The sequence below is a fragment of the Vombatus ursinus genome, unplaced genomic scaffold (assembly GCF_900497805.2).
Source record: "Vombatus ursinus unplaced genomic scaffold, bare-nosed wombat genome assembly UNPS02014809.1, whole genome shotgun sequence".
NCBI classification, from domain to species: domain Eukaryota; kingdom Metazoa; phylum Chordata; class Mammalia; order Diprotodontia; family Vombatidae; genus Vombatus; species Vombatus ursinus.
In genome coordinates this window covers 14204021-14276109 of record NW_020954587.1, presented here as the reverse complement: position 1 = coordinate 14276109, position 72089 = coordinate 14204021, and the positions used below count along the sequence as shown (strand labels likewise).

General features: G+C 37.6%; 1 protein-coding gene across 1 annotated transcript; it reads right to left on the bottom strand.

The window, feature by feature from the left end:
- Positions 1-16314: 16314 nt before the first annotated feature.
- Positions 16315-57381, bottom strand: IFNAR1 (interferon alpha and beta receptor subunit 1). Its single transcript, XM_027875479.1, has 11 exons — positions 57060-57381; positions 42006-42129; positions 35789-35976; positions 34592-34749; positions 34308-34449; positions 33596-33707; positions 32094-32293; positions 31840-31994; positions 30623-30773; positions 21431-21576; positions 16315-18028 (listed from the first exon to the last, which is right to left on the bottom strand). Exons 1-11 carry the CDS (start codon positions 57136-57138, stop codon positions 17816-17818), a joined length of 1668 nt encoding a protein of 555 aa, XP_027731280.1. The 5' UTR covers positions 57139-57381; the 3' UTR covers positions 16315-17815.
- Positions 57382-72089: the final 14708 nt, after the last annotated feature.

The following is a 72089-nucleotide window of genomic DNA, read 5'->3' as shown; positions in this document are numbered from 1 at the left end:
GCCAAAGATTTTTATAAGTAGTGGTATAATATTAGGTATTAATTTATTCCATTGATCACACTTAAAAGTATGTGAGGGACTGTCTGATGTTGGCAGCTACCAGGTTGAGTACTGTGGCAAGGGTAGGGTAAGATCTGGGTATTTTGGAAGTCGAGGCAGGGACTGTGGTAGGCAGAGTCGTGTGCACTGGGATGGGCTGGATACGGAGAAGCCCTGAGGCAATTGGGCAGTGCTCTGTGACATAAGCTGGGTACAAGGAAGTAGCTGAGCCTGAGCTCCTGAGGCAAGGGGCGGTGCCACGTGGGAGTGGGATGGCAGAGGACTGAGTTCCCTCTGCTTAGTCCCCTCCCTATATGCAACGTCATCCCCAGATGCCTCTTGTGACCTTCCTGACCTCCGGGTCCCTTTGTGCAGCACTGACCCAGTCCCCTCCTGAGTCTGACTTCCTAGGTCACGTACTCTTGTCCATGCGTCAATCCCAGATGCCTCCTTCCTGTATCCAATCCTGGCCTCCTACGTCACTCCCTCCCCCTTGGTGTGCTAAACTCAGACAGCCCCTTCCGGTATCTGACCCTACAATCATTGGCTAGTAGCGGGCTGGGGAGGAGGGGCTAAGTAGGTACTTAGGAACAAGCGTGGTCAGAACACACGTGCGCTCTCCCCTGGCTCCTGCCCTGTTGCTCTGGCCTTGCTGCTTGGGCTTGCTATGATGGTTTGCTGTGTTGGCCTCTGAATAAAGCTCTGATGTTGGTGCCTCCCGATGGCTTGTCTCTGTGTGGTGATCCGGCTGAGGACCGAAGACCCGGGAGTGGGTAAGACTCTGGCAGTGTACTTCTTTTAGGAGAAGTGGGTACTGGCGCACGACTGGCAGAAGGTCGGCGTGCGGCCCATATAAAAGTACATTGTAATTTAGTTCAAATCTGCATTCTACAATCTCAGAAAGAACCCATTGATTATCAATTCACTCATAACTTTCTTGGATTTTTCTCTATCTATTTTCAAATCAAGTTGTGATTGTTGTTACTGCAGTTTCCATAAGTAAATACATAAAATTTCTCACATGTTTCTTACTTTAACAAAGCCAAAACTTTCCTAAAACAATTTTTACAATATATTCAAGACTCCTGTTTTTTTAAAAATATATCTCTCCCAGGGTCTGAAAACTTACACCTTTCTTATTACCTTCATATTCTTCTTTTAAACTTCCTTTTATTTTGTTCATTCCCTAAATTCTCTTTTTTTCAATAGTATTTCAGGCTATTATTCTCTAATCTTCACTTCACTGAGTTTCTCCTTTCTAATTTTAGCATACATAATTGTTAAACAAAACCAATGACTTACTAAAAACTTTTACTCCCTGTAGTTGGGACTTTGCCAGGACTTTCCCTATAATAGTTAAACTTTGTTAAATTATTGCCATTTCTGTTATTCCCTAAGAGATGGAAGCACCAAAAAAATCTTATAAGATGCTTTGTAGCAATTATAAAAATCTTGAACAGCTTTATAAAAACTTGGTCTATTAAAATAACAATTAAGTTCTGGTATATTATTCATAAAAGGAACACAAAGCATTCTTCTAATTAAATATGTACATTTCAAGTTGCTATCTTAAATAAGCTTCTCTTTTTGTGGGCAAGAGGCAAAAACAGTTCTTAAAAATTCAAAAATATCTGTTATAAAGATGGATAGGAATCTCATATAATTTACAGCAAAATTTCTAATTTCAAAACACATACCAATTAAGAAGTTATTTCTAAATTGGTTTTTACTTCATTTAACTTGTAAAACTCCCAAGTATCCAATTACATTTTTTTTAAGGCAATTGGGGTTAAGTGACTTGCCCAGGGTCACACAGCTAGTAAGTGTCAAGTGTTTGGTTTGAGACCGGATTTGAACTCAGGTCCTCCTGACTTTAGGGCCAATGCTCTGTCCATTGTACCACCTAGCTGCACCACCCAATTGGATTTTCTAATAAAACTTATTTATCTAATTCACACGAACCTTTCTCTTTCCATGACCCTTTCCTGGCAAGGCTGAAGTTACTAGCCATTTGAATAGTTTCTTCACCTGCTAATTTATCTCTTCTGTTCAAAGAAATCTTTAACTGGTATAACTGGGCAGCTCTTAACTAAATGCCGCTGAATGTCTTTACCTATTGCCTTACTCAGTTTGGTTGCCGCAGACTTGTGCTATCTCTCACACACACACACACACACGGAAGTCAAAATTTGGCAATTACTTTGATTTAGGTTGGTCCTTCGTTTAATGCATCACCAGTTAGGACAAGACATCCTCAACCCTACACATTGGAGAAACACTGAGAGCCAATAGAGAAGTAGGAATTCCCTCAGCTCCCTGCAGTGTACAAAGAGCTGAACATTTGTGGATACCCTCGTTTGCCTCTTTATCCCTTGCCAGGAGATCTTTATAGAGACCCATCTCTGTAAAGGCACATGTAAATTTATCTCTTCCTCATTTTATATGTCGATCCAATTAAATACAAATTTAAAAGCCATAGCTATTAACACAGATAGAAACACTCAAACAGACATAAATCATACAACATTCACCCTTTTTGTCAAGACAAGATCTGAAACTGTTGTGAATAGAGGGCTCTCACAGAAACACTCCCTTTGTGGAAAATTTGTCCCACTTAAGTCCAGTAGAATAGGGGGATGTTCTGATAAGGACTTGGGTGGGGGCAGCTCTTATCTCTCTATCCTACTGCTGGCACCAACTATCACAAATGAATTTAACAAAAGGGTAAACTGAGTCAGGTCTTTGAACAATATAACATTTATTAGCAAGGGCATGCTACCTGTCAATAAATGGATCAATGGATGAATAACTTGCCTCCATTAATGCCAAAGACCCTAAGCAAAAGGACAATTTTCCTTACATAGGTTTTGGGGAGTACAGAACAAAGAACAGTAGATGGCATCATGGAATTAAGGGAAATATCGTTGGTTACAGAGCTGAAGTTCAAGGAACAACATGATTAGTTGGAAGTTTGTTAATGGGCATATGGCCATAACAATGACCCACCCCTTCTTCTCTCATGAGACTGAGAAGTACTCTTTGTTTGAATCCAGGTGCAAGATAGTGGCCCAGACTTTTGGACAGCAAATCAGACATCCGTGAAGGATAGCTTGGTCCAGTAAAGATACCAGGTCCATCTTCTTTTCTTTTCACATGCATTCTCCAAAGTCAGTCAAATTCCTTGAGCAGAAGAGCTGGAATTTTAAACTTAACACATTACTGACCAACTGAAATTTGAACTAAGTTCAGAGACAAAGAACCATAATTCAAATAGTTACGGGACAAAATCAATTAATTATAAATAGGATCAATAAGAAATTGATACAGGATCAATCTTAATATTCTCAGATGGAGGACTTCAAACCAACATTCAGGCATTATCCCTGATATGTATTTTGTCTTGGCCTTTTGAATGGTCAGTTGAATCTGGTGACTTTGTCCCAGTATGGATTATTTTACAGTCTCTCAACTTTTATTATGACTGTCTACTCTAAGCATCAGTAATCACCAATGGATTTTAATGTCTATAAAATGACATGATTTATCCAGTGTCTCATAAATTTTTTACATTATTGACCCATAATGCTTACATTTGAACAATGTATTAAATTTAATATTAAATTTGAAAATGTATTAAATGATCAGTCTTGTATTATGGTGTCTTCAAATCAGTATACAAAAATAACTGAAACAAAGCAAGAAACAGTACAGTAAATATGCGCATTAGCAATAACAACAACATCCATTTGCATAACAGGCAGTTAAATAACGGTATTCAGGTTAGCACCAACAAATAATAGATATTCTTAGGCATGTATAATATTGGGATGCAGTAGGTTAGACACAAAGAAGACAAGTACACAAGAGGGAAAGAAAAACAAAGCAGAGGCAAAATAAATGAAATCCAAAGGTAAAAACAGCATTCACAATAAAATCCAATGGAAAACTTCAGAGATAAAGAAAAGAAAAATAAAATAGCAGAAAGTGAAATAAAGTATACTTCAAAGGAAAACAAAATTGCTACATAAAATATGATACATTCAACAGACACAAAATAAAATTAATTTAAAAAATTCAACAAAGTTTTTCCCAAAGTACTAAATTGTTGAACTAAATTAAACTCTAAAGTCAAGCATAAAAGGAAAATAAATAAATACTATAATGGCATGAAAATAAAAATAAAGAATTTTTGTAGTTTAGGTATTTCCAATGGATGCAGCTATAATGCAGGAAATTATGCTTAAAAGGAAGCAGCAAAAAACGAACTGAGTATTTAAACTTCAAAAGCAGAATAAAAGGACAAAAAGCTTACATACTATATATAATATATAAGAAAGATTTTAGGGGGTTAGGCTTCCACGGCAGGATAAGAAATTCCAAGAGCTTGTGGATAGTCCCTCAACCAATCAGAAAGTACTCCAAACTTTTCTATAAACAACTAGTTCTTAAGAAAGAGCCCTGGAGCTATATTCCAAAGAGATCACACCAATGGAAAAGGACCTACATGCACAAAGATATTCATAGCAGCTCTTTTTGTGGTGGCAAAGAATTGGAAATTGAGAGGATGCCCATCAATTGGGGAATGGCTGAGCAAGTTGTGGTATATGAATGTGATGGAATACTATTGTGCTATAAGAAATGATGAACAGGCTGACTTCAGAAAAACCTGGGAAGACTTGTATGGTCTGATGCTGAGTGAAGTGAGCAGAACCAAGAGAACATTGTACACAATAGCAGCCACGTTGTGTGATGACTAATATTGATAAACTTAACTCTTCCTGGCAATACAAGGATCTAAGACATCACCAGAGGCCTTGTGATGGAAAATGCTGTCCACATCCAAAGAAAGAACTATGGAAGCTGAATTGCTATTTTTTTCTCTTCTGTTGAGTTTTGTTTCCTCTTTCTGATGGTTCTTCCTATTGGTTTTAATTTTTACTTACAACATCACTAATGTGAAAATAAGTTTAATATGAATGTAAATGTATAGCCTATATCACATTGTGCGCCACCTTGGGGAGGGTGGTGGGAGGAAGGGGGAGAAAAATTTTAAACTCAAAAGCATGTGGAAGTGATTGTTGATAAATCAAAATAAATTAAAAAAAGAAAAAGAAAAAAATCAAAGAGCCAAAGAGGCTAAACCGGTTGCAACCAGCCAGGTTCAAGTTCAGGGCTTGGACTAGGCAAAGGCTTTTCTTTTGAATATTGACTGACACACCCCAAGGGCAGAGATAGCTGCCATTTTGGAGCATGGAACCCATAAAGTGGGCGGAGTTAACGGAACATGGACAAACATGGGATGGGCTGTCCAGAAAGGGTGTAATTCAGATGGACTAGACCAATAGGAGCTCTGATGGGTGGAGTATGGATCTTACTAAAGATTTAAAAGTTGATTCTACCACTGAACCAGTGCCCACATGATACTAAAGTCGGTTGTTGTGCCCGTTTCTCTCACGAGAAGCATAATAAATTCCTTCACTCACTGTAGTAGATTTTTGTTTCAGATTTTTCTAACATAATATACAAACATATATGGATGTATTATGTATGTATTTATATATGTATGTGTGTATATCTCCTATGGACAAGCCTCTCCATATGAGAGTTGTTCACCAGCTGGGTTACTATGGGAAAGGAAGAATTCTCATTGGTCTGATCCAGAGGTGGGGAACCTGCCTCTGGTCCTTTCCCTTGGAATTCTGGCACCACCCTTCTTGTCCATCCTTTACTATCTACTCCCTTTGTTGTTGCCTGTGGCTCTTTGCCCACAGATGGATTTCATTTTGCATATGTGAAGGAAAACAAAGGCACAAGGGACCATATGACCATCACAACAAAAGCTCTGCCCCTCCTGGGGAGCCAAACTTCTTTTTTAATCTCTTTTCTTTTATCCTAGGTGAAAAGAGATGAGATCCATGAGTTCTTTACATATTACTAAGTCTTTTCATAACTCCAAGCCAGAGAGCTACTCCTTTTCAACAATTCAGTGTCCCATTTTCCTCACATCTGTATACTTTGCTCAGTTGCTGTCCCTGTCCCTTTTCCTATACTCAGTGAATCACACAGATCAGAAGCAGCTGTGGTTGTTGTTCAGTCATTTCGGTCTTGTCCTGACCCTTCATGACCCCCATTTGGGGTTTTCTTGGCAAAGATATTGGAGTGGTTTGCCTTTTCCTTCTCCAGTTCATTTGACAGATGAGGAAACTGAGGTAAACGGGGTTAAGTGACTTGTCCAGGGTCACACAAGAAGTAAAGTGTCTGAGGCTGGATTTGAACTCAGGTCTTCCTGACTCCACCCAACCACTTAGCTGTTACTATGGTTAGTCAAGTCTTATCTAGCCAGCATTCAAAACTAATTATACAGAAATATAACAAGAAACTTGGAATGGGAACTCACTCTCCCACATGGAACGGAGAAGGGAGTGTAAATCTTTACTTCATTTCTCACCTGGTTGCACTACTTTGGGACTTCTAATTTGGGACTTCTCTGACTTTTCAGGCCACGTCCCAGGAAGTTTATTATTGGGACAACCTTATCATCTTGTAAGATCTAATCAGTCTTGGTAGTCCCCTCATCACTACCCTCTGCCTCTCTAATTGGAAGGTGGGGCCATGAACTCCAAACCACCTTTTAACGAGAGTACCTGGCTCATATATCTCCTCATTTCTCATTTGGCTGCACTACTTTGATTTTTCTGACTGATTTCAAAACCACACCCCACCTTTGGGTACTTCCTTCTCTATGCCCTGTCACCACTCCCTTTTCAATTGCCTTTGTGTGTTGTCTTCTCCATTAGATTGGTACATAGTAGGTGCTTAATAAAAGTTTATTGATTGATAGGTAGGTGGGAAGAATTACCATCATCTTTAGCAAAGTCTGATGGCTATAGTCTCTTTTTATCATCCAAGCCCTAAGTAGTGTTAACATAGTTTAACAACTACCTCCTCCCCATCCTAGAATTTAGGTAGCAGCAGTGGTGGCAGAGAAAGCTACTCCTCAGGTACTATCTCTAACTTGAATCCCAGACTGAAAGCCAGAACCAAATGCTCATGCTACCAGATGAACTCAGTCTAAGATTCCACATGCTTGCTTATGATGGGGTTGGGATCTAGACTCCAAAAAGGAAAAACCCTGGACTTTCCCATGTGGCCAAATCTCTGGTTTTTGCCTGAGGCTATAACCCCATCAACTGGCCTTTCATTGTGGCTACACCCAATCTTCCAATTCTGTTACCTTTAACCTAACCTGGCCTTTCTTTGTTTTACCTCCCTATGTATGGCCCCTGGCCATTTCCCATCCTTAATCCTAGGCTCCTTTCTCCCTTCGCGGCTTCAGTTTACTGGCCACTCCTAGGTCCCTTCCACAGTCTTTCTGTATATAAAGTCTACCTTGTCTCCATGAAGATGCTTAGATTCTTATAATCTAGCCACTGCTCAGATTCCTAAAATCTAGCCACTGCCTAGATTCTTATAATCTAGCCACTGCTTACTCACGTTCAGACTCCGTAAGAGTCAGCCCAATATGACAATGTTCTAATAAACCTTGTTTTTGGCTGAAAGAAGGCTTGGGGCGAATTCTTTTGGGTAGGACCTGGGTTTTGTGATTTTGGGGTCCCAGCACCCCTGGCCCTCTAAACCGCATTACTTACTTCTCACAGTCTGCAAGATTTTCACCTTTGAGGATGAAGGGGAAACAATGTATTTTTCAAGATTCACAGTCCTTCTGTGAAAAGTCAAAGAATTTCATTCTAGATAGCAGAACTTCATTTCTGGTATAATTTCTTTTTAGTAGAGAAAAGCACCAAAGGTTACACCTGTATTATTATTTTTGCTAGGCTGTAATGCATAAAGGATATTTCCTATCTGCTCTTTTTTACATTTATAGCTTATCTTTGCTCTTTTTGGTAAAGGTATGACATTGTACCAAGAAATAAGTATATTCTTTTATTTTCTCGTTCAGAAGATATCAGAAGACTTTCAGCCCTGTCTTTGCCAGAACACAATATGGAATATTGTCTTTGATTCTGGGCAACATAGTTTAAGAAGAATATTGGTAAGTTGTAAAGTGTCCGAAAGAAGATTATCAGGATGGTGAATGGCTTTGAGCCTGTTATATGAGGATCAATTGGGGAAATTGGGTATGTTCATCCTGCAGAAGACTTAGCAGGGAACAAGATAGCTGTCTTCAACTAATTGAAGGACTATAATGTGGTTAGGGATGATTATTTGGTTCCATAGAACAGATCTAGAAATAATGGGTGAAAGTGGCCAAAAGGAAAATTTAGAGTACTTGACAGGGAAAAACTAAACTTTCTAATAATTAGTGCTGTTCAAAATTGAAATGAGTCGCCTTGAGAAATGGTGGGTTCCTTTTATTTGGAAGTCTTCAGAAAGTGTCCAGATTACTACTTGTTGGGTAGATTACAGCAGGGTTTTTTTTTTCCAAGTATGGTTCAGGCAAGATGTCTGATAAGGTCCTTTTAAACTTAATTTCTGTGATTCTCCAAGTTTGTTCAGTTCTATGATTTTCTCCTTATCTTCGTTAGATTTTTCCAGCTCTGAGAGGAACATTGCCTCCTACAATTCTTATGTCCTTTTGCATATTGATTTGATATTGGTTCATTGTCTAAGGTTCTTTTCAGCATAATGTAATTTTTTCTCAATTTTTATTTGTAATAATAATTTGATAACAAATCCTGCTTTCTTGGATTTGCTTGATATATAGTAAATTTTCTTCCAGCTTCTAATTTTTGTGCTTTATATATATTTTTTTTCCTTATCCATTGTCATTCTTATTTCACTGGATTGTTTGTAATCTATTCAGATTTAAAGTTATGATTTTTAGGTGTTTTCCTTATTTCACATTATCTCCTTCCTCTTAACTCAGTACTTTGTCATTGTGATTCATTTTGATTCCCATCCCCCCACTTCCCATTGCCAGACTTATTTCAAATCCAATGAATTTACTGTATTTCTTTACTTTTAAATTTATGTTTTTCTCTCTCTTCACCTGTCCCTTCTCTTTTCTAGTCTAGGTAAGCCATTAGTTCAAAATTTTTCCTCCCTTCCAACCTTTCATTTTAAGTAAGTTTCTTTCCAAAGTTTTTGCTTTTTCTTCATTTTTTTTTTTTTACCTTCCAGACTATTCTAAATTTCATTTTATGATTCCCTTACTTCTTCCTGCTTTATTCTTTGTATCCCTCATAGGAGCAAAAGTTTCAGAAATATCAGGTTTGAGCTCTTTCTACTAGTTTTAGGTAGTCTCTGTAAATCTTACTCTGTTCTTCTGTGACTGTGTGCAAATTCATGAGGGATTTCTACCTCCTGCTTTTATCAGTCCCTAATGGGAATTTTCTTTAGTGGTGCCCTTTTAAATTTTCCTTAAATCTTGAACCCTTTCGGTCCTTTCTGTCCCTTGATTTGTCTTCATTCTTTTTTTTTTTTTTTTGGTGAGGCAATTGGGGCTAAGCGACTTGCCCAGGGTCACACAGCTAGTAAATGTGTCTGAGGCCAGATTTGAACTCAGGTCCTCCTCACTCCCCGTCCAGTGCTCTATCCACTGCCTTACCTAGCTGCTGCAATCTGTCTTCATTCTAATACATCATAGAACAGATTGTTTTAAAAATATGATAACTTATGGGGCAGCTAGGTGGCATAGTAGATAGAGCACTGGCCCTAGAGTCAGGAGGAACTGAGTTCAAATCTGGCCTCAGACACTTGACATTTACTAGTTTAGCTGTGTGACCCTGGGCAAGTCACTTAATCCCATTGCTTGCCAAAAACAAACAAAACAAAATAACTTACAAATGAGTGAATTGATTTCATTACATTAGCCCTTTCTTAATTTTACTTTTTAAATTTTTCTTGTGTTTCTGTTGTGTTTGCAAGTCAAATAATACACTTATATATTTGTTTTTTCAGGAATGCTTCCAATGCCTATCTTTTGTTGAATGGCCATCTTTTTCCATTGATGGTTAAACTTAGGTTTGCAGAATAACTATTTTTGGGTTGCAGCTTGGAATCCATTGATTTTTTGAGTATGCTATTACATTCTGCCTTTTGAAATTGTGAGAAGTCAAGTCAAATGAACAAGCATTTATTAATGTGTCAAGTATTGTACTAAACCCTGGGGATTCAAAAGAAATGCAAAAACAATCCCTGCCCTCAAATAGCTCACAATTTAACCGGGGAGATAACATGCAAACAACTATGTACAAACAAGGTATGTACAAGAACTGACTAGTTCTGTTATTTGAATTAACCCTTCTTTTAGAAAGTCTTTCTGCTGGTTGCTTAAAAAACTTGCTATTGATTTTATGAAATTTAGCAACTATATGCCTTGAAATGTGAAGCTTTTTTTTTTTCCTCCCTGATGGTATCTGTGGATTTTAAAAGCTGATTTGTGTGTTGAGTTTCAGTTTCAGACCTAAGTTAATTACTAGTTTCTTACGTTATCTCATTTCTCTTTTTAACCATTCTGTTTTTTTGCTATTGTTCCATGGTGTCTAGGGAGTTCACAGGTTTTTCCCTTTCACTAGGTAAAATTGCTTCATTGTCCTTCATATTATATTTGTTGAAAGTGCTTTGGTTTCACTTTGAGGTTTTACTCATTCTTTCTTCTATTTTATTTTATTTTTTTCTTGTTAATTTGTCTGCTTGTGAACTAGGTTTTAAAATTCAGGTTCTCTTGACCTTTTGGTCTTTGGGCCTTTTTCTTGTACTGTATTCCTGACCTCACTAGCCTCACACTTTCTGGCTTCTACCTTTTCCACTGATGGACAGACTCTTAAAGCCCTTTTCATGATGGGGCTATGAGGGTCGATAGGTTCTGATTCCTATTGTAAGAAATCTTGAGTGTAGGAAGAGGATTGACCCGTTGCCTTCTAGTGCTCCTTTCTTCAGATCTACCACTTATTTTCTTCCCCCTTCCAACGTAAGTTTCTAAGCACTGCTGTATATTCCATACTGCTCAAGCGCCCTGTCCTGCCTCCTCCAGTCACTTTCAATTTCCCTCTAGTGACTGGGCAGAATCAGAATCTATTACCTCTTGTAGGGTCAGGGGTGGAGTGGGGAATGAGTAGCCACTGCTGTTGAGGATCCCTACAATTGAACCCTGTGTCAAAAGGCCATCAGTTTGCTTGTGCTTATGCAGGAACAAGGAATTGTTTGCTGAATTACAGCTCTTCTTATGGATTCAGCTATGGCTACTCTATAAATGGTACAGAATTCCATTCTTTCTTTCTTTTTCTTTTTAATTAATTAATTAATTAATTTTTGGTTTTCAACATTCACTTCCACAAGATTTTGAGTTCCAAATTTTCTCCCCATCTCTCCTCTCCCCCACCCCAAGATGGCATACATTCTGATTACCCTTTCCCCCAATGTGCTCTCCCTTCCACCGCGGCCCCTTCTCTTATCCCCTTCCCCTTCTATTTTCCTGTAGGGCAAGATAGATTTCTATACCCCATTGCCTGTGTATCTTATTTCTCGGTTGCATATAAAAAACAATTTTTAACAGTTGTTTTTAAAACTTTGAGCTCCAAATTCTCTCTCTTCCTCCCTCCCCACCCACCATCATTGAGAAGGCAAGCATTTGCGTATGGGTTATACATGTGTAGTCATGCAAAACAGTTACATAATAGTCATGTTGTGAAAATTATTTCCCTCTATCCTATCTTGAGCCCCCCCGTTTATTTTCTTCTCTCCTTTGACCCTGTCCCTCCTCAAAAGTGTTTGCTTCTGATTACCCCCTCCCCCAATTTGTCCTCCCTTTTATCACATCCCCCTTCTCTTATCCCCTTCCCCCCTACTTTCCTGTATGGTAAGATAGATTTCCATACCCAACTGAGTGTGTTATTCCCTCCTTAAGCCAAATCCAATGAGTGTAAGATTCATTCATTTTCTCACCTTCCCCCTCTTCCCCTCCACTGTAAAAGCTTTTTCTTGCCTCTTTTATGTGAGATAATTTACCCCATTCTACTTCTCCCTTTCTCCTTCTCCCAGTACATTCCTCACACCCCTTAATTTTATTTTTTAGATATCATCCCTTCATATTCAACTCACCCTGTGCTCTCTGACTTCATATATATTCCCTCCAACTATCTTAATACTTACAAATATCTTCTTCCCATGTAGGAATGTAAATAGTTTAACTTTAATAAGTCCCTTATGATTTCTCTTTCCTGTTTACCTTTTTATACTTCTCTAGAGTCTTGTATTTGAAAGTAAAATTTTCCATTCTGCTATGGTCTTTCCATCAATAATGATTGAAAGTATTCTATTTCATTTTTTCCCCTGAAGGATTATATACTCAACTTTGTTGGGTAGGTGATTCTTTGTTGTAATCCTAGCTCCTTTGCTCTCTGGAATATCATATTACAAGCCCTCTGATCCCTTAATGTAGAAGCTGCTAAATCTTGTGTTATCCTGATTGTGTTTCCACAATACTTGAATTGCTTCTTTCTGGCTGCTTGCAATATTTTCTCCTTGACCTAGGAACTCTGGAATTGGACTATAATATTCCCAGGAGTTTTCCTTTTGGAATCTCTTTCAAGAGGTGGTTGGTGGATTGTTTCAATTTTTATTTTACCCTCTGGTTCTACAGTTTCAGGGCAGTGTTCCTTGATAATTTCTTGAAAGATGTCGAGGCTCTTTTTTTGATCATGGTTTTCAGGTAGTCCAATAACATTTAAATTATCTTTCCTGGATCTATTTTCCAGGTCAGTTTTTTTTTCTATTTTTTTCAGTTGTTTTTCCAATGAGATATTTCACATTGTTTTATATTTTTTCATTCTTTTGGTTTTGTTTTATTGTTTCTTCATTTCTCATAAAATCATTAGCTTCCATTTGCTCCATTCTAATTTTTAAGGAATTATTATCTTCAGTGAGCTTTTGGACCTTCTTTTCCATAACCAATTCTGCTTTTTAAGGCATTCTTCTCCTCATTGGCTTTTTGGACCTCTTTTGCCATTTGGGTTAGTCTATTTTTTTCTCTTTTTTTTTTTTAGTCTATTTTTTAAGGTGTTATTTTCTTCAGTATTTTTTTTGGGTCTCCTTTAGCAAGCTGTTCACTCGTTTTTCATTATTTTCTTGCATCACTCTCATTTATCTTCCCAATTTTTCCTGTACTTCTCTTACTTGATTTTCAAAATCCTTTTTGAGCTCTTCCACGGCCTGAGACCAATTCATATTTTTCTTGGAGGCTTTGGATGTAGGAGCTTTGACTTTATTATCTTCTTTTGGTTGTATGTTTTGATCTTTTTTGTCACCAAAGTAAGATTCTATAGTCTGAGTTTTTTTTTCCTCCTGTTTGCTCAATTTCCCAGCCAATTATTTCACTTTTCAAACTCTGTTAAGGTAGGGTTCTGCATCTAGTGTGGAGGGTGTACTGTCTCAAGCTTTAGGGGGTTGTGTAGCTGTTTTCACAGATACTTCTAGGGACATGTAAATTTTCAGTTCTCTCAAGGTGGTATGATCAAGGGCGAGGTGTTTACTCCTTTTCTGGCTTGTGCTCTGGTCTATGAGTGACCATAAGCACTCTTTCCTGCCTTGGAACTGTGAGGATTCCCTCTACACTGCCACCACAAGCTCTGCTATGCCAGCATTCCTTCTCACCCCAGAACCACCACCGAAGACCATGACCCAGATCCAAACACAGGCAAAGAAAGAGATTCCTGGCTCAGTGCCAGCGAAGAGATCCCTACAATCCCCCTCTGATCAGCTGCTTGATCTCCCCACCATCTGTGAGTTAAAAGCTCTAGAAGCAGTCGCTACTCCTGCCTCCACCACCACTCCAGGGCTGGGGCTGGACCACGTTCCCTTCTCACCCAGGTCTGACAGACCTTTCTTACTGACCTTCTAAGTTCTCTGGTGTTTGTTGGTTGAGAAGTCTGGAAACTGTCACAGCTGCCAGTGATTCAGTCCCCTGACGCCTGCTCCAGGTTTGCTGGGGCCCAGTCTATGCTCTCGTGTTTTGCATTGGATTGTACCCCTCTCTCACCCTGGTGCAACTTTCCAAGTTGTCTTGGGCTAGAAATTTGTTTCACTGTCATTTTGCGGGTTTTGCTGCTCTAGAATTTGTTTAGAGTCATTTTTACAGGTATTTGGAGGGGTTTGGGGAAGAGCTCAAGCAAGTCCCTGCTTTTATTCTGCCATCTTGGCTTAGCCCTCAGAATTCCTTTCTTTAAAAGAAACCTGAAAGGTTTTAGGGTTGAAGTTTGTAGAACCCTGACATTTTTCTGCTCACATACTTTCCAATTTTTTTCCTTTAAAAACAAAATTAAGTGCCTAGATCATGTTGAAAAAACCAAAAGGTTTTAGTCTTCCATACTCCAACAAAGCACGTAAACATTTGTCATGTTTCTTAACAGAATTTTTTTATTAACTTTGTTTCCTCATGCATAAAACAGACAGTAACACTACTTGGTCCAAAAGGTGAATCTCTTTAGGCATCAAATTCAAGAATTCCATAACTACATAAATTTATTCTTTCTAGTCAAATTTAAACATTATAGTGATAGATTCTGACAACCTCTCATATTCTGGTTTTGGAAATATTTGGAATGTATCACTTCTTTGGCTCAGCACTATTTTACTGGCTGTAAGGATTAAAAAAGACAATCATGTCTTTTACATTCAGACTCTAAAGGGGCATTATGTATGTTATGTGGCACACATCTATGACTTCAGATGAGTACTTTGATTTCTACATGTCATAAAAACACATTTGTTTCAGATGAAGCCTTATGTTGAAATGGAAAGAACAGTACTCTAAGAATTAGGATATTGGATGATAGTACCAACTCTTCCATTAACTCAATTTGTAACCTTAAATAACCTCTCTGGACCTCTGTTTCCTTATGTGTAAAATTGTGCATGGGAGAATTAACTAAAAAACTTTTAGGACCCTTTCTAGTCCCAATAGTCTATAGTATTGACTGAATATGCATTAAGGGACTTAATGGATGATAGTTAAAAAATACAGGTCCCCTTCTCACACCTGGTTCTGGCACGCATGCCCGCCCCCCCCCCCCCCCCCGGCCATGCACATTACCTTGCTCTTTTTTTGCTACCTAGGTGAAGGCTTGTCATTTCACTGACATAGCATACTGTTAAAATTTGAAATCCCTGGTCCTCAAACTTTCTCCCAAGGATCCTTTTAAGATCAATGATTTCCTAGAGTGCCTTTCAATTTCAATATCCATATTTTCTCCTCTTCTCTCCCACAAAGGTTAACACTTCTTTACGTCCCTAAGGGATGAAAACTTTCATCCAGAAGAAACAATGTATTGTGCTTTTAAAAAAAATAGGCCAAATACAGCCAAAATTGCTAAGTGTGACTACTCTTCCATGGAGCTGTGAATACCATTGGTGCTATTGGCTAGTAGAATGCCCCAGTCTGCCCCAGTCCATTCTCCTGGGCCAAGTCAGGCATTTACAAGCTTCCAGCAATGTAGGACAGAACCAGGAAACTCACCGAATCTGAAATCAGTTTGGTTTCTATCACAGAAAAGCAGTTTGCCTTCAATTGACAAGGATGTACAAAATGTGTGTCACAGAAACACCAAGTGAGCAAAGCTGGTTTCTGATGAGGAGCTTATCAACATGGATGTGTATTTCTTTGCAATTCAGCATGGAGTATAATCCTAAAGTAACCTGTAACATCTAAGTAGTCTTTGCCATATTTTAGCAAACTAGGTTATAAACTCAAGTAGTTCCTGACCTTTGGTCAGGAAGGCAGGCAGATGATTTTTTTTTCCTTTAATTATTTCCAGGTCCCTCTGGGGGGTCTGCAGCATGTGAACATCCATCAATAAAAAAGCATTTATTAAAAGTTGGTCATGTGCCAGGCAGTCTGCTAGGCACTGTGGATACAAAGACAAAACAACAACAACACAGTCTTCAGCCTGTAAGGAACTTTCATTTTATAGAAAATAATATGTACAACATATACACACATATAAGTATATATAAAAAAATTATATATAAAAGTATATATACAATAAATTCATACCAGGGCAGTTTGAAGTTGAAATGTACCCTATGTACTCAAAATGGCCATGGAGTCTTAGGAATTGGCTTGTGCCCTAATACAGGTTTAAGAAATCTTGTAATTTGAGGATATTGAATGACATGGAAAACAATAACTCAGGCCCACAATCAATGCTGTGTAGATTGGGTACTTAAGGCTGTCCTAGGGGGCAATCAGAATGTTCCCTAACAGTTAAATTTTGGTTATGCATGTTAGCAGAGGAGTGGCACAGATAATGTAAAGAGTAGAAAGTACAGAAATTGTTTATTAGGGATGTATATGATTTTTAAATAATAGGCCTGCATATTCCTTAGGCTAATACAAAGTTTGCATTTCTTGAGCATATACTGGCTGAAGAGTAGAGGGAGACGGCCTGAAAAACTGTGGTGTAGCAGGGAGAAGACACCTCATACGTAAAAGAGGAAACGGCTAATTCACAAAATGGTCAAACATGCTAATAATAGTTTTTTTCTTTAACTGAAGTAATTTCTTGACACCTGATAACTTTACTCTGAAATACACTATTACTTAATCACAAATTTTGAGGGCATTTGTTTCCTCAACTATAAAATGAGGTGGCTAAACTAGTTTCTGCCAGTCCTAAATCTGACATAGTCCCATTCTATTACTTCCTTTTTGCCTAGTTTATATCTTCAATATCATAGGATAATAAAGATTCCTCCAGAGGTAGCATGGCATTGAGATAAAATGCTGGACTTAAGAGTCAGAAGACCTAGGTTTGAATACTGCTTTATACTTGCTATTATGCTATAAGGACTCCGGTGAGGTCACTTAATTTCTCATACCCTAAATCTTATGGACTTCATATGTAAATTTCTTTATTTGTTAAATTGAGATAATAACACTTGTACTGCCTAGTTCACAGGGTTTTGATTCTACAAACCTCAAAGCACTACATAAATGTGAGTTATTATCATTGGTGTCTCCATAGACTCACTAATAAACCTTTTAAAAAATATTTTTTTCCTGAGTAAACAATTCATATCCCTGTCATATTAGGTACATAAAATCTAATAAAAAGTTATAGCTCTAGTAAATTATTAACCAAAATACTGGGCCACTTACTAGTTGTGTGACCTTAACCAAGGGAGAGTCAGATAACATTTCTAGACCTCAGCCATCTTATTGGTAAAATGGAAAAAAATGCTGCCTTACTTGCCAAGGGGCTGGGCTAGATGATTTCTTGACGTTTCTTCTAGCTCAGAGATCTTATGATAAAGAGGATGAAAAGATATTAAAGGATGTTTAAAGGAAGTTAAATTCTAACTACTAAGTCTGAGGCAATTCAACCTGAACTTTCCAGCAAGAGGTGGATGTGGTTCACAAGACTTTCTTTTCTGGTACTTAAGGCTGTTTTAAAACAAAAGAAAACACTGCTTTTAACTGGCTCCCAATGAAACAGTATAGAAGACTGATGGCATGCTGTTTAAAGCGAGTTTGTCAAGTTGTTTAGAGAGGCAGGTTCTTCTTCTGGAATTCAAAGACAGAACTTTGAAGACATTTATAAATGTAGGAGCAATATGCTTTGTAGTTATACTTCTTTAAACGCTAGGAATTTCACTTTAAATAGATGAGTATTAATTAAGAATTTTGGGGTTGAAAGTCTAAAGTTAGGCTTCATTTCTCTGTCAAAAATTCTCTTAGAGTACTAAGAAGGGCATGGGACTCAGGCCCCCAGTCTGGCAAGGTACTACATCAGACGATTTCTAGTTGCATAGTTTCCTGTTATAGTTTTTCTTCAGTCATTTTATTGCTACTGGTTTCATCCTCATTGGAATAGTTTCCTGAATCATGATTGTCTTGCTTATTGCAAACATCATTTTTTTCATTTTGATTTGTTTCTTCTAACACAATGATATTTGCTTTTTCAATAATACAACTTTCTGTTTGCTCTTCTGAAGTGACAAGGAGATTTTTCAATGGCTGATCAGAAAACCACTAATGAAGAAGAAAAACAGAAAAAAATTAATTTAACATTATTAAGTTAATATGGTTGTCAAACTATTCCTACTACTCTTTTTTTAGGCATATAAATTAAAAAATCCTAGAAGCTTTAACTAAATTAAAGAAATGGAGACTAGAAAGCTTTAAATAATCTGTATTATACCACCTACATTTAGGATCTCAGTTAAGCATAATGAAAAGGGCTGTTGTCTGTTTCCTGAAATCAGCATTCCATTTTTTATCTCTGTGCCTTCTTATAGGACTTCTGCCATTTCTAGAAAAGATGATGCTAATGCTAACAGCTTTTTTTTGATTCTTCTGGTATTCAGGGTTCTCTGTTCTTCAAGTTTCATTTCTTAAACTGTGTACACCTGTGTATATATTACACTGAGGGTGGTGGGGTGGGGTGTAAATTCCTGGAGGGCTGGGTTTGTTTTGTCAAAATTTCGGGGCACGAGTGGTCACTTGTTTCCTTCTACAGGTTTCTAACTACAGGTTGTCATGAGCAACACAAGGGCAAGGAAACTACCCCCAAATGAATAATAAATGTTTTATACTTGTTTGATGTCCTTTTTGGCTGTGAATATCTTTCCCTTGCTATGGCTAAAAAAACCCCTTTCATTAACTTCTATGAGTAATTCATTCTGGTCCAATCTCAAACCTGAATAATCAGGATGGCCAGATTCAGGACTGGCCTATTACAGAAGTGAGGATACTAAGGGTACAAATGGAGGCATTAGCCTCGGCAATGACGAGGGCCTCTTCATACTCTGAGACGGAAACAAAGGTGAAGAGGATGAGAGAAGATTTAGAGTGTGGAAGAAGGACAGCTTCTGAAGATCTACTTCTCAAGTAAGGTAAGAGGAAAGACCATCTACTAAGAGAGGGGGGATGGCATAAAATTGTCTTCTCTGAGAGGAGGGATTATTTAATTTTTTTCTTTGTATTTTCAATGTCTAATACAACACCTTACATATGCAGCTAGAGCTTATTAAAGTTTGCAAAATTCTTTGTGAACTGAGTTGGAATGTTTGGAACTGTTGCTTTGGAAAATGTGAGAGGGTCAGCCAGAGAAGAATAAAAGTGTTGCTGTGTTTCAGTGAAGGCCCAGTTGAGATGAGATAACATGAGCTTGTAGCAGACCAACTCTACATGGTTGCATCCCTTAGATGATGGGGATTACCTAGGAGTGAGGATTAGTGGGGTGTGAATAGCAGGATAAGAGGGCAAAGGATTCAAGAATGGAGTATAGAACCTTGCTGAACTAACTTTAGGGTCAAGATTGAAGGGAGCAAAGCAAGGGAGATAGATCAGGCGTAATGGACTAGGACAACAGGGAATGACTACAGAAGTAGAGGTAAAATGTAGATGGAAGAGATTTAGGAGCCGAAAGGAAGTATAAAAGATGGTGATCAACAAAATGAATTTTAAAGGTGGTGATCAGAGGTGTCTAATTAAGACTGCTCCTGTAAAGTAGAAACAGAGCTCACGGGATTTAAGAAGGTTCATTAACACTATGTACCAAGATAAGGTCAAAATGGGTGCATGATTAGACAAAGTGTGACACCATAAGCAAAACAGAAGAACAAGGATTAGTCTGCCTGTCAAAACTATGGGGAAGGGAAGAATTCATACCAAACAAAAGGTAGAGAGCATTATGAAATGTATAATTTTGATTATATTAAATTAAAAAGATTTTGTACAAACAAAACCAATGCAACCAAGATTAGATGGAAAGCAAAGCTGCGAAACAATCTTTACAGCAAGTGTCTCTGATAAAGGCCTTATTCCTCAGATATGTAGAGAACTGAGTCAAATTTACAAGAATATAAGCCATTCACCAAATTGAAAAACGGTCAAAGGATATGAACAGGCAGTTTTCAGATGAAGAAATCAAAGCTATCTATAGGCATATGAAGAAATGCTCTAAATCACTACTGATCAGAGAAATTCAAGTTAAAACAACTCTGATGTACCACCTCATACCTATCAAATTGGCTAATATGACAAAAAAAAGAAAATGATAAATGCTGGAGAAGATATGGGAAATTGGGACACTAATGTACTGCTGGTGGAGTAGTGAACTGATCCAACCATTCTGGAGAGCAATTTGGAACTATACCCAAAGGGCAATCAAACTGTGTATACCCTTTGATCCAACAATACCACTATCCTAAAGAGATCATACAAAAGGGAAAAGGACCTACATGTACAAAAATATTAATAGCAGCCCTTTTTGTGATGGCAAAATATTGGAAACTGATTGGATGCCCATCCATTGGGGAATGGCTGAAGAGATTGTGGTATATGAATGTAATGGAACATCATTTTGTAATAAGAAATGATGAACAGGTAGATTTCAGAAAAACCTAGAAAGATTTGTAGAAACTGATGCAAAGTGAAATGAGCAGAATCAGGAAAACAGACACAGTATTGGCAATACTGTGTGATGATAAAGAACTGATGGACTCTGAATGCAGATAGAAGTATACTTTTTTCACTTACTTTATTCTTTTTTGTGTTTTTTTTCCTTTTGTTCTGTTTCTTCTTTCATAACTGTGACTAACATGGAAATATGTTTTACATGAGAGCACATGTATAACCTATATCAAATTGTCTATCAGTCTCGGAAGAGGGGAGGGAGAAAAATTTGGAAATGAAAATCTTGTAAAAATTAATGCTAAAAATTGTCTTGACGTGTAACTGGGAAAAAAAACACTACAAAAAATAAAAACAAAAGGTACCATTAAAAAAAACGTTCATTGAATTGAAGGCCACTAAGGGTCAACAGCATTAATAATGAAGTTCATAAGGGCTGGGATAGAAAGCAAGTCTGTGACCTGAGTATTACACTCACTAATAAAGGAAGATAACCTTGTTGGTGTCATCACCTGACCTCAGGATTCAGACATGGTGATAGAATCTAAAAATCAACTAATATTTTCCCCAAGCAAATGAGTATTTACAAGTTTATTTTAAACACATAGATAGTATATTTTATAGTAATGATAGAGACCTAGATGTATCCCAGTCCTTTCATTAGTTATTTCACAGGCATGAGTATGATTATTTATTGTTATTTCATTTCCACAACATGTTTCAAAAACTTAAAATAGCAAAAATTAAGTGCCATAGACTTCAATTTGTCAGAGGAGTGTGGTATTTGGTAGTAAATCCTGCTTTATGACTTCCATTTAATCATATGTATTATATCATTTATATGTTTACTGCAACTTAGAGGAAATGCACAAACTAGCCCATGAGATTTTCTGCAGTAAATCTTAAATATTCTATTGAATTCTAACATTATACAAGTTTTAACATCTTTTTCTTGAGGGATTATAATTCTGTACATTCTGCATCCCTTCAAAAGAAGAAGAAAAAAGTGCCACATACCTCATCCATATTTGAAGGAGGTTTGCAGGATGGATAAAAAACATATTTTACCAATTTCAGTAGTCTTTTTAAACAATAAGCTATAACAATCAGTCCCACGATAAATATAAAGCAAATGACTATAATCCAGGTTTTTTTCGGTTCATCTGAAAAAAATGGAATTCAAAGAAAATGAATTTAATAAGTGGCATTCTAGGCAGAGAAAAAAGTGAGTCATATACACACATATCTGTCTAATTGCTGCCCTTTGTCTTCTATTCTAGGCATTTTTTAATATACTACCATTATCACCCTGTGAGCCTTGCCTTGTAACAAATTTAATGGGTGCTTCCCTTTGCCCTCAAAAAACGAATAAATCTGTAGCATTCCGGTTGAACAGAGAGATCTATAGGCGGCTGGTTTCCAGTCCTGCATGACTCCTCTACTGAGAATTTCCTAGTTGGCTGACTAACTATAAGAGTTGACAGCACTGGTACTTATTATACCTAGTAGAAGATGGAGAGGCTTCCAGTCAGCCTCCTGGATACAGACTTTTTCTAACCCAACATAATTCCAGCGGAACTGTTGCTCCTCATATGGAATAGGGACTCAACCAGTTAGGTTTGTACTATGGTTGTTGGAGGCCTTCCTTTAGCATTTACTTTGTGAATTTTAAAAGGTCTGGAGAAAATCGAGCATCAGAATCTTCCACCAATAAACTGGTGCTGTCCCTGGGGCAGCATTGGTTAATGCAAGTGAAAAGTGCTGGCAGCAGATAATTTAAATACTCCCTGGAGAGAAGCTTCTAAAAAGATGATCATTATTGGCTATGTGATTGGACAGTGTCCAGGCAGAGGTAAAAAATGAAACCGCTAAAGCATCTTTGCTTCTGGTTCAGAGTATGAAGAGGCCCTTGTCATTGCCGAGGCTAATGCCTCCATTTGTATCCTCAATTTCCTCACTTCTGTAATAGGCCAGCCCTGACTCTGGCCATCCTGATTACTCAGTCTTGAGAACGGACCAAAATGAATTACTCACAGAAGTTAACAAAACGAGTTTATTTAGCCATAGCAGGGGAAAGATATTCACAGCCCTCTTCATACAGAGGCAAAGGTTAAGAGGATGAGAGAAGATTTAGAATGTGGAAGAAGGAAGATGGCCTCCAAAGATCCACTTCTAAAGTAAGGTAAGAGGAAAGGCCATCTACAAATTCTTTAGGATTAAATCAGTCTCCAATTTTTAGACCTTTCTTCATAGGTCTTTTATGAAACACAGTCTGAGTTGTGGTTAATAAATGTGTTTGTTTATGAAGATTTATTCTCTAATAAATGGTCTATTTTTATGAAAATGCCATATACAGCTGAGAATATGCATGTTCTTTTCCCATTCAACAGTAACCAGATAGTTATATCTATTTTTTCCCCCCTAAAATTCTATTCATATCCTTAATTTAGCTTAGTGCATAGCACAGTGCCTGGAACACAGTAGTTACTTAATAAATGTTTACTGACTGACTGAAGGTCTTGTTTTATCTTTTTGTTAATTTGGTTAGGTTTAAAAAGGATGCATTGAAGGGGCAGCTAGGTGGCACAGTGGACAGAGTACCAGCCCTAGAGTCAGGAAGACCCAAGTCCAAATGTGGCCTCAGAGACATGATGCTCACTAGCCCTGTGATCCTGGGCAGGTCACTTAACCCTGATTGCCTGCATTGAAGTTCCCAACCACCAGTTTTACCATCAATTTCTTCCTGTAATTTGCTTAACTTTTCCTTCAAGTACTCAGATGCCATGCAATTCAATGACTACATTAAATACTGCTATTAACTCATTTCTATGCCTTTATGTATAATGTAGTTTCCCTGTTTATCTCTTTTAATTATGTCTATTTTTGCCATTGTCTTCTCTGGCATCATAATTAATATATCTGCTTTCTGAAATTCATATGAAGTACAACAGATTTTGCCCTAGCCCCTCATTTGAACACAATATGAAGGAGAGTGAACTCAATGTTAAGATGAGCACACATGCTTGTGCCCATACACAAACACAAAAACACAGAGCTGGGCACAGAAATAATAGCACTCAACAGGGAAACAGGAGGGAAAGGCAAAAACAATGAGGGAGGGTACATTAAGGGAAGGATTAGTTCTAAGCAAAAGAAGCTAGGGAGAGTCGATTCCAAAGCAGGGGAGGGAGAGAGAAGGCGGGAGAGAGGAGGAGAGGGAGAGAGAGACAGAGACACAGAGAGAGAGAGAGAGAGAGAGAGAGAGAAAAGAAGGAAAAGAATTTGTGACTGGGTTCTGGGTGAGGGAAAGAGAAGATGAAGAGGAGAGCCAAAGTAGTCTGGCAGAAACTAGGTATGGACTAACATCTCATACCAGAAACCAAGATAAATTACAAATCAGTACATGACTCAAGACATAAAGGGCAATATAAATTGGAGGAGCAAGGAAAAAAATCACCTGTCATAGCTATGGAGACAGATAAAGGAAGAGTTCATTACCCAAAGAGAGAAAAGATCAAAGAAGGAAAAATGGACAATTTTGATGAAATAAAATTTGAAAGTTTTTGCACAAACAAAACCAAATTTAGCTAAAATTAGAAGCAGGCAAATAGGTATAAATCTTTGTGGCAAGTTCTCTGATAAAAGTCTCACTTCTATGACATAGAGGGAATGGACTAACATTTACAAAAATAGGAGTCATTCCCCAAGTAATAAATGGTCAAAGGACATGAATAGGTATTTTCCCCCTTCTCCTGTCTGACTGCTTCTCAGTTTCCTTTGATGGATTTTCATCCAGGTCAAGCCCATTAACTGTGAGTATCCCCCAAGTCTTGGGCCCTTTTCTCCCTCTATTTATTTAACCTAGTGACCTCATTAACTCACATGGATTCAATTATTATCTCCATGTATATGATTCTTAAATCTATTTATCCAACTCTACCCTCTAGTCTCACATCTCCAATTACTTATGAGACATCTCAAACTGGACGTCTCCTGGACATCTTAAATTTAATATGGTCAAAACTGAACTTATCTTTCCCCTCAAAAAGTTCCCTCTTCTGAATATTCCTAATCCTGTTAAGGATATCAGAATCATCCCAGTCACCCAGGCTCAAAACCTAGGTATCATCCTCAACTCTTTACTATCTCTCACTTCCCCTATCCAATTAATTGCTAAGTCCTGTTGATTATTCCTTCCTAACATCTCTCATATATGCCCCCTTCTCTCCTCTGACAATGCTACCATCCTGGTGTAGGTCCTTATCACCTCATGTCTGGACTACTGCAATAGCATGCTAGTAGCTTTCCCTGCCTCACCCAGTCCAAACTCCACTCAGCTCTCAAAGTAATCTTCCTACAGTACAGGTCTAACCGTATCACCCTCCCTCACATTCAATAAATTCCAGTGGCTCCCTATTTTGTATTGTCTAGGATCAAATTCAAAATGTTTTGTTTGGCTTTTAAAATCCATAACCTGATACCTTCCTACCCTTTCCAGTCTTCTTATACTTTACTCTTCTCCATGTATTGTATGACCCAGTTACACCGTATCTCCTAACTTTGTGCATTTTCATTGCCTGTCACCCAAGTCTAGAATTCTGTCCATCCTCACCCTCCGCCTTCTGGCTTCCTTCGAGTCTCTGCTAAAATCCCACCTTCTTTAGTAAGTCAATCTCAGTTTCCATTCCCTGAAAAAATGCCTCAAATTCATCCCATATATATCTGGTTTGTACATAGCTGTCCGCATGTTGTTTTTTCTTTTAGGCTGTGAGCTCCTTGAAGGCAAGAATTGTTTTGCCTTTCTTTGTATCTTTTGTGCATTTAGCACACTGACTGGCACATGGTGGGTTACTAAGCTCAATAAATACTTATTGATGACTTGGAAAAGCAAAATATGTACCTCAAAATTGGGAATGGTTGAACAAATTATAGCATATGGACACAGTGGAAGATTATTGTGTTGTAAGAAATGATGACTATGAAGAAGTCAGAGACACAGAGGAAGACTTATTTGATATGATACAGAATGAAAAAGTGGAACCAAAGAACAATATACACTGTGATTAAAACTATGTAAATAAAGTCAACATGGAAAATTAATAAAACTCTAGTTAAACAGTCAATTCAAGTACCACGCTACAAAGTAAAGGGAAATAACTCTTCCTTTTTTAGCGATCATTTAACTTTGGAGATAAAAGGATATATTTGGGTAAAGCGTATGTTGGTTTTTTTTTCATTTTTTCTCAAGCTTCCCATGGCTCCCCCTCCTCTTACCCTCTCTGCTGAGAACACTGCCTAGTGTTTTACTAAAACAAATCGAGGGCATTCCTCATGTGATCTTGTTCTTCCCTCCATCTTGCATCACCCAGATGCCTCATGCCACTATCTTCTGCCTCCTTCACCCCTGTCCCACATGAAGAGGTGGCTCTAAACCTAGCCACGGCAAACCCTTTCCACATGGACAAGTGATCCCGTTCTATCCTGTTTCCACCAACAGACTGACCCCTCTATCATCACCACTCTTTCACTGATCTTCAATCTGTCCCTGTCTACTGGCTCCTTTCACACTGAAAGATATAAAGAAAATGTTTGTTTCCATAAAGTTGAAACAATCACTAGAAAAATAACTAAGTAAAGCAAAGAAGAACCAGTCTTATCTTGTTTTGTTGGTAGAAGTCAGTAAGTAGGACAAAGGTTAAGCTTTACTTAAGAGTGTGCTCATAAATACTAACTTCTTCACCTCTGGGTGGGGTTAAGCACGTATGATGTATGTAGGAGGAAGAGGGACATGTCAAGGAGTAGATGTGTTATCAGGCGTGCTGGAAAGTTGTATACTCTGGAGTACTCAGCCAATGAGGAAACACAGGAGGGACTCTACGGCTGGGATTAGAAATAAATAGTTGCTTTGGTGTGTGTGTGTGTGTGTGTGTGTGTGTGTTAGGATGCCCACTTTTGCTACTGCGTAATAAACTGGGCTTTTAACTTCATCCTTCCTGAGTCCAAATGAGTTATTTCTCATAATACTGCCTACAAACATGCCCATATCTTCTCCATCCTCACAAATCCCTCACTTGATCCATCCATCTCTATCATTTCATATCTCACCTGCCCTTTGTGGCTAACCTTCTTCAAAAGGCTATCTACAACAGGTACCTCCACTACTTTTCTTTTTTTTTTTAAACAGTATTTTTTCCCAATTATATGTAAAGAAAATTTTTATCATCCATTTTTACAAGATTTTGAGTTCCAAATTTTTCTCTCTTCCTCTTTCCTTTCCCCTCTTCCTAAAATGGTAAACAATTTGATATAGGTTATATATGTGCAAGCATGAAAAACATATTTCCATATTAGTCACAGTTGTAAAAAAAAAAGCAACAGACCAAAAGGAAAAAAAAAACATGAAAAAAAAAATAAAGTGAAAATAGCACGCTTCAATCTGCATTTGGAGGCCATCAGTTCTTTATCTGGATGCCTCTACTATCTTTCTTCTCATTCTCTTTTTAACTCTCTGCAGTCTGGCTTCTGACTTCATCATTCCACTGAAACTCTCTAAATTTAACAATGATCTTTATTTGCCAAATCCAATGGCCTTCTCTCAAATTTCTTATCTTCTCTGCAGCCTCTGACACTGTCAATCACTGTCTTCTCGATACTCTCTTCTCTCTAGGTTTTCTGTACATTGCTCTTTCCTGGTTCTCTTCCTACTTATGTGACTGCTTCTTCTCTGTCTCCTTTGCTGGATCTTCATCCAGGTCATGCCTACCTGTCCTGGACCACCTTCTCTTTTCTCTCTATACTATTTTATCTGGTGATCTCATCAGTTCCCACGGATTTGATTAACATCTCTATGCAAATCCCAGCTTTAACCTCCAGTCTCACATTTCCAACTGCCTACTAGACATCTTGAACTAGATATCCCATAAATATCTTTAACTCAATGTTTCTAAAACTGAACTCATTACTTTTTCCCCCAAACCCTACCCTCTTCCAAACTTCTCTATTACCGTCAAGGGCACGAGCATCCTCCCAATCCCCCAGGCTTACAACCCAGATGTTGTCCTTGACTTCTCACTAACTCTTACTTCCCATATCAATCTATTGTCAAGGCCTGTCAATTTCACTTTTGCAACATCTCTTGAATGTACCTTTTTATCTCCTCTGATACTGTACTCCATTCCATTGCAGACCCTTCTCATACTCTGCTTATGGTAATAGCCTGCTGGTAGGTCTGCCTGTCAGTCTCCACCCACTCTAATCCATCCTCCATTCAACAATCAAAGTCATTCACCTGAAGCAGAGGTTCCCAAATGTATTTGGCCTACCACCCCCTTTAAAGAAAAAAATTCAGCACCTCCCTGGAAACCTACTTTCTTTAACCCCTTAACAGTTTTTGTTTTGAAATTTGCATAATTTCAAAAAATATAAAACATTTTTTAAAAGAAATGATGTATCTTAAATTTAATAACTTATTTTAAATTTGTGGGTTTTTTCCTGCATTGAAATTTTGATGATGCAATATTGTGGTCAAGATGTCAATATCTGTGTTAGAGTAACAGCACAATTTGGTGGATTTGGAACTGGATGGATTATCATATGTACAGTTGTCATTAATGGGTTCATATCAGCTTAGAGGGAGAGCTCCTGTGGAATGCTCCTGAGACCTATCTTTGGTCCTACACCATTCAACATTTTTATCAGTGACTTGGATTAAAGCAGAGAAGGCATGCCTGACAAATTTGCAGACGATATGAGGGGGATAGCAAGTATGACAGATGACAGAATTAGCATCCAAAAAGATCAAGACAGGCTAAAATGATGAGACAAATCTAACAAGAAGAAATGTAAACAATCACAGAATCTTAGAGTTACACGGGATTCTTGGAAGCCATCTAGTCCAAACCATACCCGAACAAGAATACACACTGCAATATGCCTAATAAGTGGTGATCCAGTCAGTCCTCAAAGACCTTCACTGAAAGATCCTAAGCCTGTCTAGATAGCCCTACATCAAGTGTAACTTTGCCTCTTTATATCTTCTACAAACTGATCCAAAGTTCTGCCTATGAAGTCAAGAAAAACACGTTAAATCCCTCTTTCACGTGACAAGTCCTTCAAATACTTGAAAATGGATCTCATTCCCTTCCTTTGAAAATCTTCTCTTCTCCAGGTCAAATAGCCTCAGTTCCTTCAACCAATCTTTATACATTATTGTCTTCAGCCCTTTCACAGTCCTGAATACTTTCCCCATGTGCTCTCTAGCTTATCAATGTCCTCCCTAAAATATGGCACCAAGTATCACCTCTTAATTGTTGGACACTATGCCTCTCTTAACATAGATTATAATAGTAATTTAATAGGGATAAATGTAAAATTTAAAAAATCTTCTTAAGTTAGGATAAGGAAGGGTGGCTAGATAATATTCTTATGAAAAAGATCACAGGTTTTAGTGGATTGCAAGTTCAGTTTGAGTCAATGCTATGACAAGATAGACAAAAAAGTTAATGCTATCTGAGGCTGTGTTAAAAAGCCTCTTAGTATGCAGAAAGAAGATTTCCACTGAAATCTGTCCTAATCAGAGCACATCTATATCAATGTTTTTAGTTCTATGTATCATATTTAAAGATAGACATTGGTAAGCTGAAAACTTGCTGACTAAAGATCATACTCTATAAGCATTAGTTACCAGAGACTTTAACTTGGAGAAGAGAAAAACTGCCTGGGGGTGGGGGATTAGGGCATGATAGCTGTCTAAATATTTGAAGAGTTGTCATGTAGAAGGGATTAGGCTTTATTCTTGACTCCTGAGGGTAGAATTAGAAGCAATGAGTGTAAGTTACAGAGAGACAGCTCTAGGCTTGAAGTAAAGATAAAAATTCCCCAAAATGAGTGCTATCCAAAGTGGAGAGTGCTAATTTAGGAAGTAACGGACACTCCTCATTGGAGATTATTAAGCAGAAGTGAGATGATCACTTCTTCGTGATCTGCAGAAATTCTTGGTCAAGTCCATTCAAATTCAATCCATTCATTCTGCTTGAATGATTTACTCTGCATAGAAAATAGCTATATTGTGGCAGCTAGATGGCACCAGCCCTGGAGTCAGGAGGACCTGAGTGCAAATCTGGCCTCAGACACATCACATTCACTACCTGTGTGACTCTGGGCAAGTCACTTAACCCCAACTGCCTCACCAAAAAACAAACAAAAAACCCCCCAGCTATATTGCTTATAAACTTAATATGCCCTTTAAATGTTTTCTACATGCACAGTCTATATTTCCCAAAGAGATTCATATTTTATTCGTATCCTAAAAATTAACACAATTTTTCAGAAAGATCTTAATATGTCCTCATATATTCTCAGTCAAAAAAGTACACTGGTCTCTAACTTATAACTAATAGAGATAACAGTTTTAAGGAAAACAACTGTCTAAATAGCACTTACAATTACCACTAGAGGCAACACAATGAGGCTAAGAAATCCTATATGCTGAAAAGAACCAACAAAATAATGAAGTGATAAACCAAAGTATCTTAATTATATTAAGAAAAAATATGCATGAGATTTCAAAGAGCATATTTGATTAAGTTGGATACTAAGAATTTATGAGAGGAAAACAAAAATATGTGGACATTAGTTTCACTGATTAACACAACGGAGCCAACCACAGTTCCAGTGGACTCATGAGGAAACACACTATTCCCTCCCTTCCCCAGCCAGACAAAGAGGTGCTCAACTCAAAGTACAGACTGAAGCTATTTTTTTTTTTTGATGTGGCTAACATGGGGATTTTGCTTAAGTATATATATTTGTAACTGGTTTTATTCTTCTTACTTTTTCAATGGGTGGGAGAGAACTCGGAATAGAAAACAAAAGAAAACAGACTTAAAAAAAGAAAAAAAGAATATGGAGTTCAAAACCCAAGCTCATGTTCATAAAGCATTTGAAAGAGTTCTTACATAACTATTTAATGACAGAAAAAATGACAAAACAATTTCATAAATGTATCTTGAAAAACTACCTAAAAGAGTTACACTATACCTGGTGTTGTGTATTTGAAGGGAGGATAAAAGGGAATATTTTTATAGTATTTATCAATAATCTAAAACTGTTTCTGTTCCATGAGACAGTGGATCCCTTTAAGTATTTGAGTAAAATAATTTTTATCAAGTTCATTTGCTATAGAGATATGCACAAAAAATCTCCACTGACCTGGTGTTATCTTACTGCATTCAACATTACTAAATTGAATGCTTTTGCTGCTCTTTTCATTGTCAAGAAGTGCTCTGACCTTGAAACAATACAGAGTCAGGGGCTTCAAATCAGAAACTTCAAATAATTTCTGTTTTACTATCATTTTGTTCTGTAAAGAAAAAAAGGGAAAAATTTACACACACACTTTAATATAGTAGTCAACTCTAAATTATGAGGATGTGAAATATCCATTTTGTGGCTAATTTACGTCAAGTGTTTAATTCCAAACTGACCTCTACTTAGCACTCAGTTTGGAGTCAGAAGAACTAGGGTCTAGGTACTTTATCACTGATGAGTTCAAAGGCCTTGGGACAAGTCACTTAACCTCTCTGAGGCCTCACTTTCCTCATCTGTAAACTGTAAACTAATTATAATTGTACAGCCTACCTCCTGGGGTTGTTGTGAAGATCAAATATATAAAGTGCTTTATTATTATTTACTTCTGGTCTTTCTGCCCCTGAACTAGGTAATGGGTGCTCAAGAAATGCAAACTGCACAGTTTGCATATAACTACTAAGGTGAGAAGTTAAATCTGTTACTGCCAAAAAATAAAATTATGGAAACTAAGTTATATTGATCTTTGAAATACATCATCTTCTACTAGTTTGGATTAATCCATGCTATTGTTCCTTTTCTCAAACATAGCTAATTGACAGCTGACTAATTCTAAAGTGAAAGATGTATGCTACTGAGCAACGATGACAGTGGATTCAGAAGATAAAGTGACTACATCTCTTAGAACTGCTCAGACTTGTAACAGGAGGTAAAAAAGAAACACACAAACCAAATTTACTATTCTTACCTATCAGCATCTTCAGAGACTGCTTTTATGATTCCTATTTCATACAGGAAAAGCAATCTGGGGAAACAGATTAAGTAATGTCCTATACTATCTATGGTACCATCTCCTCTAACATAATTAACTGAGTTAATTGTATAGCCTTAAAGTTAGGCGTTACTCCAAATTTAAAACTTCAAATTGTTAGGATATAAACTCAATGAGATTAGAGATTGTTTCATTCTTTATATTTGCATTCCCAGGCCCTGTACAGTACCTGGGTATACAGTAGGCATAATATAAATGGTGGCTGGTTGATTTCTCCAACTCAATTAATCTAGTGTTAAAATGAACCTCATGAACCTCTTCAATTGGAAAACAGTATTCATGTTTTTACCTCAATATTTGAAGCATTTTTCCAGTAAATAACTTCATAAATTAATGGATAATCCTGGCTCATTGGCTTTTTTTCAGATTCTCCTGGAACACTAATGTAGACAGAAAGTGAGTCCTTATGGGGTTTCACTATTATGCTTGGAGGACCTCTTCTGGCTAGATATATTTTATGGAGAGAAACAAAATCTAATTAGAAAAATAAAACTTAAAAATACTCACATCAATAAAGGAGAATTATAACATGTATCTGCTTACTATGTATTCTAGTATCAAATTTTCTCTCAGCAGACCAAAGAGATGTGATAGTTCCGTTTGAAGCTTGTACACGCAGATAATAAATTCCATCTGTGGTGATTTCTTCTGAGAAGTCACAGTGTCTACTTATGATATGTTTACAATCAGATATAGTTTTCCATTTATCTGAGTAGTCACTTGGAATTCTTTTATAATAGCCCCTGTAAGACAAAATGTAATTTACTTTTAAAAACGTTCAACAGTTGCAGAATTAAACACATTAGACCTTATAAAATTTAGAAATAATTTTACTTCTATCACTCAAATTTATCATTTAACAGTATGAACAAATCAAGAGTCCATCAATCAGATTTTTAAATGCTCTTGACAAGATACTCCTGGTATATTTTCTGAATATGTCTGAAGTGCTGACCATCTAGGAGACATACAAAGTTTATACAAAGACATCCTTACCCTTAGGAAGTTTATAGGTTATTAGGGGCAGGGACAATGATTCATAAATAACTATTAATATGAACTAAAACTTCAGTCCATTAGAGGTACACAGTGCATTTTCTGACCACCTCAGTATACAAAGATTTCGATATTCAACTTTTATTGCATTTATGACCTATGTCACTTTCCTTGGAGTTTAAATTAAATTAATAAACTATTTTATGTAAATTGTATCTACCACTCATTGCATGGCCAAACCCTCAGAAACACCTCTCTCTTCAATGGCTCTATTATTAAGCATATTAAGGGTAAAACTTAAAGCACATAACAAAAAACCATCAGCACCAACTTTCTAATCAGTTTGTATAATTACATTTGAATACAAGTGAAGTTTTATTTCCTTTCTGTAGATCCCTTCTTAGATCATTTAACTTCGAGGAATGATACACAGAGCTTGGGGGTGATGACTTCTTTTCTGATTCCTCTTTTCCCTACTTCCTTTCTTTTGATTCGCCATTCTAGATCTTTACTAACCCTTCTTTTCCTTGACTCATTTCATTCTCTTTTCTCTTCCCCTTTCCCTTAATGTTTCTCTTCCCTCTTCATTCTATTCTTTCCCCAACATCTATTATTGCTGTTCAGCCAGCACATTTTTTCTTGAGTTTCCATTTAAGCTTGGTTCCCACCCACTGGTACTTGGTTACTTCTCCTATAGGCTAGCCAGTTGTCAGCTAGCAGAAGAGATTGCTTTCTCCTTCCCATCTTTCCTTAACCTTTCACTCAAGACCACATAAAGTATTTAGGAAAACAGGAAGGGTAACGGCTTCAAATAATGATGTGATAATTATAACCAATTTAAAAGGATTTCATGGAAAAAACAAGACTTAAAATTTTAAAAGTAAAAAAGACATGGTTTAGTGGATGATGTCAATCCAGGTTGGGGAAATAACAAGTGAAATCAACCAGATTGTAGATAGGGAGACTTAGGTTAGAAAATAAAGCATTAGGAAGAACAACATGATATACATAGACAAGGAAAGTGAATAGAACAGGCTTGTTGAACTTACAGGAGATACTGAACTTGAAAGCTCATGTTTTCATATGGATAATCCCATTTTAGAATATAGTTATTTACAGCATCAACTTCTACATTTTCTGGACGAGGTAATTTATGTTGAGCTAGGTCAAATAATATGTAAAAAAGTTAGATTTTTGCTCTGGCAAAATGATATATAGTGCTAACAGCTCTAGTTCACTTTGACTATTTAGCAAGGTATACTGCTTAAACAATTATCAAAATGTCATAACGCAACAATATTAAAATACTTTTAAGGTGGCATTTTATAGAAGGTTTTCTAAAAACAAACTATCTTCTTTCTGTGGATTGGGAAAAGATAAACAGCAATCTATTTTACTACGGATATTTTTTTTTTTTGGCTAGGCAGTGGGGTTAACTGACTTGCCTAGGGTCACACAGCTAGTAAGTATTGTGTCTGAGGCTAGATTTGAACTCAGGTCTTCTCAAATCCAGGGTCAGTGCTCTACCCACCCAGCTGCTCCATGGATATTTCTTTAAGGGGAAAAAATCTTTGTCTTCTTTAAAAAACAAAAACAAAAACATTTTCTTGACAAGAAGCAGTAAATTAACTTCAGAAAAAAAATCCCAAATAGACTTTTAAAATTACGTAAATACTCTCATTATCTAGTGATCTTAGTGTTTTTTTTCCCCTAAAAATACATGTATATCTCCTAGCTGATCTAAAATGATTTCTTTCTTACCTGTAGTATTTATACAAAGTATTGGACTATAGGAACCACTTTTTTTCTGTATAGGTAATCTTGCTTGAACTTTTAAACAATAAGTAGTTTCTGGTGAGAGATCATTAATTTTATCTCCAGAATGAACAGTATAACGAGTTCCCTATAATAAGAGAGAAATGTATTCTTTTCAAAATAGAATCCAATTTTGGAATCTAATTTTTCACATGTTCTTCTATTTCTCATTCTTCTCAAAATCAACTGTATTCTCACATCAAATTTTTAGAAACCCAACTATTACTTACTTCTACACTTGAAGAGTTTTTCCAAATAATTAGACTGTAGGTAAAACTTGAGATGTGAGTAGCCCACATGCTACTATTTATTGTTCCTGGAGGAGAAATATTTATTATTATTGATGTATCTTCAGCTTCTAACTGTACTTCTGGAGGACCAATTTGTGCTGGAAAGGAAAAGCAATTTTTTTGGTATGCATACACATATACATAATCACATATATAACAATTCAATAATTTTATCAACATGATGAATAATTAATGAAAAAAAGGAAATGTGACCTATGGTAAGAAGATTATTTTAAAGTTATTTGTAACGAGGAAGTAACTTCTTTAGGTATTTATACTGCTATATTTTTAAGAAGTACCACCTGGCTTAGGAACTTCAACAGTAAGAGAATATGAGGGTCTTGGGATTAAGTTTCCAGATATGCTCTGGGCACATCAAAGGTGATTTAGAGTTCAGTTTTAGGAATAAATTACTTTCTAGCTAAAGCAACAAAAGAGGGATCCTTAGAAATAAAAATGCCAAGAACTACAGGTGAAAGGTTCTTCCTGGAATATTAAACATGACACCTCTAGAATCCCTGGACTGGAAAGTCAATACCAGAACCTCACTCCTAGTACTGGGTAAACCTGAAAGAATTTTGCATTTAATGTTAGGGTAGGTAATCTAGGGGTAAAGAGTGACCATAAATATTCTATAAAGTCTTGCTCAATACTCTAGTTTAAGAAACATTCATGTATCTTAGCTATAATAAACAAATATAGAAAGACAGATGGATATAAGTAAATAAGGGTAAGCTAGCTGTTTTCTAAGAATAAACTTCCTCCAATAAAATGACCTTTTAAAAATATCACACTTAATTTATGACATCTTAATAGTATCTGAGGTCACTCAAAGAAGTTTCCTTAAGATATAATTGTTCTCCATACAGTTTCTGAGATAACAGATGAAAGTGTTGATAAGCCCTCAGACATTTTTTAGAAGACATGTTCTACTTTATGCCCAAGTATTCCCTAACAGAATAATTACGTTATAGCAGAATAGTCTTTTACAAAAGCAATTTCAATTAGGAATTGCTGCATGACTACCTAATTTTGGAAAGAGATCAATGAGCAACTGAATTTCATGTACATATCAATAACATGACAATACTTTTAATCAAGAACTACAGACAATTTAACTCAGAACTGGCTCCTTACCTACTTGAAACGGTGCAAACAGGACATCATTACACCATGGTGATGTTTCTTGTCCTTTTTCAGATCTTATACGCACTCTAATTTTTTCAAATATATTTAAATTTGTTGAAGTAAAGTCACATTTGGTGCCAGTGACGTTTTGACATCCAATCAATTTGTTCCAATTGCTCATCTTACCAGACTTTATTCTTCAAAAAACAAAAACAACAAAATAAGCATCTATTAAGTACATCTATTTATTAAAATTAAGAAAGCTCTAACTTAAGTGTAGTCATGTTACTTTAGTAATGATTTCTATGAATTATCTGTACTGCTATCTATACACTAAAAATAAAGAGAAGACAATAGGTTGTTATGGAAATTTTTTAAAAGATCAATTCAATTACAATTACCCTTTAGATGATTTGCAAGATAAATCTGCTCACTACAAAATCAGATAAATCTGCTCACTACAAAAAACCCAATGCCTATAATGTAAGCTTATACACAAGGATTTAGAAGATAACCAGTAAAACATACTCTGGCAGTACAAATTTTCAGTTAGACTCAGTGATGCATCATGTATACAACCAAATTTTTAAAAATTATACCATTTCTAGTAACTAAGGTAAGCTGGATGTGCTCAAACAGGAGATGAAAAGATTAAACACTGACACCTTGGATGTTAGTGTGCTTAAATGCACAGGAATGAGTGAATTTAATTCGAGTGGTCATCATATATACTGGCAAGAATCACTTAGAAGAAATGGAGTAGCTCTCAGAGCAAAAGGGTGAGAAAAGCAGTACTGGGGTATAATCTCAAAAACGACAAAATGTTATCTGTTCGAATCCAAGATATACTGTTCAATATCACAGTAATACAAGTCTATGCTCCAACCACTGCTGCTGAAGAAGCTAAAGTTACTTAGTTTTACGAAGACCTACCACATCTTCCAAAAAAAAAAAAAAGCCGCATTCATCATAGGGAATTGGAATGCTAAAGTAGGAAATCAAGTGATAATTAGAATAACAGGCAAATTTAGCTTTGGAGTACAAAATGAAGCAGGGCAGAGACTAATAGAGTTTTGTCAAGATAACTCACTGGTCATAGTAAATACTCTTTGTCAACAACCCAAAAGTTGACTCTTTACATGGATATCACCAGGTAGTCAATATCGATAATCAGAATGATTACATACTTCGCAGCCAAAGGTGGAGAAACTCTATATAGTCAATTAAAATAAGACCTGGAACTGACTATGACTCAGATCGTGAGCTTCTTACTGCAAAATTCAGACTTAAATGGAAAATAGGGAAAAACAACAGGCCATATAAGTATGACTTAAACAACATTCCTGATGAATATGAAGTGGAAGTGATTTAAGAGATTAGATCTGATAGACAGAATACCTGAAGAATTATGGACAGAGGTTCACAATATTTTATAAGAAACAGCAACAAAAACATTCCAAAGAAAAAGAAAAGTAAGAAGACAAAATGCTGTCTGATAAGGCTTTACAAACAGCTGAGGAAAGAAGGAAAGCGAAAGGGAAAGATATACCCATCTGAATGCAGATAAGAAGGTTCTCTTAAATGGGTAATGCAAAGAAATAAAAGAAAACAATAGAATGGGAAAGCTAAGATATCTCTTCAAGAAAATTAGAGATACTGAAGGAACATTTCATGCAAAAATGGGCATAATAAAAGACAAAGATGGTACTGACTTAACAGATGTAGAAGAGATTAAGAAGAAATGTCAAGAAGCTACAGAAGAACTATACAATAAAGATCTTAACATCACCGATAACCAGGATGTGTGGTTACTGATCTAGAGCTGGACATCCTGGAGAATGAAGTCAAATATACCTTAGGAAGCACTGCTAACAAAAAGGTTAGTGGAGGTCACTGAATTCCAGCTGAGCTATTTAAAATCCCAAAAGATGATGCTGTCAAAGTGCTGCACTCAATATGCCTGGCAAATATGGAAAAGTCAACAGTGGACACTGGACTGGAAAAGATCAGTTTATGTCCCAGTCCTAAAGAAGGGAAATGCCAAAGAATGTTCAAATCACCAAACAATTGTACTCATTTTACATGTCAGCAAGTTTATGCTTAAGATTCTGTAAGCTAAGGCAGATTTCAGAAAAAGCTGTTAAGACTTGCATGAACTGATGCTGAGTGAAGTAAGCAGAACCAGAACATTGTACACAGTGACAGTAATACTGTGTGATGACTAATTGGATGGGGCAGCTAGATGATGCAGTAGATAGAGCACCAGCCCTGAAGTCAGGAGGATCTGAGTTCAAATTTGGCCTCAGACCAAACATTTGACACTTACTAGCTGTGTGACCCTGGGCTAGTCACTTAACCCCAATTGCCTAAAAAGAAATAACAACAACAACAAAAAAAAACAAATCATATGATGACAACAATGTGGGTACTGTGCAATACAGCATGTGAAAGCCTTCTTGTTTCCTATTAATACTCTCATCAAGCATGTCCTTAATTTGTGTATACATCATTCTCTTTTACTAGAGATTGGATGATGGACATAGAGGTGTTAGTTTCTTGGTTGTTTCCAGACCAGATTTGTTCTGTAGGTACTTAGTTTGATACAGATTCTCTTTCTGCCTTCATCTTTTTGAACGCTTCTTCTACTTCCTCATGCAGCTTAGCAGGTACAGAGGTAGAGTCCAAATGCAGTGATTCCTCCATTACCACTGATGAAAAAAGATTAAAGAAATACTGGCAAATCTTTTCCAATTTTCTTGGTCAACTTTTTTCGTCCCAGAGTGTTAGTAATACCCTAATTTAAATGTATACAGCTGAGTCTTAGCAACCCTTACTGGCCTTTCTATAATTTGCCTTCCAATATAGAGTTCTTTAGACCTTGGTTTCTAAAAGAGTTGTAACACAGCATTTTAGAAAAGGGGGAAAGACAGTTTTCAGACAGACATTTTATGTTCTTCAAACATATTTCCCAAACCTTTCTACCTACGTCCTTGCCCTGGAGGCCTCATTCATGAGGTATCTGTGCAGGACAAAGCTGGTTTCACAGAGAGAAGATGATTTCTAGATTGTGCAACTAACTGGGTTGACTGGGAGGACACTTGATATTCCCTCAGCAGAAACAGGCAAGTTAGGAAGAAGGTAGAAGGGCTCGGGAAAAAGAGAATGCATTCTGTTTTGGACATTTTAATTCTGAGATGTACAGAATAGAACATCCAGGTGGAAATTTCTAATAGGTAGTTGGAGAAGGGGGGACTACAGTTCAGGACAGAGATAAGAGCTGAGGATCTTTAAATCTTTTAATATTTTGTGTATATCAATGCTGTATTTGGTGTCTTTTTTCTTACATGACCAAATCACTTGTTTTTCCCATGATACATTTCCTGGATGCTATCTGTTACCTCCCTGGGCCTCAGATTTCTCATCTTTAAAATGAGGGAGTTGGACCAACTGGTCTCTGATGTCTTTTCTACCTCCAGATCTATGAGATCTATGATATTTTTTTTGCTCCTTTCTGTAGGTAGTCAACCTTGAGCAACCAACCATTGGAGGCTTAAGGAGTGAGAAAGAAAGCAAGGAGTGATAGAATAAATCCATAATAATTAAATTTAAATAATCAATAATTAACAAGTAATTAAATCAGCAGATACTTGAACACGCCCAAGAGCAACTGGTCTAATAAAAATTAGTCTTAGGTGTTAGCTAGGAGAATAATGGCTAGAGATAGCATGCTTAAAAAGTATTGCCACCTTCTGCAGGAAACTCTCCCTCTCTCAGGTTACCTTCCACTTACTCTGCATATATCTTGAATATACTGATTTATTGCTATGTTGTTTCTCCTTTTAGAACATGGGTTCCCTAAGGGCAGGGGCAATGTTTTGCCTTTCTTTGAGTTCCTAGTACTTAGAATTGACTGGCACACAGTCATTGTTTAAGAAATGCTTGTTGACTGACTACACCTGCCCTACCCTTAGAACCTTGAAAACCTTGATGTAAACAAATAAGATGTGCAATATTTTTTAAAGTTTCTTTTATAAAACTGCTCTATAGATTATTCTGATGAATATAGTCTAAGGGTTTCAAAATCTGAGGCTGTAATCGACATGTTTACTTTAAAAGACCATTTTCATCTATACGCTGCCCTGCCAAAACCTCATAATAAATGGTAAGTCAGTCCACAACATCAAGATTTTGGATAATCACTTATTCTGCAGGCACTGGATCCTCTCTCACCAAAGATAAGAACAACAAAGATAGTGTTGTTCAAGAAGACACTAGGATGCCAAAGCAGTGTGGCATATTTCTGTATGAAAAAACAGTAAAAATTAAATAAAAATCATAATGAAATAATATAATCTTACCGTTAAGATCCCAAAATTAAAGTGAAAAAACAGATCATCAAGGCATTAAGTATTACAACAGCACACATGCAATCAATAGCCATTGTAGGTCCGTGAAATAAAGACAAATCCTTAGGTATTTCTTATTTCATTCTTAAAAGGGAAACAGAAGCAACCTTTGCTGTATATAAATATATACAGAGGCATTCTGAACTTGTATTAGTAACAAGGTGAAAACAACCTTGATATTCATAACTTTAAGATTTAAACTTAGAAATCTTCAGATAGCCACAAATTTTTTGATTATTAATCTAAATATTTTTAGTCTGAACTGTAGTAACAAGAAACTGGTTCCTCTTTCCCACTATAGCTATTGAATGAATTCACTGCTACAGACAGGAAGCTGAGCCCAGAGGTTCTAGACTCTGCTGCTTACTGGTTTATTTCCATGGGCCCTAGGGAGCGTAATCAGGCAAGATTTAGGTGACTGCCCAGATTGTGTTTCCCTCAATTGTTCTTTTCAATTTGTTTTCCTGTGCAGCTTAATGAAAACATAATGTAAGTAAGCAGTAGGGAGTTAGTCTCCTCTTCGAAAGCGTGAGCCCACAGGATCCAACACACACTAAAATTTGCTTTTTTATAAGTAGTTTGGATTGTTCAAAAGCATTGAGGGATAAATATAGGGTCCTGAGAACATGAGGCCACATAAACAGAAAACATCCCCCAAATGGCCACGCCACTTCTAGGTTTTCTATCCTAAGGATGTTAGGAACTGGAAACAAAGACCTGTCTGTATAAAACTACTCATAATCGCACAATTTGTAATAGAAAAAAAGTGGAAACAAACAATGTGTCCTATGATTTTGGATTGGCTAAATAAACTGTGGTATGTTAATATTATTACACCTTCAGAAATGAGGAATATGAAGAAATCAGAGACCATACATAGTAGGGAAAGAAAGCAGAACCAATAGACTACATACACTAACTTCAACTACATAAAAGGATGTCAAATAGCAGCAAAATCCCTGCTAAATACATGCTCTTCTTCTGAATTGGTCACAACCTCTCAAGCCCTCAGGCATAATTTAGGACTATAAGTTGTAGAAAATCTGCATGGTAGAGAAAGTTTTCTATCCGGAGCTCCACATACTGATGTTATCAGAAGTCCAGACCAAAATAAAGCCAAACAAATCAGAAAGATGCTGTACATACAAATTATTCTCGACTACTTCTTGAAAAATCATTTTGTTTTACTGTCTGTAGGGTTTTCGTGGTCTTAAAAATCATTTTGCTTGGGATTTATCTTGTTTGTTATTAATTGTTATTCTTGTTTAAGAGTTTAATGTATGTGGTCTCATTCATAATCTTTTAAGTTCATAACATAATTCATAAATGTGTATAACTATTGAAGGAAAATTGAAGTTTCTCAGTTAAAAAAAGGGAATTATCCAGGTGACTGAGGCCTGCTTCTGAATGATCTCCATCTAGTTGCTTCCACCTATATCCATAAGACCTCCAGAGAGAATGATTGGTATTTGTAGACAATTTGGTTCAGAAACTAATTTCTGATAATGGAGTTGGCTTATCTAGATTAGTTCATAGAGATACTGCTGTGGGTAGGAGATAGGTAGAAAGGCTTGAGAGGCCCTGTCTAAATTTAATCCAAGTTTTATCCCTTTATGCCTAACTCCAAAAAATGATTTTCCTAGGACCTTGTTAAACAAGGTCATATATAGGCTGGAGATTATGCTTTATCTGTAAAAGAAAATTTTAATTACAGCATAGGGAAAGTATTCTAGCATAAAATTGAAATATAGCATGTCAACTTTGCTCATGTAAAATATTCAGATAATTCTAGCACATCTGAAAATAAAAAACATACATACTTTTGGTAATATGCTGAAAAAGTAACATTGCTGTTAGGTTCATTATCCCAATTCCATTTCAGTATGAAATTATGATCTACAATCTCAACGGTTACATTTTGAGGAGTCTCTAAGTTCTTTTCACCTATGAAGGTAAGAAAAAGAGAGAAGATAATTATTTATACTGTCCAAAGAAGCAAAAATCAAATTCTGCTAATACCCAACCCTCCTTCCCCTAAATAATAAAATATATACACACACACACATATACCCTCACAATTCCTTTGGTACAGTTATATTTAAGAAGCAATAAATATTAGATTTCAGTCTAGGAAAGGGCCTTCCAGTAGAATTCCAATTAGTGAGCCCTTAAAAAAAAATCTTGTTTTGAATGTATTTGTTTATCTATCATCTTAATTTCCAAATATACCCCTCCCAGGCTTGAGCTCTCCCCCAAACCTCTCCAAATACCTGTAAAAAATGCTCTAAACAAATTGTAGAGCACCAAATATACCCCTCCCCTAGCCAATGAGCCATCACTTGAGGCAAAGGTTTTAAAATGAGAAAAAGGAATAGTTCAGTAAAGGAATACTACATTAACTTTCTAGTATTATGTGCAATACTGAACACCAATAGTCCTCCCTCTGCAAAGACAAGGGAAATTCATTTTATTAACTCTCTTCTGAAGCAAACTCATTCACTATAATTACATAGCACTCAGCTGGTTCACCTTGGGTGACTTGCCTTGAGCTGTCTGAGCTGACATGCAGATACAGCTTTTACCACAGTGAAGGTGTATCAGCAGTCTGGAGCAAGCACAATGTTGTGTGTGGGACAGCGATGATCCTTACCCAAATTAATTCAGAGGCGTCTCCAGGTAGAAAGCAGAAAGGATTTTATTTCGATCTCGAAAAAGGGCGACTCGCAATGAAAAGCAGTTCCGTGCAAGACCGCAGGTGGTGTTAGCCAAACAAACATTTTTATAGGTTCTAACCACAACTCCTCCCTAGCCCTTACCTCTTATCCCATTGGCTGGGCTTCAGAGGGCACAATCTAAACACGAAAAAAACTACCCCAGCAACATCAGAGGAAATTACAGAATCGCTACATAGGTTGCACCTTACTCACACTCCTTCAAGTATCCTCTTAGCACATCCTGTTTTTGTTCATTTCAGATCGGGGAATAATTTGTGGTGGTGACTATTTTTGCAACAATTTGAACATATCCATCTGGGCTATTTACAAGCTTCCTGACCTGGGCGCACATATACACATATATTATTATTTGGGGTCTTTACCTTATTTTACTTATTTAAGTTTAAATTTTATGAGGGGTCTTCACCAATCTCACTCAGTTGGGACTCAAGCAACTTTAAATATTGTGTTTTGTCTAATAAAGGCTGGGAGATTATAGTAATTGATCCTTAATTGCCACAATTTTAAAAGTCAGTCAGCTAACACAACCACCAAGTTTTGGTTTTGTATTCTCTACATATTTGTATGTGTATGTTTCCCCTGATAGAATGTAATCTCCTTGAGGGAGTTTTGTTTTTGTAACCCCAGTGCTTAGTAAAGTATTTGTCAAATAGATGCTTAATGAATGTTGACTGATCTAGTAGCTAATTACACAACGGATTCTCAGTGAATGCTGACTATTACTGACCATATTTGAACAAGTTTATCTCATTTATAAACCAAGTTAGGAAATAATTTTTAAAAGATAACAGAAAAACCCTCCTGAAATGAGAACTAATAAATTATATGTTGTACTTTAATGGCCTTCCCAGGAAGTCCTGAGTACCCTCAGGCACTTCCTACTAATTAGAATCAGATCATAACCTCCTATCATTCTATCTTTCCCAAGGCCTTCCCCCTAATTTTTCATAGGTTTTTTTTTTTTGTTGTTGTTGTATTTTATTTTTTATTTTTATTTTTTTGCTAGGCAACGGGGGTTAAATGCCTTGCCTGGGGTCACAGAGCTAGTAAGTGTCAAGTGTCTGAGGCCACATTTGAACTCAGGTCCTCCTGACTGCAGGGCCAGTGCTCTATCCACTGTGTCACCTAGATGCCCCAGCTTCACAAGCTCTTAAACAGGAAATTCAATCTCTCCATCCTTCAGTAATCTCCCAGGACATCACCCCTGCCCCCCTCCCTTCACTTTCTTCCTTTTGTAATTTTGATGCTATAGTTAACAAGATCAACTCCAAACTGTCCTTTGCCCTCAAATTTCTCATCCTTCACATCTTGCCAAACCCTACCAATCCTCTCTGCTCAGTCTGCTGCTGAATGTTAACTAAAGGAAAACACCAAACTGAGCTGAGTAGGTCCACTACAAATGTTACTTAATCTCAACTGAGCCCTCACCTCAGCTCGACAATCCTTCCATTTCTCCTTAAGTATTTTTCCATCCTATTATCCACAAAACCTCTTCTCAGGTCTCCCTCCCACACTATCCCATCTCTTCTCTCTTTCAGCAAAGGGCATCTCATACTTTACTGAGACAATAAACACCACTGCCTATGAGTTTTCTTTTTCTATATCTCAAAAAATTCCTCAACATCATTCTCCATTCTCTCCTTCTTGTCTCTGATAAAGAGATGGTCTCTTTACCAATGCCAACTTTTGTCTGAGCACCTTTGATCCTCTCTCTTCTAGTGTTCCTCTGCTCCTAAAATATTGCCTCTCTCTGACTCTTATCTTAAATCTCTCCATATCTATTGCTTTTACATTCTGCCAACAAACTCAAGCTTTCTTCATCTCAAAAACAAAACAAAACAAAAAAACAAACAAACCCCCAAACCTTCACTAGACCCTTTAATCACTTCAAGCTATCACCATTTATCTCTCTTACATTTCTTGGCCAAAATCCTACAAAGAGCTCTCTGTACTTGTGGGCCTCTACTTCTGACCACATCACTTCCCTGTTCTAAAAACCACAGAGGTATTACCTCTAGAACAAAATACAAACTTCTGAGCTCAGTCCTTTAAGGCCCACCACAATTTGGCTTCCACCACACAATTATTTCATTTTAGTCCCTTTCTTTTATTTCATATTACTTCTTTTCCCTATGGTCTAGGCAATTTGGATCATTCTCCAAATTTGACATTCAATCTCATGCCTTTACACATTTGTATAAGATGCAAGCTAAGTCCCACAAAATGGCTCATTCACTGTTCCTAATACATACATGACATTCTAGTTCCTATCAGTCTCTGAGTCTTTGTACAGACTATGTCCTCCATATTTGAAATGCAATATTTCCTTGACAATTCTGAAGAAGCTCTTGCTTCCTTTAAAGTTTAGTTCAAATCCACCTATTACAGGAATCCTATACTCATCTCACCCAATTATTGTGAATCACCCAGAAATTACTTTGCAGATATTTTTAGTTTAATTTTCTACATACATGTTGATTTCCCCCAATAGAATATAAGTTATTTAATGGTAAGTTCTATTTAATTTTTTTTCTTTGCATCTCTAGTGCCTAACTAGTTTAATGCTTAGAATATAGCAGGTGTTTAATAAATGCTTGTTAAAATGTGGAAAAAACAATATTAACCCTCAAATGTTCAAAGGCAGATTATCTAATTTACACCACTGGAGTCCAGAGGACTAGAATTTGAATCCTTCTCAGACACACCCTGGCTGTGCAACCCTGGGCAAGTCACTTAACCTCTGTGCCTCAGTTTTCTAATCTGCAAAATAGGGATAATAATAGCACCTACCTCACAGGGTTGTTGTGAGAAACAAATGGGTTAACATATGGATCTCACATTGATAACTTCAAAGTACTATACAAATGATATTATTATTTTTATTACATCAGCATCTCTTCTGTGGATTCTCAAGTCATACTTGGCCTTCAGCCCAACAAGAGCTAGCAGGTAATGGATCTAGATAGAAGTCTGCACCATCCTTCACCTAAAGCTGGCTCAGTCACCAAGAAAACTTAACTCTCTCTGGTCTTTTGCTTCCCTTCCCTAGGTGTAAGGTATATAGACAACAAATTTAGAATAATAATGATGATGAATCCACCAATAATTATTTCATAGGAGGGACACTAGCTCTTCTCTTTTGATCTAGTTTTTTTTGCCCTGTTTCGTATTAACAGACACTACTATCAATAAAAAAAAAATTGTTTAACTTGTACGTTCTAAGAGATGTCAGAAATAAATGTCACCCAGTCATTAATGTTAGAATCCCTTCTTCTTTTCTTTTTTTGCCTTTTTGGTAAGGCAATCGGGGTTGAGTGACTTGCCCAGGGTCATACAGCTGTTAAGTGCCATGTGTCTGAGACCAAATTTGAACTTAGATCCTCCTGACTCCAAGGCCAGAGCTTATCCACTGCGCCACATAGCTGCCCTGTTAGAATCTCTTCTAATACAACTTAAAATGGTTTGAGCAAATAAACAAAAACCCCTTACTTATTGAAGGCCCTTTAACTTGAAAAGAGTTTCATTTTTAAAAAAATCATCTATTCTGGAATCTGTGACTTTCAAAGTTCTAAAAATATTTGGTGCTAAAGAATGACTATCTTCAGAAGACCCAGTTATTATAGAGAGCAGGTTTCATGCTTCAAACAGAAACAATTATTTTTGACAACTTTGGTAAAAATAAACCATATTTTTTTAGCTCCCCCAAAAGAAGGAGGTTTAATAACTCAGGTCTAGTAAATGAATAATAATTAATTTGAAATGAATAACAATGTATAAGTGAACACATAAACGCCATAGCCTTTAAGAATCCAGGGTCACTTCCAAAAAAAATTCTACTCTAATATTTTATTATGGCAAGAAAGTGATTCTTGAATTCTTAAAAATGATGCCAGCAGAGTATAAGTTCGGACAGGTGTAGAACTTTGACAGATAAGCTGGAAGGCCTTCAAAAGTATAGTTCTGGCAACATATTGCCCTGGCTGTCTGAGAATGAGGAATAGTATGGAAAGCATCATTAAAATCAGGTTGGTTACTTGATGGAGAGTGCTGTGGTCACATGAAACAAAAGAAAGATACAAAATGGCTCTTACTACTGACCATAAAGCCCCCTTCAGTGCCTCAGCGACGGTGCTGGAATTTCAGAGCAGGGGACTAAGACTTGCAGAGTTTTTGGATATTCCCCATATACTGAAAGTCAGTACTCTAAATTTAATCTGTCCAATAATCAATGAGTTTATCTACTACTGGAGGAACTGAACCACAATGTTAACACTACCTCCATGAGACCAGAATACAGACTGCTGCCAAATGGAAAGAAGACTCTGAAGTTCTTCTTAGAGAACCAAGTAAAGGAATTATTTTATTTTGTGGTCTAGGTCAACAAGAAATATTTCATGAATCATTTGGCAATCTTGTCTTGTGGTGTTTACGATGAACAAAAAAGTATGTGACCACTATCATAGGGCAATTTATGGACCAATATCTGTTGCACAGGATGGTCAAATAAAGAAATCTTGTGAAGAACCTGATGAGGTCCTTACAATAAAATCAATGTATACCTCATATATTGAATTCACTTTTATGGTAACTTCACTGGGAAGGTAGACACAGTGGAAGATGGTTAAAAAAATGAAAAGAAAAGTTGGTTCAGATTAAGAAAAACATTTGGTTTCTAGGCTACAAAGAGGCTTTGTGTCTAAGGGGCAAGACAAGAACCAAGGAACCAACAGAAAAAAATAAAAAGAATATCCTATTGACAGTGACCACTATGAAGGCCAAAGTAGCCAAGAGTCTTCCACAGCCAGCAAATCCTGCATCTACTCAAAGAAAAAGAGGACAAAGGGAAGTCAACAAACATTTAATAAGCACTTTCTTTGTACCAAGCACTGTGCTAAGCAGGGGGGTACAATACAAGCAAAAAGAAAGACAGTCCTTGCTCTCAATGGGCTTATATTCTAATGGAGCTGAAAAGGTGTGTGTAGGGGGGAAGAAAGTAGAAGAGGGCTGAAGGGAACAAGGTTCTGAAACCTGAAAGCCAGTACAGTAGGGAAGATGAAGGCATAAAACAAAGGTATCAGGAGTAATTCATCAATCAGAGAAGGAGGTGGCCCTTAAAAGAGAGATATTCCAGATTGAGAAGGATGCAAGAATGGGCGAGGAAGCCCTAACAACTGAGGGAAGTTCCAAAACTCCTATTTAAAAGAAGCTTATAGTATAATAAGAGAGACAAGTATATATGTAAATATATGCAGCATAAAGTTAAATATGTGGTAGTTTGGAGGAAGGACACTATCAGTTGGGGGAATCAGAAAAGATTCATACAGAATATGGTACATGACCTGTGACTTTTTTTTTTTTGATGGCTAGGCAATGGGTTTAAGTGACTTGTCCAGGGTCACAGAGCTAGTGAGTGTTATGTGTCTGAGGTCACATTTGAACTCAGGTCCTCCTGACTCCAGGGCTGGTACCCTATCCACTGCGTCACCAACTGCCCCCAACCTTTAAAAAAATAAGAGAGGGGAATTGGGTTCTGGGTCACAACACTAAGAAGATGGAAGACCAGACACTTTCTGTAATCCTCACGATCTCTCAAACCTTTCAACAAAAAGGAAGCTATGTACATGAGATAAGACAATTTCAGCTATTTCCAACTGGCATTTGGTAATGAAACACTGGATCTCAGAGACATCAGGGCAAGGTATATAGATCTGGAAATCTTCTGCATAAAGACGATTATTGAACCCAGGGGAACTGATGAGATCACAAAGCAAGACAGTATTGAGAGAAAAGGGAAGACGGCCCAGGATAGAGTCTTGAAGGATACTGAGGGTTGGCAGGAAACTGGGAATGGAAACTGATAAGGAACAGTGATACATGTATGAGGAGATGCAAAAGAAAGCAGTCTCTCAAAAATCAACATCTAATGAGGCAGAAGGTGCTGTGTATTGCCAAGACAGAATGCAACCACAGCAGTATGTCCCCAAATAATTTAAAAGAGAAATAAGAATTGTGAAAGTAGAATTTATGGCTGGCATATCAGAAATAACTGGAATAGAAGAACTTGGGTTAATGGGGCCAATCCAAAACACACACACACAAAAGAACAATTGTAATGCAAATACACATAAGTAAAGGACAATCTGGAAAAGAACCAAAAAAGTAATAACATTAAATATTTTTATATTCATTTTATTTCATTTTCAGTGTCACATTCTCTTATTCTTCTCCCTTCTCCCCTATCTATTGATAAGGGAAAAAAAATATACATATATATATATAAAAATACTTGAAAATCTACTTGTCAAGACACACAGAGGAATTATATATGAACACAATTATAAAACAGCCCACACAAAGACAGATCCAAAAAAGAAGACGAAAGGGGGCCTACCAGTACAAGATTTTAAACTATACTACAAAGCTTTAATCATCAAAACACTATTTCTTACCTAGTAGTAAATTGTTTTGATGATTAAAGCCTTACTTTCTTCTTTTTTCCTGTTTCTTTTAATATTCTTGACCTTTTGATCCTCTAGATTAATCCTGTTATTTATTCTAGCTCTATGAAGAAAAGAAATCTTTTGGTTGTGTGACTGGTGCAGCACTGAATAAGTAAATTAATTTAGGTAGTACTGTCATTTTTATTATACAGGCTTGGCCTACCCATGAGCAATGAATATTTCTACAGGTATTTGGATCTGTCTTTCTTTGTGTGGACTGTTTTGTAATTGTGTTCATATAATTCCTCTGTACATCTTGACAAGTAGATTTTCGAGTATTTTATCCCGTTTTTAGTTATTTTAAATGGAATTTCTCTATTTCTTCCTGCTGGGTTCTGTTGGCAACATAAAGAAAAGCAAATGATTTATGTGGGTTTATTTTATATCTTGCAAATTTGCTGAAGTTATTGTTTTGATTAGTTTTTTTAGCTGATATATCTAGAGTTCTCTAAGTAACACACATCTGCCAAAAAGTAATTATTTTTGTTTTTCAATACCTAAGTTTATTCTTTTGATTTCTTTTTCTTATCTTATTGCTATAGCTAGCACTCCTAGTACAATATTGCACAACAATGTTGATAATGGATATCCTTGTTTCTCTAATCTTACTAGAAAGGCTTCCAAGCTTATCTCCATTACAAATAATGCTTATTCTTATACTAGTTCTGTTTATATTTTGTTTTTTTAAAGGAGTGTTGTATTTCATCAAAATATTTTTCTGTATCTACTGAAATAATCATATGATTTTTATTATTTTTGTTATTGATATGGTCAATTATGCTTATAGTTTTCCTAATATCAAACCAGCCTGACATTCCTGGTATACATCCAGCCTTATCATACTTTATGATCTTTGTGATATATTGCTGTCAACTCCTTGCTTATATTTTATTTAAAATTCTCCATCAAAATTCATTACCAAAATTGGTCTACAGTTTCCTTTCTCTGTTTTGGCTCTCCCTAGTTTAGGTATCAAGACCGTATTTATTTTATAAAAGGAATTTGGTAAGAATTCATCTTTACCTATTTTTTTCCAATAGTTTACACAGTATTAGAATTAATGGTTCTTTGAATGTTTGGTAGAATTCACTTGTAACTTCATCTAGTTCTAGGTTCCTCCTCATCCACCCTTAAGGAGTTCATTTATATCTTGTTCAATTTCTTTTTACTAAGAGAGGCTTATTTAAATATTTTATTTCTTGTTCTGTTGAACGGGGCAGTTCATATTTTTGTAAATAATTATACATCATCAGTTTTATTGGAATATAATTGGATAAAATAGTTTCTAACAATTGCTTTTATTTCATCTTCATTAGTTGAGAATTCACCCTTTTCATTTCTGATACTGGTAATTTGCTTTTTCCCTTTCTTTCTTTAAATCAAATTAACCAATAATTTGTCTATTTTATTGGGTTTTTTTCCCCTCCAAAAACCAGCTCCTAATTTTACTAGTTCAACCGTATTTTTTTAAAACTTTCAATTTCATTAATTTCTTCTTTGATTTTCAGGATTTCTATTTTGGCATTTAAATTAAGGGTTTTAAAATTGTTGGTTTTTAAAAAGTATTTTTAAAAACTGCATGCCCAATTTGTTGATCTGTTTTCTCTTTTAATGATGTAAGCATTTAGAGATATAAATTTTCCCTTCCATATTGCTGTGGCCGCATCCTACAGTTTTTTGTATGTTGTTTCATTGTTGTCATTACTCTTAATTAAATTATTGATTGTTTCTATTATTTGTTCTCTGAACCACTCATTCTTTAGGATTAAGTTATTTTAGTTTCCAATTAATTTTTAAACCACGTTTCAAAGGCCATTTGTTGAATGTAATTTTTATTACTATGGTAAAAAAAAAAAGATGCATTTAATATTTCTGCATTTGTTTCCCTAATACACGTCAATTTGTTTCTGCATTTGATTCCCTAATACATGTCAATTTTTTTGTAATGGTGCCAGGCACAGCAGAGGATAGGTATGTGCCTTTTTATTCCCATTCAATATTTTCCAGAGATCAATTATATCTAACTTTTCTAAAACTCTATTCATCTCTTTAACTTTTTTGTTTCTTTTTTATGGTTAGATTTATCTAGGTCTGAGAAGGATAAAGTGAGGTCCCCCACTGGTATAATTTTATTGAATATTTCCTCTTATAATTCTGAATTGCTGGGTCTACCCTGGTTTTAGTTTCCTGCCCTAGTTTATTTCACTACAGGCTTATGTGTGGGGCTAAAGGTTAGAACTGTGGCTTCTTAACTCAGGGCCATACAGCTATGTTTCTGAAACTTGTTCCTTACTACAGATGGAATCCATGCTCTCTCAAAAGACTCCTCTCCTCACTGGAATGGTGACCTATGACTGGGTAATGGGCAACAGAGCTGCCAGATGGCACCATTCCTGTTCCCAGTGCTGGTACTGGGATCCTTGGAGATCTCTTTCTGCTCAAATGCTTCCCTTTCTGTCCCAGAGTGCTGTAATGCCACTGCCTACAGCTTCTGCAGCTCATTGTCACTGTCTCTGCTACTGCTACTGCTCTGCTCTCCTAGCCAGCCCCTACCCCATTGTCCACAGACCTCTCCATCTATCCAGGGCTGGAAAAATGACCCACTTTGATGTTTTCTTGGTTTTTCCAATCAGTATTTGGTCTGGCACATTTTCTAGTTGTTGCGGAGGAGCTAAGGCAAAAATGCTACCTCTTACGCCATGATCTTTACTCTGTCCCTCAAAGTAATAACATTCAAAGAAAACATTATCTCCATACAAGCAAAACATATTGATTGATCTTGAAGACAGGATATAGATAACTTAAGGATAATATATTTCCCAGAAGAACATAGATCAAAATCCTGAACACCATAATATAAGGAAATAATAGAAGAAAACTGCCTGGAATTTCTGAACACAGAAAACAAAGTGATAATTAAAAGCATTCATAGATCACATCAACTTCTGCCCCCTCCCCCGATAAATAACAACAATAACAATAACAACTATATGCTGGAAATTCCAAGACACATAGTGGTTGGATTTAACAATTCCAATGACAAATAAGAAATATTGCAAGTGACCAGGAGAAAGACCTTCAAATACAAAGGAAAAGGAAATTCTACTATCAGAGAACTATTCTGCATCCACAAAAATGTTAGCAAAAGTGAAAATATACAATTGTAAAAATTGCTGGAGAAACTAGAACTAAAAGTCTTAATAGTATATCCTAAATAGGTCTGAAAAAGAATTTACATATTTTTCAGCACCACATAAAACTTTTATAAAAACTGGTTCCATGTTAGGCCAGAGATATTGCAAACAAATGTAAAAGGGCAGAAATAGTAAACACATTTTTCTAGATCATAACACAATAAAAATAATAACAGATCAGGGAACACAAAAGAAAGACATGGACAAAAATAGAGACAAAAGAAATGCTAAATATTGAATGAGTCAAAAAATCATAGAAACAATAAGTGAAATAAATGAAACAAGATGAATTATGAAACAGAGATGCAGCTAAAACATTTGTGGGGAAAAACATATCTCTGTAAACATACATCAACAAAATAGAAGAGAAGATTAATGAAATGAATTAATAAAATGAATTAGAAAGATAACAAAATTAAAATAAGCTCAAAAGAAGGGATATTAAAAATGAAAGGAGGAAAAAACTGGAAACCCCTCCCCCCCATAGAAATGATCAATAAAACCAAAAGTTGGTTCTTTGAAAATACTAACCAAAAAAAAAGGGGGGGGGCCGCTAGGTGGCGCAGTAGATAGAGTCAGGAGGACCTGAGTTCAAACCCAGCCTCGGACCAAACACTTGACATGTACCAGCTGTGTGACCTTAGGCAAGTCACTTAACCCCGACTGCCTAACAAACAAAAAAAAGAAAATACTAACAAATAATCCTTTAGCTGACCTGATTAAAAGGAAGAGAGCAGAAAAGCAAATCAACTAGAAAATGAACAAAATAAAATCACAACCAGAAGAAATAAAAAGAAGTATCAGAACTTATTATGTAGTTACATGCTAACAAAACTGAAAACACAAAAGAAATAGAGGGAAATCTTCAAAAATATAAAATACTCAAATTAGCAGATCACAAAATAAAAATTCTAAATAATTCAATCTCAGTAAAAGAAATAGAGGATTCTGGGAAGATGGCAGAGTAGGTCAGAAAATTTCAAGCTCTCAAGATTTTCCTCCATAAAAGAAATAAAATAGCGTCACGGGGCCAACACAGAGCCATGAAAATAAGTAAGAGTAGGGGCAGAACAGGGGTCCTCTTGGCACAATTGGAGAAGGTCTGAAGAAAAATCCTGGATAAGATCTCCTCCTGGTGAAGAGTAAACACCTCCAGGCTAGGGTCGTCTTCAACAATAAGCAGCAAGCCCTGGGGTTAGCTGGTTTGGGAGGCTGCCTCTTCCCCAGCCACAGTAACTTTAACCCCCCACTCCCCCTCAGTGAGGGGAGTTGGGCATCTGACCTGGAGAAGATGGAGGGAAGCCCTTCTGACAAGGAATGCCAGACCCAGCTGTGCTGCCAGGATGACGAGAAGGAACCAGCACACAAGCATTGGTGGGGTGGGGGTGGGAGGACACCTCTACTGTGGCCACTTACAGGAAGCTGGAGGTCTTGGTTTGAGTTCAAGGTCAAAAGGGTGAACTGAAGGGGATTAGTAACTAAATTATTATAAAAAAAAACCGCACAGGCAAAGGAGAAAGAATCCAACCATAGAGAGCTACTATGAGAATAGAGAAGATTGGGATTCGTCTTCAGAGGATATGGAAGCAAAGAAACCCTCTTCTACCCCAAAGAGTAATGTCAAATGGTCACCTGCCCAAAAAGAACTCATCGAAGAACTTAAAAAAGACTTTAAATATAAAATAAGAGAGACTGAGGAAAAACTAAAAAGAAAAGAATAATACGAGAAAAACAAGAAGATTATGAAAAGGAGATCCAGAAGCTTAAGGAAGAAAATGACTCCTTGAAAATCAGAAGGACAAGGGGAAGCCAACGAAGTTATAAGAGATGAAGAAATAAAAAAACAAAATATAAAGAATGAAAAAATAGAAAACGTTTCTGACACACTGTATAAGACCAAAAGCCATTTCCCAATAGTGGTCAAATAATAGTTCTAAAAAAATAATTGTAAACTATTAACAACCACGTAGTCTATTTTATCAACTAGTAGCTTTTAAATGGAGAGGCCAAGTAAATCTTAGCTAAGACTTGTGTTACTTAATTTTAATTATCTATAAATTTAAGTCTCCTGTGTGCTTCCCAGAGTTTCAAAGTGTAAAATTCTCCTGAACCTGCTCCCTATGACTGAGGACCTCAGTGATTCCCTCCTTATCAATCAGGAGGACACTTACAGGAAACCCACCAGATGTCCTTTTCCCATCCTCCACTTCCATACATCCAAATAATTGCAGAACATTGATGGGGTAATTTTTCAGAGCGGAGCTTTGTCTAATGGGATTTAGCAAGACAGCACAGACAGTACACCATTGTTGAAACATGTCCATCTGGAAACCATTCACATCTTGTCTCTGACACCCCAGACAGACTACTAATTCTAGCCTTAGAGCTCTTGGTACTATCCTCTGAATTAACTGTCTACCGTGCTTGGCACACTCTTAATAAATGTTTGTTGACTTAGAAGTGCAGCTGTAGTTTCCTTGACTTTTTTTCTTCAAATCTCTATTTGTGTTTCTGAACTCTGTATGAGGCCCTTTTCCATCAACTTAATGCACTGTTATTAGTCCAGCCTAAGTCCTCATTAATAGCCCCTCCACAAGGTACACATGCCATCTGACCTGTATTGGACTCAAATTTCTCTTACATTTTCTCTTACCTTGTTCCTGCCACACCTTGTAAGCTATGCAACAGATAATGCATCTGAAATACCTGCTTCTCAGGCTCTGTCCTTGCTAGCCAGTCCTAGTACACCTAATTGACTGGTATGACACTAACCCTATGTTATTATAACTATTTTTTACTTTGAAAAATGTATTATTTTATTTGTACGCTTTAAAAATTGTCTATTGAAACTTATAATACAGTTACGGAAAAGCTACTTATCGATGGAAGAGCTACCAGGGAAAATGGAGAGTGTTACCTTTTTTGGTTAATCATTAGGAAAAGTTAGAGGAATAAACAAAAACACAGTAAAATTTTTTTTAAATTAAGGAACTTTTTCCAGGTACAAATTTTATAAATACAAAGACAAGTTTGCAAATTCCTTTGAATACTAAATAAATATCTATCTAATAAACTCCGCTTGAATACCTCCAGCTAGCACTTTTATTAATATGCAAAAAATTGTACTCATTCACATACAGTGTTCAAAGGATGTGCTCATAAAACAATTTTTAATCATTTACAGTTTCGAAACTGTGCTAAAGTAGATTTCATTTATATTTATTATCCCTCTCCCCCCAACAATGCCAGAGTCTAGAAAAAAAGTAAAAGATAAAAAACAAGTCAAAGGTGTAGAAAAAAATTATTTTTTGGATACATGATCTTTAAAATATGTAAAAACCTCTGTAAACCTGTACTGTATCTAACGCTATGTTATTAATTTTCTGTAATACCAAGTACCACAATGCCATTCAAACAACACTACTGAATTTCTTTCTAGGTATTATCCACCTTGCCCCTTTTTAGAATAAGGAAGGTATTTAACTTTGGTTAAATTGCAGTTGACTGTCACAAAGCTACTTTGTAAATGCCTTATACTTTTATGTTGTCAAAATGTATTCATCAGCTCAAAAAATATCCGCTACAAATGTGAAGCATTATTACCATTACCCAGGATCAGGATGCTGAAAGCCCTGTATTTAAGGAGAGGAGGATTCTGCCATACAGCTCTCCCAAAACTCCGGAGAAAACCCCCTCAAACAAATGAACTTCAGAGAAAGCTTCCTCTCCCAGAGGCATGCCATCTCCCGACTCCCGGCATTCTCATTAGCTGTCCCTCATGCATGGGATGCTGTCTTTCCTCACCTCTGCCTCCCCCTCTGGCGTCCCTGGTTTCCTCCAGGTCCCAGCTAAAATTCTTCTACAAGAAGCCTTCCTTGGCCATTTTCCCTTAGTCCTGGTGCCTTCCTTTTGTTGACAAATCTCCAATCTATCCCGCACATTCAGCGTATGCACATAACTGTTTGCATGTTATCTCTCTATCTCATCCCATTAGGACCTAGAGCTCCTTAAGGGCAGGCACTTGTCCTTTGCCTCTTTTTGTATCCAGAGCTTGGGACGGTGGCTGTGGCATACAGTAGACGCTTCATAAATGCTAGTTGGCTGCCTGCTAACATTTAGCAACAGTGTGAGCCTAGGCAAGTCGCTTAACCTCACTGTTCCTCATTGGGAAAATGAGAAGACTACCACGGAAAGTTAGCTAATTCTTCCTTGCAAGGCGTCTTTCGTTTGGAAGATGGCTCAACCACAGCCCAGAAGATTGGGGGCGGGAGGACTTTGGTTAGCCCGGGGTGGGGGGCGGTCAAGGGAACAGTGGAGGCGAGGAGGTGCCGACCATCGCATCCCCTACCAGCGGGGTGTCCCCTCTCCCCTTCCCCACGCCCACTCCCCAAGCACCCCGGGCGTCCTCGGCCACACCCTTCGCCTGGGGCCGCCGGGGGGCTCACCGGCAGCGCGGGGGAAGCGCGACAGCTTCCCGGAGGCGACCAGCAGCACCAGGACCGCGGCCGGGGAGAAGGAGGGCATCGTCCTGGCCGTTGGCAAAGTCGCCACCGCCCTCGGGGCATCCTCCGGAGACACCAGTCCTCGGGAGCAGCGGTGGGTCCCGCCGCGCTTGGTGAACAGCGGCAGGAGGAGGCGGGCTCCGGCCTCTTTTGCGCTTGCGCCTGGTATGGGCAGGAACTGGTAACCCCGCGGCGAGGAGTCGAGCTGGGGAGGCTGAGAGGGGCGGGGGAGCAAAAATCCCCTTCCTGTTCTCCCTCCCTGCTCCCTACCCTTCCTGCTCCCTCCTTCTCCTCCTCCTCCTCCCCTCCACTCCCTTCCCCTCCCGCCCAAGGGCTTCCTCTTTCTGCCACGTGACTCCCCTCTCATCCTCCACCTACGCTTTCCTGGAAGGCCAGGCCCACGTCCGACAATGACGTCGGGGCCTCTGAGTGCAAGAGCGCCCTCTTCACTGCCTCATCTCCCCTCCCCCGCCCCCATTCTCCGTCTCTGTCTCTCACAATCTGTCTCTCTTCCCGTCTCTCTCTGCGCTTCCTCCTCCCCCTTTCTCCCTTTTCTCTCCCCCCCATTTCTCAGTGCGCATGCTCCCTTTCCGCTTTTGTTGGGGGAGGGAAGGTTGCAGATTTTAGGGAGCTGGTGGGGTGAGAGTGGTGCTGGATATTATTTCGAAATAATAGTGACAGTTATCTCGAGAAGGGAAGGGAGAACGCATCCGAACCACTTTTGTAGTTGTGTAGTAGGAAGGGGAAGAGCTGCGTGAACATTAAAGCAGAGGTTCATTCTGTTTGAATCTGATATTCTTGATTTTTTTTTTGTAGTGGCTACATTTTATTGTTTCAGTTAACAAGCATTCCCCCCACCCCCTCCCGTCTTCTTCTTCCCTTAGTGCGCTTTAGATTTTAAAGGGTCCTCAGGTCTAATACATTCACTCTTATTTTGAAAAAGTGGGTTTAATTTGCTTCTTTGGGCACAAGGTAGTGTAGAAGAGTCATATTTCCAAGTTTTTTGAGCCTTATTCCCTCCCTCCCCCCTTTCCCATGAGAGTTATTTAACCACAGCCTTGTGACCCACTATGAGAAAAGCCTTTTCCAGCTTACAGGAAGACTGGCTTTTCTTTGTTCATAGAGTAGTAGGATCCCTGCTGTACAATCTTTTAGCTATGTGAGGGCAGGGAATCAGTAGTAGTATCTGATTGGGGTACAGACTTTGGAAACACTGTCCTTGAATTCTCCCTCTAGATCTAGGAAGTCGCTAGCATTTGCCTGAGGCTATAATAAACTGGCCTTTCATTGCATCCAGACCCAATCTCCCAATTCTTAGTTACCCTTAACCTAACCCAGGCCTCCATTGTCTGTTACCTGGGCTGGCCCCCAGCTACTTCCCATACTTGATCCTATCCAGACCCTATCCCTACTTGGATTGTGACCTCTAGTAACCCCAGCCTACTGGCCACTCCCATCAAGATCCTCACTAGACCCCTCCTACGGTCACCCCAGACTACTTGGCCACTCCTAGATCCCTCCCACAGTCTTTCTGTATATAAGGTCCATCTTGTCTCCATTAAGGTACTTAGATTTCTATAATCTAGCCAATAGCTCACAAATGTTCAGATTCTTTAAGAATCTGGCCAATATGGTAAACCTTTAATAAACCTTGTCTTTGACTGAAAGAAGGGTTGGGTTGAATTCGTTCTGGCAGGATCCACGTGGCTATTTATGGGTCCCAGCAACCCTAACCTCAACAGTATCTACCTTGTCAGGCTGCAGTGTTATATCCACTTCGATTTGTGAATCCTGAAATTCCTTTGTCCCATGATAATCTTTTGTCATTCCATCCTTCATTTAAACCTTCTGATCCCTAACCCTCTTCTTCTTGCTGTCACCTCCAATCCCTCTACCCCTCAGTTTTTTGCTAGGGCAATGTACCATCAAATTTGCCATAATAATAACTAGCATTAACTAAGTGTGAAAAGTCTTTAATTAATTTGGTCAGTATGAAATGCTTTGAGCCAGTGGATGAAATAGATGATTCTATACAAAAAATGTATTAAGATTGGTTGAGAGAATTAGACACACTAATGGGTCTGTTGCGATCTAGGGGTGCTGGGAACCCTGAAATTCAAGGGCAAAAGACAAAGTTCTGCCTGGAAAGAATTTGACTCAAGCCTTCTTTAAGTCAAAGACAAGGTTCATTGTTTCGCCAATAGAAGCAGGCCAGACTCTTAAGGAGTCTGAGCAATTGGTAGATGAGATTGATGTCTTTTATAAGGGAAAAATAATTTGTAGAAAGATTTGAAGGGGATCTAGGAGTGGCCAGTAGGCTGCAGTGACCCAGAGGTAACTAGGGGTCTAGATGGAATTAAGGGTGGGAAGTGGCTCAGCAGATCTAGAGGTTACTGACCATGAAAGACTGGGCTAGGTTAGAGGTAATCAGAATTGGAGATTGGGGCAGGGTCAAAGCCACAGTGCAAGGACTGTTGGAAAGATTGTAGCCTCAGGCAACCACCAGGGCCTTGTGGGAAAGTTCAGAGGAAATTTTGGGGGGAGGGGTTCCAGGGTTCATATTTTGTCAGGTCTATGTGGTGGATTCTTTTCTATTTTCACTTCTTATGTTATTTACCTTTTTCTGTGCTATTAGCCAATCTAATAGGTAAGAGGTAGTACCTTAGAATTGTTTTAATTTGTTTTTGTCCAATCAACAGTGAGTTAGAGTATTTTTTTTATGTGGCTATAGCTAACTCTGATTACTTCATTTGAAAATTGTTCATATCTTTTGATCATTTATAAATTGGGGAATGACTCTTATTTTTATAAATTTACTCAATTCTCATTTGACTCAGAAATGAGACCTTTATCAGAGAAACTAATTTCAAAATTTTTTTCACAGCTACTATTGCTAACTGTATTTCCCTCCATCCTACCCCCCCATTTATTCTACTCTCTCCTTTCACCTTGTCCCTCCTCAAAAATATTTTGCTTCTGACCACCCCCTTCTCCAATCTGCCCTCCCCTCTATTATCCCTCACCCTTTTTCTCTCATCCCCTTTTCCCCCTACTTTCCTGTAGAGTAAGATAGATCTCTATACCCAATTGAATGTGTATATTATTCCCTTTTTGAGCTAATTTTGATGAGAGTAAAGTTCACTCACTCCCCCTCAACTCCCCCCTCTTCCCCTCCACTATAAAAGCTTTTTTCTTGCCTCTTTTATGTGTGATAATTTACCCCATTCTACCTCTCACTTTCTTTTTCTCCTAGTATGTTCCTCTCTCACACCTTGATTTTATTTTTTTAGATATCCCTTCATATTCAACTCACTCCTGTACCCTCTGTCTATATATATAGTCTTTCTAACTACCCCAATAATGAGAAAGGTCTTATGAATTACAAATATCATCTTTCCATGTAGGAATGTAAACAGGTTAACCTTATTAAATCCCTTATGATTTCCTTTTCCTTTTTACTTTTATATGCTTCTTGTATTTGAAAGTCAGATTTTCTATTCAGTTCTGGTCTTTTTCATCAAGAATGCTTTAAAGTCCTCTATCTCATTGAATGTCTATTTTTCCCCCGAAGGATTATATTCAGTTTTGCTGGGTAGATGGTTCTGGGTTGTAATCCTAGCTCCTTTACCCTCCAGAATATCATATTCCCAGCCCTCCGATCAAAATCCTTTTTGAGCTCTTCCATGGCCCGAGACCAATTCACGTTTTTCTTGAAGGCTTTGGAGATAGGAGCTTTGACTTTGCTGTCCTCTTCTGAGTGTATGTTTTGATCTTCCTTATCACCATAGGAACTTTCTATAGTCAGAGTTTTTTTTTTTCTTCCTCGGTTGTTTGTGCATTTTCGCAGCCTATTACTTGAGCTTTAGCGTTGTTAAAGTAGGGCTCTGCTTCCAGGGTGGAGGGCGAACTGCCCCAAGCTTCAGGGGTTTTACACAGCTGTTTTCAGAAATATTTCTAGGGATCTATAAGTTTTCAGTTCTTCTAAGGTGGTATGATCTAAGAAGAGGTATTTACTACTCTCCTAATCTGTGCTCTGGTCTGTGAGCAACCCCAAGCACTCTTTTCTGCCCTGGAACTGTGAAGAAAATCCTACCTCCATGGTGGCCTCAAGTTCTGCTGTGGTTGTGTTCCTCCTTGCCCTGGGACTGCCCAGGACTTTGACCCAGATCAGAGTCCTAGCAAGAGTCCTACCTCAGTGCTTGCGAAAAGACCCCTGTAATCTCCTTCTGCCAAGTCTTCGACCCCCTTACTGGCTGTGGGCTGAGAGCCGCTGCCGCTGGAGCCGCCCATACAGCCTCCTCCAAGGTTGGCTCCTTGTTTCCTGAGGCTGAGGCTGAGACTGTACGCGCTCTACTCTCATCTAGCTGTGACAGACCTTTCCTGTTGACCTTCTAAGTTACAGGTTCCCAAACTTGTATGGCCTATTTGTTTGACCCCCTTTAAAAAAAAATTACTCAATGACCCCTGGAAATCTACTTTCTTTAACCCTTCTGGTTTTTTTTTGAAATTTGCATCATTTCAAAAAATATAAAATATATATATATATATATATTTAAAATGATGAATCTTAAATTTAATAATTTATTGTAAATTTGTGGTTTTTTCCTCCATTGAAATTTTGATGATGCAATACTGTGTCATGTAACTGTATAGTAAAGTATTGTAAACAAGTCATTGTACACGTATATTCCTGCCCATGCACTCTGGACTAACAATGTGCGACACTGCTCTCCAATACTTAATTGTTGAGACCTGTCGGAAGACTTGACCACTGATAGGTTATAACTTACATTTTGTGTGTTTATTTGGAAATAATGTAATCACTATGACTTTAGCCTTATTATACAACAGATGAAGCGTGTATAAATGTTTTTTTCACAATTTTCTTATCTTCTTTCCTTATGCTTCCACTGCCCCCTTATTTTTATTCAATGTCCCCTAATTGCACCTGAGGCTACTACCACCATACTGTATCATACCGGTGCCCCACTGGGAGGTGGTATGGCCCACTCTGGGAACCTATGAAAAAATCTAAGTTGTCTTTGGCATCTGTGGGCTGAGAGGTCTGGGAACCACCAGTGCTGCCAGTAACTCAGTTGCCATAAGGCCTGCTCTGGGTTTACTGGGGCTTGGTCTGTGCTGTACTGTACTCCTCTCTCACCCTGGTGCAACAGATCTTTCCTGCCGACCTTCCAAGTTATCTTGGGCTGGGAATTTGTTTCACTCTATCTTTTTGTGGGTTCTGCTGCTCTAGAATTTGTTTAGAGTCATTTTTAAAGGTATTTGGAGGGTTTTGGGGGAGAGCTCAGGTGAGTCCCTGCCTTTACTCTGCCATCTTGGCTCCACCTCTCAATGTCTTACATTTTCTTCTTTTTTATCATTCTTTTGTTCTTCTGAGCTCCAGTTCTGTATCACCAATGCCTTTTGGACATCCTGAATTTTATATCTCCAACTCAGCATGTCCAAAACAGAACTCTCTCCACCCTCATACTCTTCAAGTTTTTTTTTATTACAATCAAGAGGATAACAATATTTCCAGTCACCTAGCCTTGCAATGGGCTTGCACCCATTGATAAGTAGTAGTGGGCAGTGGAGCTGGCCATAGTAACAGATATGGCCCCCAGTAGAGTGAGCACTGATACTAGCTGTGGCAAAGCAGACTCAATGTAGTCCTTTGCTTACTATAATCTAGAACTGTTTGGCCCTCCCCACAGCACCTACTGGTTACTGGAAACTTCTCTCCAGGGAAGGCTTGGAGGACCAAGGGGCCATATTGTTGGTTGCTTTCTGATCACAACGGGGAGGTGTCCATCCATTCCCCACAAAAGAAGGAGACAGTGGTTCCTAATGGATAAAGATATTTTATCCCCTTCCTCCTCCCATTGGTCTCCTAGGAAGGGATAGGTACTGGCTGGTGGGCCAAATCCTAAGTGGGGGGGGGTACAGGGTAATTCTCCCAAACCGTCAGTGAGATTCAGTGACTATGTAGAAGTGCTATCATCTAAAGCTCTAATGTTCCTGCTTCTGCTTATGGTGACCTCTTTGGATTGAGAGGCTTATTGTGAACTGCAAAGATTTGTCATTAACCACATCGATCAGATTGTTTAGATTTGGGACTTGGCCCTTTCAAGTGGTTGGGTAGGAGATTAGAGAGGGGAAGCAAAGTCTAGAATTTCTGATCTTTATTCTTCCATATTCAGTTATTCCTGCATGGGCCTATTACATTGTTTTGTTTTATTATTTTTACTATTTTTTAATTTTAATTTTCCTTCTTCATTGTTGCTTATGTCAAGCTTCTTGTATCTTCTCCTGGCTTTGCTTCTGACTTGCTAGATGTTGACACTATGCCTTCCCTGCTATGTTACCCTCAACTCCTGGAGCCTGCCTTCACCTTGAAACATCCCTCTACCATGCTGGCCCCTTTCTGCCATTGCTGAGTTTCTCCTTGAGCTTCCATTTTGGAAATAGGCCCAGTCTGGCCAATTTTCATTGCTTTCCTATTTTTGCTACTGACTTTCTTGACTTTGACAACATGTTCCTCAAAGGTATGTTCTCCACTTCCTCCCTGTCCTCAATTTTCAGCTCCCTTTTGCGTATTTTCTCCCCCTCCCCTCTATTAGAACATAAATTCCTTGAAGGGATTATGTTTCTTTTTGCTTACATTTGTGCCCTTAGCACTCAGCACAGTGTCTGGTACAAAGGGCTCAATAAATGCTAAAGCCTTGTGTTATCTCTCAGATGGGGTTAGACTAGTAGCCCTAAAGTCATTTAAGTGCTGAAAGGTTCTCTAGAAGATTCTAAATGTTTGGGTATCATGGGAGCAGTATCCTAATCCTGTCTCCCTCCATACCTTAGTTTAGTTTTTCCTTAAAACGTATTGAAACTGCCCTTCAGATTTGATTGTCACAGAAGACTAAGACTCAGGCCATTGATGTAGCTTCCTGGTCACTTGGGTACAAATCAGTCAGGACATGAGGGTCTCCTCTTCAAGCTTCAGATTGTAGACAGACAGCGTGAACAAAACTGGGAATCTGCTCAACTGAAACAATGCTTTATCCTGGATAATCATCCCTTCATTGCTCCAATGTCTTTCTCCTGCTCTCACTAAGCAAACCTTTTGTTAACTCCTAGATGAATTGTGAGCACCTCATTTCAGACCTAAACTCCCAAAAGACAGGCCTGTATAAGAGCCAGATTTTTATGCCCGTGTATTATTTATCCACCTGACCTTTCCCATGTAAATTGTAAGGTCTACCTAGTTAGAGGACTTAGCTCTTATTGTGGAGTTTCTCTGGTGTTTCGGGTCTCAGTACTGACAAACGCAGTTGATTGACTTGAGAACAGACTGATCCTGACCTGGTTTCAGTTCCCAGTCCAATGAATTGCCTGGGGCTGACCAGACACTGTCACTCTGGCCTCTGATTATTTTGCAAATCTCCCAAACTCTTCTCTCCAAAGATTCCCAAACTTCCCTTAAGAACTTTTGCTAGTTATTGTCAACCTCCAGAATTCATTCTAAGAAATTAGGCTGTAGCTTGCTTTGGGGTTAGGCTGCACAGATTATAAAGCCATGAAGCAAGGTAGAGCCCCTGACTCAGGATATCTGTCTTTTTCTTAGCCAAGATTACAGTTTCCTTAAGGCAAGAAAGTGCCTCTGACTTCAGGATGTCTGTGCAAGCTTAATCTGGTCTTGTGGCTGTTGACACAGCAGAAAGATTTTGTCTTCATTCAGAGAGCATTGCAAAGGACTATTAATGTCAGTCCAGAAGGACTCAAATTGATGGGGTGCTTGGGTGCTTGTACTTGGACCCCAGTTTCTCCCTAGCCTCAGAAACACTGTCTCTGACAACCACTCCCCAGCCCGAGGACACTGTGCCTAGCAGTTATTCATGCGTGGGCCCCAGCAGGACCCTTATCTCTCTCTCTGGTGCAGCTACACAAAGCTGGGTGAGAGAGTGCTGGGCTGCTCAGGCCTGAGCCCTCAGATCATGACTCTGGAAGCCTCCCAATTCCTTAGTAAGTTCCTGTCTTGTGAGAAAGCTTTCCCTTCTTGCAGAGCATTCTCTCATCAAGACAGAGGAAGAGTGGTGCCTTAACTAGCCCAAGGAGTTTTGTCCTTGGTTGGCCCAAGGACTCTTCCTCCTGCCAGACTTCCAAGGTCCATACCTGTCATCTCCTTCCCTGTTCGGTATAGTCCCTGTACTTTCTCATCCATAGCTCCCGAAGACACCTGTACCTTTAGATTACCTCATCAGTGTCTCTGGCATTCCTTTCCCATGCCCTTTTCCATATAAACCCTAGCTCCATCCTCAGTCTCTTGCAGGTTCCTTAAGAATCCTTGCCCACTGAAAAGCATACCAATAAATCTTTGCCACCTTGACTTAAAGAATGCTTGAGTCTGTGAATTCATTCCAGACCACCTGTCTTGTACTCAGGTCTTTGAGGGATCTCAACCTCTCAGTCCACAACAAAATCATCCTCTCCAATTAGCCAGTCCAGGTTTTTGGCATTCTTTGGATGATAAGAGGCTCAAGCAGGTCTCACATTATGTGAAACAATTTACCTTATGAATCTCTGAGATACCTGACCCCTCCCACTTAGTCATTCTCTCTGCTCTGGTACTCTATATAAACCCCATTCCCAGCTCCCCTCCTATGGTACCACTTGCTGAGTGGTACCATGAGTTGCAACTCCTTTGCCCTGATTAAAGACCTCCATTTTGTTTTCATTAAAATTTCAGGTTGACAGTACAATCAACACAATGTCTTTGGCATATAATAGTATCTAGAGAACCTCACCAATTATAGGGAATCTTTATTTTTACTTGAACTTTAACATAGGAGATCCCATAAAAGTGGTGAACACCAATAGTAAATATATGTTTTATGTCTGGATACTGATAATTAGGGGGTCTTTGAACACTTTTTTTAGTATAGCTGTATCTATCAGGGAATCATATAATATTAACTTATGCATGCATGCATGCAAAGAGACACTTTGTTGACACACTTGAAAGAGAAACATACACACAGAGTTAAAATAAAGGTCTGAAGCAGAATCTAATATGCTTCCACTAAACTAAAAAAAGTCAGGAGTAACAACTATTATCTCAGACAAAGCAAAAGCAAAAATGGACCTAATTAAGAGGGGAATCAGAGAAACTACAGTTTGCTAAAATGTACCATAGAGAATGAAGTAATATAAAAAAAATTAGTGTGTTTCTATGATAAAGGTCTCATTTCTCAAATATATGTTGAGTGTAGAACTGAGTCAAATTTATAAAAATAAGAGGCATTCTCCAATTGATAAATTGTCAAAGGTTATAAACAGGCAGTTTTCAGAAGAGGAAATCAATTATATAGTCATATGAAAAAATGCTCTAAATCAATAATGATTAGAGAAGGGCAAAGTAAAACAACTTTGAGGTACTACCAGGTGTCTATCAGAAATGACAAATGATGGACGGGATAAGGGAAAAAAACAGGTTCAGTAATGAATTGCTGGTGGGGTACTGCACTGGTCCAACCATTCTGAAGAAAAATTTGGAACTATGTCCAAAAGGCTATAAAACCGTGGGTATACCCCTTGACCCAGAAATACCACTACTTGGTCTGTGTCCTGTAGAGATCAATTAAAAAGAAAAAGAATCTATATGTTCAAAAATATTTATAGCAGCTCTTTTTGTGGTGGCAAAGACCTGAAAATTGAGAGGATGCTCATCAACTGGGGAATGGCTAAGTTTTTGGATATGATGGTAATAGAGTACTATTGTACTGTGGGAAATGATGAGGGAGTGGTTTCAGGAACATGGAAGACCTATATGAACTGACACAAAGTGAAGTAAGAACTGGGAGATCATTGGAAATGATGATCACCTGTGAAAGACTTCGCTACTCCGAGCAATACAATGATCTGAGATAATTCCAAAGGCCTCATGATGAAAAAATGCTATATGCTATCCATCTCCAGAGAGAGAACTGATGAACTCAGAGTGCAAACAAGTATAATTTTCTCACATTATTTTTCTTGCCTGTTTTTGGAATATAGCTGTTAAGGTCTAGAATTCCTCCACCTAGGTAACTCCATACCTCCCTCCCAAAACAGTGGGGCAAGTTTGATATTGAAGGAAGAGGCCAGGGAGATCCAGATTGGTTATAGATAGTAGTTTAATCAATCAATTACTTACATTGTGAGTATGATGGATCCCTGCCAAGAGTTTCATAAATCATCAGTCTGGGGCAGTGGCCAGACTACAGGTTGGATCCTCACAAAGACCCCAGGAAAGTCCAGTGATAATTATAGAAATCAAACAAAGGGAGGAGGGGCTATAGAGTACATTGCTACTGATTGGTGGATATTTTGGATTTCTGTTTAATAATGAGCTCATTTAAAAGCTTGGACATAGCGTAAGCTAATATTATTGGGTAAAATGCCCAAACACAGGTTTGTGTACTGATTACGTACTGGTTACAAATGTGTTGCTGTGCTCGTGTTATGACTGTTAACTGACACATTATCTAAGTTATGACTCAGTATCTGAATTATGATTTTAACATATCACCAAGTTTCAACTTCCACCTTTCACAGAGTTTAAGTTATGGCTTTCACTTCTTGTTGTGTTTTGTGGTTTTTCCCCAACCAGGACCCCACATTGGCTAATATGGAAATACGTTTTGCATTATTCCATGTATATTATTAATATCATATTGCTTGCCTTCTCATTGGGTAGGGGAGTGGGGTAGGAAGGAGAGAGAGAAAACTTGTAGCTCAAAATTTAGAAAGAAAAAAAACCCAGATAAATGAGTAAAATTAAAAAAAATTTTTTTTTCAAAGGTAATTGGGAAATAGTTAACAAAATAAATAAAATTACAATGAAATATAAAAATATTAGATTTGGCCAAATGGAAGCTAATATTGCCATGGGACATCAAGAAATAATAAGACAAAATGAAAAGTCTGAAAAAAAAATAGAAGAAAATGTGATATATCTCATAGGAAAAACAACTGATCTGGAAAACAGATCAAGGACAGATAATTTAATAATCATTGAAATAGCTGAAAGATAAAGAGACTAGATAGCATATTTCAAGAAATCATAAAACTGCTAAAATATCTTACGAACAGAGGGCAAAGCAGAAATTACAAAATCCACTGGTCATCCCTTAAAAAAAAAAAACCCAAAATGAAAACCCCAGGAATAATATAATAAAAATTCAGAGCTCTTAGGTCAAGGAAACAAATACTACAGGCAGCCAGAAAGGAAGAATTCAAATATGAGGAGCCACAGTTAGGATCATACAAAATTTGTCAGCCACCACAAAGAAAGAGTGGAGAGCTTGGAACATATTCCAGAAGGCAAAGGATCTAGGATCACAATCAAGAATAACCCACCTAGCAAAACTGAGTGTAGTCCAACAAGGGGAAAAATGGATCTTCAATGAAATAAGGGGCTTCCAAACATTCCTGAGAAAAAGAGCAAAGCTCAGTAGAAAATTTGACAGACTTTAGGAGAAGCATAAAATGACAAATTTCAGTAAGAAATCATAATGGACCAAACAAGGTTAGATTGTTTTCATACTTATATGGGAAGATGATATATGTAACCCCTCAGAACTTTATCATCACCAGGGATCATAAAGGAAGTCTAATTAGACTAACCCTAAGTCTCATATTGTTATGTTTTTTAAATGATCTCAAAAAAAAAAGAATGCAAAATATGGGGAGGAGGAATGCACTGAGAGGGGAAGGAAGGGAGAAAAAAAATGGGGAAAATTATCTCAAATAAACGGAGTGTATAAGGAGGAGTTTATACAATGGATGGGGCAGTGGGAGGTAGCAGATAACCCTCCTCTGAACTAGGTAGAGGAGGGAATAATATACACATACAATTGGGTATAGAAATATATCTTACCCAGGGGCAGTTAGGTATTGCAGTGGATAGAGCACCGGCCTTGAAGTCAGGAAGACCTGAGTTCAAATCTGACCTCAGACCAAACACTTGACACTTACTAGCTATGTGACCCTGGGCAAGTCACTTAGCCCCAATTGCCTTAAAATATATATATATGTATCTTACCCAACAGGAAAATAGGAGAGAAAAGGGTTAAAAGAAAGGGGAAAAATAAGAGGGAAGGTAGGCATTTTTCAGAATCAAAATACATTCTCAAAGTGAGGCCAGGGGAAAAAAAAGAAAAGGAAAAGTATAAGAGAATAGGATGGAAGGGAATATACAGCCATCATAACTGTAAATATGAATGGAAGGAACTCACTCATAAAACAGAAGAGAATAACAAAATGGATTAAAATCCAGAAACCAACAATACATTGTTTATAAGAAACACATTTGAAACAGAAAAATACACACAGAGTTAAAATAAGGGGCTAGAGCAGAATCTATTATGCTTCAGCTGAAGATAAAAGAAAGGTAGGCATAGTAATCAAGATCTCAGACAAAAGCAAAAGCAAAACTAGACCTAATTAAAAGATAATCAGGGAAACTGCATTTCACTAAAAAGAAACCATAGACACTTAATATCAATACCAAACCTGTATGTACCAAATGGCATAGCACCTAAATTCTTAAAAGTTAAATGAGTTGGGGCAGGTAGGTGGCATAGTGGATAGAGCCCCATCCCTAAAGTCAGAAGGAGCTGAGTTCAAATACAGCCTCAGACACTTGACACTTACTAGCTGTGTAACCTTGGGCAAGTCATTTAACCCCAATTGACTTGCCAAAAAAAAAAGTTAAATGAGTTACTGAAAGAAATATATAATATAATATCATATACATGTATGTATATATAATAGTGGGGAACCTCAATTTACCCCTCTCAGATCTAGATAAATCTAAGTACAATATTAGGAAAAAAGAAGTTAAGGAGATGAATGGAATTTTAGAAAAGTTATGATAGACCTCTAGAGAATATTAAAAGTTGTAGAAAGCAGTATACCTATTCCTCGGTTCTGTATGGCACCTTTTTACAAAAATGGCTATGTATTGAGGCATAAAAACGTCACAAACAAATGCATAAATATTAAGTCAATCTTTTCCTGATCTCAATGCAATAGAAATTACATTCAGTAAAGGGCCTTTCAAACAGAGATTAAAAATTAATTGGAAACTCAATAACTTAATTGTAAAGAATGAGTGGGTTAAAGAACAAACCACAGAAACAATCAACAATTTTTTTTTTTGTTTTTGGCTAGGCAATGGGATTAAGTGACTTGCCCCGGGTCACAGAGCTAGTAAGTACTATGTGTCTAAGGCCGGATTTGAACTCAGGTCCTCTTAACTCCAGAGCTGGTGCTCTATCCACCACGCTACCTAGCTGCTCCAACAATCAACAAGTTAACTAAAACTAACAACAATGAGATAACACACTGAAATTTGTGGGATTTGTATTATTGCAGCATAGCAATACTTAGGGGAAAATTTATATCTCTAAATAACAACAGTAAAAAAGAAGTCAATGAATTGGATATGCAATTTTAAAACTAGAAAAACTAATTAAATGCCCCCCCCCATTAAACACCAAAATAAAAATCCTGAAAATTAAACGAAATTAATAAGGAATGCACATAGGCAAAGAGGAAATAAAGCTATCACTTTTTGCAGATGGTCAACTGGAAAAATTTTATTTATTTATTTTTCCTTTTTAAAAATTTTATTAATTTATTTTTAGTTTTCAACAATCACTTCCATAAGCTTTTGAGTTTAAATTTTCCCCTCTTCCCTCTTTGCCTCCCTCCCCAAGATGGCATGCAATCTGATATAGGTTCTACATATACATTCCTATTAAACATATTTTCACATTGGTCATGTTGTAAGGAAGAATTAGAACCAATAGGAGGAACCACAAGAAAGAGGAAACAAAAAAAAGCAAATAGTATGCTTTGATCTGCATTCAAACTCCATAGTTCTTTTTTTGGATATGAACAGCATTTTCTATCATGAGTCTTTTGGAGTTGTCTTAGATCCTTGCATTGCTAAGAAGAGTTAACTCTATCAAAGTTAGTCATCGCAGAATGTGGCTGTTGCTATGTACAATATTCTCCTGGTTCTGCTCACTTCACTTAGCATCAATCCATACAAGTCTTTCCAGGTTTTTCTGAAGTCCTCCAGCTCATCATTTCTTATAGCACAATAGTATTCCATTACGTTCATATGCTACAACTTGCTCAGCCATTCCCCAATTGATGGGTATCCTCTCAATTTCCAATACTTTGCCACCACAGAAAGAGCTGCTATAAATATTTTTTTACATGTGGGTCCTTCTCCTATTTTTATGATTTCTTTGGGATACAGCCCTGGAAGTGGTATTGCTGGGTCCAAGGGTATGCACATTTTTGGGCATAGTTCCAAATTGCCCTCCAAAATGGTTGGATCATTTCACAACTCCACCAACAATGCATTAGTGCATCTTCTCTTTTTTTTTTTTTGGCTAGGCAATCGGGTTAAGTGACTTGTCCAGGGTCACACAGCTACTCAGTGTTATGTGTCTGAGGTTGGATTTGAACTCAGGTCCTCCTGAATCCAGGGCCAGTGCTCTATCCTCTGCACCACCTAGCTGCCCCACATCTTCTCCAACATTTATCGTTTTCCTGTTCTGTCATGTTGGCCAATCTGATAGGTGTAATGTGGTACCTCAGAGTTGTTTTGATTTGCATTTCTCTAATCAATAATGATTTAGAGCATTTTTTTTGATATGACTATAGATAGCTTTAATTTATTCATCTGAAAACTGCCTGTTCATATCCTTTGACCATTTATCAATTGGGGAATGACTTGTATTCTTATAAATTTGACTTAGTTCTCTATATATTTTAGAAATGAGGCCCTTATCAGAGATACTGGTTGTAAAAATTCTTTCTCAGTTTTCTGCTTCCCTCCTAATCTTGGCTGCATCAACTGAAAAATTAATCAAAATAACAACAACTTTAGCAGAGTTGCAGAACCCCCAGAAATCATTGCCA

Coding starts and splice junctions, on each gene's coding strand:
- IFNAR1 (XM_027875479.1), bottom strand. CDS start 57,138: ATGCCCTCCTTCTCCCCGGCCGCGGTCCTGGTGCTGCTGGTCGCCTCC. Junction 35,977..42,005: donor TTTTCAGCATATTACCAAAA/GTATGTATGTTT, acceptor TGTTTTTTGAAG/AATAAAGTCTGGTAAGATGA. Junction 34,750..35,788: donor GTTTGCACCGTTTCAAGTAG/GTAAGGAGCCAG, acceptor TTTCCTTTCCAG/CACAAATTGGTCCTCCAGAA.